This window comes from Lycium barbarum, chromosome 1 (assembly GCF_019175385.1).
Source record: "Lycium barbarum isolate Lr01 chromosome 1, ASM1917538v2, whole genome shotgun sequence".
NCBI lineage: Eukaryota > Viridiplantae > Streptophyta > Magnoliopsida > Solanales > Solanaceae > Lycium > Lycium barbarum.
Genome location: NC_083337.1, coordinates 87,646,273 through 87,718,361, shown reverse-complemented (window position 1 = coordinate 87,718,361; position 72,089 = coordinate 87,646,273). Strand labels below are relative to the sequence as shown.

The window sequence follows — 72,089 nt, the reverse complement described above, 5'->3', positions numbered from 1 at the left end:
TGGCTTCTTGTTACGCCAATGTTGATTGCCGAATGAAGATGGTTCGTTTCCAGTTTCCGGGAGAACCAGTCTTAGAATGGAAAGGGAATGTGGCATCACCAAAAGGTAGGTTTATTTCCTATCTAAAGGCAAGGAAGATGATCACGAAAGGGTGTATTTATCACCTAGTGCGAGTTCAAGATGTAGAAGTTGAGTCGCCGACTCTTCAGTCAGTTCCGGTAGTGAACGAATTTCCGGATGTGTTCCCGGAAGAGCTTCCAGGCCTTCCTCCCGAGCGAGGGATCGATTTTGCGATTGATGTGTTGCCAGACACTAAACCCATATCTATTCCTCCCTATAGGATGGCACCCGCAGAGTTGAAAGAGTTGAAGGAGCAATTAAAAGACTTGCTTGAAAAAGGCTTCATTAGCCCTAGTTCATCCCCGTGGGGAGCACCCGTATTGTTCGTCCGGAAGAAGGATGGCTCTTTGAGAATGTGCATTGATTATCGGTAATTGAATAAAGTGACAATTAAGAACAAGTATCCCCTCCCGAGGATTGATGATTTATTTGATCAATTGCAAGGTGCCAAATGGTTTTCAAAGATTGATTTGAGGTTCGGGTCTCACCAAGTAAGAGTTAGGGAGAAAGATATCCCTAAGACAGCTTTCAGAACAAGATATGGCCATTTCGAGTTCCGAGTACTGTCGTTTGGGCTAACTAATGCACCGGCAGTGTTTATGGACTTAATGAACAATGTATTCAGGCCTTTTCTGGATCGATTCGTGATTGTATTCATCGACGATATCCTGGTGTATTCTAGATCCAAGGCAGAGCATGTGGATCATTTGCGAATTGTCCTTGGAGTTCTTCGAGCTCGAGAGTTATTCGCGAAGTTTTCCAAATGCGAGTTTTGGTTGAACTCGGTGGAATTTCTGGGCCACATTGTTGCAGCTGACGGTATTCGAGTGGATAGCCAAAAGATTGAGGCAGTGAAGACTTGGCCAAGGCCCACGACCCCTACGGAGGTCCGTAGCTTTTTGGGCTTAGCCGGTTATTACAAAAGATTTATTGAGGGTTTCTCTTCTATTTCTGCACCGCTCACCAAGTTGACTCAGAAGTCAGCTAAGTTTTAATGGACAGATGCTTGCGAGCGTAGTTTCCAAGAGTTGAAGGACCGACTGACTTCAGCCCCAGTCTTGACACTTCCAGAGGGATTGGAAGGATATGTTATTTATTGTGATGCTTCAGGTGTCGGGCTAGGCTGTGTATTGATGCAAAATGGTAAGGTGATTGCGTATGCTTCTAGACAATTATGGAAACATGAGCAGAATTATCCTACCCATGACTTAGAATTCGCCGCGGTGGTCCATGCTTTAAAGATATGGAGACATTACTTATATGGTGTCCACGTGGATATTTATACAAATCATAAGAGTCTCCAGTACATCTTCAAGCAGAAAGAGTTGAATTTGCGGCAACGACGATGGCTAGAGTTGCTAAAAGACTATGACGTTGAAATCCTGTACAACCCCGGAAAGGCAAATATTGTGGCTGATGCTCTTAGCCGTAGGTCGATGGGAAGTCTAAGTGATGTACGACCATAAAAGAAAGAGATGGCCCGTGATCTTCAGCAGTTAGCCAGCCTAGGAGTCCGAGTGGTGGACTACGGTAGCAGTGGAGCTATTATTCAGAATTCAGCAGTTTCATCGTTAGTAGCGGAAGTAAAAGAGCGACAATTTGAGGATCCCATGCTAATGCAGTACATAGATACACTCCATCAGAAGGAGGGGTCATCATTTGACATTTCGGAAGACGAAGTTCTCCGATGTCGAGGCAGGTTATGTGTTGTTATGTCCCGTATTTTCGTATAACGGGAAATCAAGAAATAAAGAAGACTTGTGTGTTGAGGAAATATTTTGATTTTGGTGAATATGAATATGTTGGTTATGGAGTTATTAATGTTAAGACGTCGGGGAAGGCCGAGGGTAAATTTGGAACTTCGGAAATTAGTTTCGGGAATTACAAAACGGGACATTTTATGAATTGGGCTAAGAAAATGGAATACAAAAATTGAGGCCCAAAGGAAGTGAATTGGCCGGCCCAAGGGAGCAAGTCCAAGTCCATTTATTAAGGTCATGTGCTATGCACATGACCTAGGAGTGGATATATATGATATATGTTAGCTTTATCAAGATCAAAAAAAAAAAAAAAATCTCAAGAACACCATTGAAGGTGCTCTCGGCCGAAAAAGAAAGAGAAAGAAAAAAAAATTCCGTGGCTTGTTTCTAATCCAATCACCTAGTCTCTTTTGGAATGATTGATGAGTTCGAGGTGCTCTTCGTGGTGGTATAATTAGATTGGCGTAAGGTGCTCGTTTGCGGCAAATCGGAAATTCAAGAAAAAGGTAAGATCTTTATGTTTTAATGCTATGAAATGGATACATATGTGTTAGTGATTGAATTGGCATGAAGATTTTGGAATGGTGTTGTGTTTGTGCATGGCGTGTGTGTGCAAAAAGAGTGTGTTTGGCCGTGGGTTTTATAAGGTTTAAGGCATAAGAATTTGATCTTATTTAGCTTGAATGATGTGTTGTTGTGGTCATTATGTTGTAAAGGATTGATTAAGGAATTGAGTTGGTGTTAGAAAATAATTTCGGACGTTATCGGAAAGTGTATACCTTTGGTATATTTGTGTATATCATAGTATATATATGATACTAAAGACTTTAAATATGATTTATGGTTGATGATAATGAGTTTGGAATGAAACGACGCAAGTTAGAACGTTCGTCGTAACTTTTGGTGTTTTGAATGAAAATGGGAAAGTAGTGAACTTTGGGGATGTTTGTATGTGGTTTGGAACTTGTTTGTTATGTAATGGAATAATCTTGAATGAATGAATACAATAATGTGGATATGAGTTGAAATTGTGAAGTTTGGAAATAGGATTACCAACTTATGGAATGAGGTGCAATTGTGAAGTTAGTGTGTTTGATTGTGATTCGTATTGTGTATTGATGTTTGGGCTGTTGATGTTGTTATATTTTGAGCCGAGCTAAGTCTCGGGGGTGTTAGATTTATAGGGGAAGTGCTGCCGAAATTTCGGTAGCCAAATATAGCCCAAAGACTAAAATGTTAATTCTCATGAATAGTAACTGGTAAAAGTGACCATTTGCAGTTTCTGGACGAAACGGGAATTGCGATTTGAGGAGCGTAAGGCGCCAACCAGGTATGTAAAGCCTACCTATCATTCTTTTGGCATGTCCTAGATATACTAGGTTAAGATCGGCCCCTCGGGAATAATCCTACTCTTGGAAATCGAGGTTCAAGTTCGAGCACTATTCACTCAGCGCGATTGAACCCTCTTTGTCACATTTGGTTAAAAGAATGTTCGTACCTCCATAACTTGTGTTGTTGTGTCCGAAACTCTTCGAAACTTTTGTAGATGGCTCTATGGAGCCGAAAGTCTGTGATTTGTGTCCGCCACCTCAATTTGACTCGAGGTGGGCCCGCGAGCCCCGAGGCTCCCCTTATTCGGTTTGTTTGATTCATTTGTGTCCGTTATGATCCGCAACCGTCTGTTTAGGACCCAAGGATGTGTTTGAAACTTTCTATGCCATTAATGTACGTTCTGTACTTTGAATGATGTGAGATTTTCGGAAAATGACTTATGAACAGTTTTCTTGCGAATTTGGCAGTTTGGAACTTCGTAACTTTTATACGCATACTTTGATCAGTCTGATTCCTACTCCGATCCTTCGGGCGTCAGTATATACCTCTACGTAAACTATATGCTAAGTCCGACAAATTATTTTTGATATGCATATGATTTCTGCACTACTCTGTTCGTGCTACCTGCTATGACTTCGTTCGTCGGTACCCGGGCCGACTTTGTGATCGTGCGCACTATAATATATTCGGGAGTTATGATGTGTTACGGTTTCCGAGGCCTCGCCATAGGGCCGGTTACCGTTTATGGAGTTATGATGTGATATGGCATTTGATACGTTCTGATGATATGATGTGTGTGTGATATGATGTGTCTGGAGATTGTACGGAGATTTGAAACCTTCTGGAGTTATGATGTGTTGTGGCACCAGCGTCGGGGGGTGACCACGTTCCTAAACCCTATACATGATTTGATTTGCATTTGTACGTTCGCCTCCCGCACAGGTTTGCTTTGTTTGCGATGTTGGTGTGTTGTTTCTTTCTGACTCCAGCTGTGGTTGTGATTTCTGTACCTTCTGCTTTACATACTCAGTACTTCTCCCGTACTGACCCCCGTTTCTTCGGGGGCTGTGTTTCATGCCCGCAGGTACAGAAGCTCGTTTGGGTGGTCCTCCAGTTTAGGCTACTCATTCTGCTGTGTTGGAGAGCTCCCCTTTGATCCGGAGCCTACTTTGGTACATGTCTTTTGTTGTGTCTGTATTCTGTACATTTGTGGATGTGTGGGTACGGCGGGGCCCTGTCCCGTCATATGTTCATATGTTCTGTTTTGTCTAGAGGCCTGTGGTCAGATTTGTGGGTCGTGGGTCCGGTGTGTTTGCATGTGAGTCTGTTTTGCATTCTTAAGCGGCCCGTACGCTGCTATGGCCAAGTCGGCCTCTGAGTTTGTATGTATGTGTATGTACTTGGGGGCGATGTGCATTCCGCCACCCTTCTGATGTGTGTGTGTGAAATTTGGCGATGTATATTCCGCCTCCTTTCTGATTTGTGATTTGTCTGATCTGTACGGGCGACTGCTTAGGATAAGTGTTCGGTAGAGATCTGATTACGATGTTGAGTTCGAATAACGTACGTTGAGTTTGGTCGAGTCTGATTACGATGATCTGGGTGTGAGTTCGTTTGGGGTGTCCCGGAAGGGCACCAGTCGCGGCCCACGGGGCTGGGTCGTGACAAAAGTGGTATCAGAGCGGTTTGTCCTCGGAATGTCTACAGGCCGTGTCTAGTAGAGTCTTGTTTATCGATGTGTTGTGCACCACATCTATAAACAAGGAGCTACAGGACATCTAGGATGTTGTGTTGCCCTTTCTTTGGAATCTTAGATCGTGCGATAGAGCTGTGTTAATAGGGTCATTCTGATCTGACCCGTTGTTGTGTTTGCAGTGATGCCTCCGAAGAAGGCAACGGCGGCCCAGAAGGGCAAGGCGAAGATGGGAGAGACCAGTCAGGCACAACGGGCTACTCGGGCTCGTGTTTATGATTTGCCGGGGGTTACACCTCATTCTGAGGGGTCTGCTACACCCCCATTAGTACAGCCTGGAGCGGGACCTTCAGCAGCTCCAGAGGTCCGTGTACCCGCTCCTGAGACTCCAGCTCCTCAGCCAGGGGCGGAGGATAGGACCCTGAGGGAGGCTATACAGTTGCTGACCACGATTGTAGCCGGACAGGCTCGCAGGCGCGGGCGGAGGGACGATGATGATGAGGACAGGCGGGAAAGCCTGAGAGTTCGGGAGTTCTTGTTATGCGGCCCTCCAGAGTTTTTCGGGTCTAAGCCCGACGAGGACCCCCATGACTTCATTCGGGGGATGCGGCGTGCATTAGACTTGGTCAGGGCTTCAGAGACCGAGTCGGTTGAGCTAGCTTCGCATAGACTTCGGGATGTTGCCGCGCATTGGTATGAGACTTGGGAGCTATCCCGGGGTAAGGGTGCTCCTCCAGCTATGTGGGATCAGTTTGTGACTGCTTTCACCCGCCACTTTCTGCCCCCAGAGTTACGACGGGAGCGAGCTGATCGGTTTTTGCATCTGCAGCAGAGGGGTCGGAGCGTCCGTGAATATAATTTGGAGTTTGATTCCCTGGCCCGGTATGCCCCTGCCGTGGTGGCAGATATGACAGATCGGATGCATAGGTATGTTATGGGGCTGGATCGTTACTTGATTGACGGGTGCATGGCGGTATCATTGCAGACAGATATGGACATTGCCCGTCTACAGGCCTACGCCCAGGGGATGGAGAACCGGCACCGAGCAGATCGGCCCAGCCGAGAGTATGATGGGAGACGGCCCAAGAGGGCCAGATCAGCGAGGTATCCTGGAGATTCACGGGGCGGGCAGCCGCAGTATCAGTCCAGCGGGCACTTTCCGCCGTCAGGCCGGGACACACAGTCTATTGGTAAGAGGTTTGATGGAGCAGGACCGTCCAGGGCAGACCAGAGTTCCAGAGCCCCAGGTCCTCAGTCGAGCAGGGGTCCCAGTCAGTCTAGGCCACCCATACCCCAGTGTTCGTATTGCGGAAGATCGCACCCAGGGGAGTGCTTCAGGGCCACGGGGGCCTGTTTTGCTTGCGGCCGCCAGGGCCATATCATGCGGGATTGTCCGTGGGCAGGCGGTTCCGGCAGCGCAGCACCGCCGATGAGATCCGTTGCTGGTTCGTCATCTACCCCTTCGGCCACGCGCTCTACGGGGCGAGGTATGCCAGCACCAGCGGGCCGCGGTAGAGGCCGTGGTGGGGCTTCAGATTCTAGCGGTCCCTCGAACCGCATCTATGCTCTGACTGGTCGTCGGGACCCAGAGGCACCCCCAGACGCAGATCCAGGTATATTACTAACCTTTTTGTTTAATGAATATGTGCAATGGTAGGTTTGTACCTCAGTATTATGAGATATACTTTTTTTTGTGTGTGTCAGTAAAGGTAAGGTAAGAATCCGAATTAATGAAAATATCCGAGGCAGTTATCTGTACATGTGGGAGGAAAATATATGGGATTTGGAAGACTAGAACGATAGACCTCACAGCCAGAAAAGCAAACGACCTCTTTGGGTCAGAATGGGACCCGCTACGAAAAATTTCCGAAAAATTTGCTAAGACCCCGTTTGGCCTAAAATTACGTGACAAAGGTCGTGCGAGGCAATTGGCGAAATTATATCAGCCCTAACGCGTCAAAATGTGTAAAAGTTTCAGGGTTAAGCGTGCTCAAGCCAGAGCAATTCTGGGATGGGTGACCCCCTGGGAAGTAACGCAAAATTTTGCACAAGTGTAAGTATGATTAACGTAAATGGGAATTTGGGGTAACCAAAGGTGAATAGAATGTGTGGAGAATAATTAGTGCCCTTTCGAGAGTCGCGCGGAACGAGGCGGACTAAATGGGCGAAAAGGAAAGGATACAACACCTCTTGGGAAATTGAACGAATTTGAATAACAGCCAGAGATGTTCGCCGGTAAGGTATGAGTAAACGTGTGTAGGTGTATATGTATGTGTATGTGTGTGTATGATTCTCATTTGGTGCCTAGGAGGGCTAAGAGCTGAGCCCGGCGACTAATGTTGTGATAAAGAAAAGATAAGCAGTGTGAGTAATTGGAAATTTGAAGGAATCGATACGTAAGACGCAAGGTAAATTGTGTGACGACTTGGTGAATGAGTTTGCAAATCAAGGGGCATTCTCATGAATTATTGGAGCTTTAATATGAATGATTTGATTCTAAATTGACATCCCATCTGTGGTGCTTCTGCACTTCCGATTCCGATGAGGCTCTACCTAGTACACCTCTGTACTTCTGCGCTCGACTAGGTTCCCGTCCGATGAACCTTTTGTGCGCTTTGATTCCGAATCCGTTTCTGTCTGGCGCACCTCTGTGGGTCTGACTCTGGATATAAATCCGTCTGATATGCTTCGATGCGTTTGATTTTGACCGCGTGTGTGTTTGATACCCTTCGGTTTGTCTGATCACGATTCGGTATGAAACCACTCTGTATGTTTGCTTCTGAATTCGGGTTTGTTCGATATGATTCCGTACGACTGGCTTTGATTGTGAATCTGTTTGGTATATCTTAGTGTGTCTGATTCTGCCAACGAGTTCGTTTGATACGCCTTTATACGTCTGACTCCGATCTCAGATGTGTCTGATATGCTTCCGTACCTTCGATGTTGACTACGAATCCAACCGCCATAGTTGAGTATGTCTGCTTCCGATTATGAATCCGTTCGGTTTTAGTTCTGAATCTGTTGGGCATGAAGTGTCTGATATGAAGTAAAGTGAGATTACGACGATGTGGTAAGGAAACTCAGGAGTGTGAAAAGAAGATGATATTGACGATGATGTCTGGAAAGCGTCCGTCCCTTACGAGGATATAGTGCAGAGTTCGGTGATTACGTAGAGTATGAGAAAATGTATTATGAAGGTATTTGGGTCAGTGATGTGAAAAATCTACCCTAGTATTGGTAAAGAAGACATGTCGGAGAAATCAATAAAGGACCTATCAAGAGAACCCTCCCGGAGTAGTACGACACCCTTGAGGTCGATTCAACATTCGAGGACGAATGTTCTAAAGGGGGGGAGAATGTTATGTCCCGTATTTTCGTATAACGGGAAATCAAGAAATAAAGAAGACTTGTGTGTTGAGGAAATATTTTGATTTTGGTGAATATGAATATGTTGGTTATGGAGTTATTAATGTTAAGACGTCGGGGAAGGCCGAGGGTAAATTTGGAACTTCGGAAATTAGTTTCGGGAATTACAAAACGGGACATTTTATGAATTGGGCTAAGAAAATGGAATACAAAAATTGAGGCCCAAAGGAAGTGAATTGGCCGGCCCAAGGGAGCAAGTCCAAGTCCATTTATTAAGGTTATGTGCTATGCACATGACCTAGGAGTGGATATATATGATATATGTTAGCTTTATCAAGATCAAAAAAAAAACAAATCTCAAGAACACCATTGAAGGTGCTCTCGGCCGAAAAAGAAAGAGAAAGAAAAAAAAAATTGTGGCTTGTTTCTAATCCAATCACCTAGTCTCTTTTGGAATGATTGATGAGTTCGAGGTGCTCTTCGTGGTGGTATAATTAGATTGGCGTAAGGTGCTCGTTTGCGGCAAATCGGAAATTCAAGAAAAAGGTAAGATCTTTATGTTTTAATGCTATGAAATGGATACATATGTGTTAGTGATTGAATTGGCATGAAGATTTTGGAATGGTGTTGTGTTTGTGCATGGCGTGTGTGTGCAAAAAGAGTGTGTTTGGCCGTGGGTTTTATAAGGTTTAAGGCATAAGAATTTGATCTTATTTAGCTTGAATGATGTGTTGTTGTGGTCATTATGTTGTAAAGGATTGATTAAGGAATTGAGTTGGTGTTAGAAAATAATTTCGGACGTTATCGGAAAGTGTATACCTTTGGTATATTTGTGTATATCATAGTATATATATGATACTAAAGACTTTAAATATGATTTATGGTTGATGATAATGAGTTTGGAATGAAACGACGCAAGTTAGAACGTTCGTCGTAACTTTTGGTGTTTTGAATGAAAATGGGAAAGTAGTGAACTTTGGGGATGTTTGTATGTGGTTTGGAACTTGTTTGTTATGTAATGGAATAATCTTGAATGAATGAATACAATAATGTGGATATGAGTTGAAATTGTGAAGTTTGGAAATAGGATTACCAACTTATGGAATGAGGTGCAATTGTGAAGTTAGTGTGTTTGATTGTGATTCGTATTGTGTATTGATGTTTGGGCTGTTGATGTTGTTATATTTTGAGCCGAGCTAAGTCTCGGGGGTGTTAGATTTATAGGGGAAGTGCTGCCGAAATTTCGGTAGCCAAATATAGCCCAAAGACTAAAATGTTAATTCTCATGAATAGTAACTGGTAAAAGTGACCATTTGCAGTTTCTGGACGAAACGGGAATTGCGATTTGAGGAGCGTAAGGCGCCAACCAGGTATGTAAAGCCTACCTATCATTCTTTTGGCATGTCCTAGATATACTAGGTTAAGATCGGCCCCTCGGGAATAATCCTACTCTTGGAAATCGAGGTTCAAGTTCGAGCACTATTCACTCAGCGCGATTGAACCCTCTTTGTCACATTTGGTTAAAAGAATGTTCGTACCTCCATAACTTGTGTTGTTGTGTCCGAAACTCTTCGAAACTTTTGTAGATGGCTCTATGGAGCCGAAAGTCTGTGATTTGTGTCCGCCACGTCAATTTGACTCGAGGTGGGCCCGCGAGCCCCGAGGCTCCCCTTATTCGGTTTGTTTGATTCATTTGTGTCCGTTATGATCCGCAACCGTCTGTTTAGGACCCAAGGATGTGTTTGAAACTTTCTATGCCATTAATGTACGTTCTGTACTTTGAATGATGTGAGATTTTCGGAAAATGACTTATGAACAGTTTTCTTGCGAATTTGGCAGTTTGGAACTTCGTAACTTTTATACGCATACTTTGATCAGTCTGATTCCTACTCCGATCCTTCGGGCGTCAGTATATACCTCTACGTAAACTATATGTTAAGTCCGACAAATTATTTTTGATATGCATATGATTTCTGCACTACTCTGTTCGTGCTGCCTGCTATGACTTTGTTCGTCGGTACCCGGGCCGACTTTGTGATCGTGCGCACTATAATATATTCGGGAGTTATGATGTGTTACGGTTTCTGAGGCCTCGCCATAGGGCCGGTTACCGTTTATGGAGTTATGATGTGATATGGCATTTGATACGTTCTGATGATATGATGTGTGTGTGATATGATGTGTCTGGAGATTGTACGGAGATTTGAAACCTTCTGGAGTTATGATGTGTTGTGGCACCAGCGTCGGGGGGTGACCACGTTCCTAAACCCTATACATGATTTGATTTGCATTTGTACGTTCGCCTCCCGCACATGTTTGCTTTGTTTGCGATGTTGGTGTGTTGGTTCTTTCTGACTCCAGCTGTGGTTGTGATTTCTGTACCTTCTGCTTTACATACTCAGTACTTCTCCCGTACTGACCCCCGTTTCTTCGGGGGCTGTGTTTCATGCCCGCAGGTACAGAAGCTCGTTTGGGTGGTCCTCCAGTTTAGGCTACTCATTCTGCTGTGTTGGAGAGCTCCCCTTTGATCCGGAGCCTACTTTGGTACATGTCTTTTGTTGTGTCTGTATTCTGTACATTTGTGGATGTGTGGGTACGGCGGGGCCCTGTCCCGTCATATGTTCATATGTTCTGTTTTGTCTAGAGGCCTGTGGTCAGATTTGTGGGTCGTGGGTCCGGTGTGTTTGCATGTGAGTCTGTTTTGCATTCTTAAGCGGCCCGTACGCTGCTATGGCCAAGTCGGCCTCTGAGTTTGTATGTATGTGTATGTACTTGGGGGCGATGTGCATTCCGCCACCCTTCTGATGTGTGTGTGTGAAATTTGGCGATGTATATTCCGCCTCCTTTCTGATTTGTGATTTGTCTGATCTGTACGGGCGACTGCTTAGGATAAGTGTTCGGTAGAGATCTGATTACGATGTTGAGTTCGAATAACGTACGTTGAGTTTGGTCGAGTCTGATTACGATGATCTGGGTGTGAGTTCGTTTGGGGTGTCCCGGAAGGGCACCAGTCGCGGCCCACGGGGCTGGGTCGTGACATGTGTTCCCGATGTGGCAGGTCTACGCCATCAGATTTTGAGAGAAGCTCGTTGTTCCCATTACTCCGTTCACCCCGGAGCGACGAAAATGTATCATGATCTTAAGACTATATATTGGTGGAATGGGATGAAGAAAGACATAGCAGAATTCGTAGCTCAGTGTCCTAATTGCCAACAAGTGAAGATAGAACACCAAAAGCCGGGTGACTTATTGCAAGCTATAGAAGTCCCAACTTGGAAGTGGGAAGTGATTAATATGTATTTCATTACAGGGTTACCCCGTTCTCGACGTAAATATGATTCTATATGGGTGATCGTGGATAGGCTCACAAAGTCAGCGCATTTCTTACCAGTCAGAACGACCTATATGGCAGAAGATTATGCCAAGCTTTATCTTAAAAAGATAGTGAGGCTCCACGGCGTTCCGGTATCTATTATCTCCAATAGAGGGACTTAGTTTACAGCCAAGTTTTGGGGGTCTTTCCAAGAATGTTTAGGGACCCAAGTGCGCCTAAGCACGGCGTTTCACCCACAGACCGATGGGCAAGCTGAACGTACTATTCAGACTCTTGAAGATATGTTACGAGCATGTACGATAGATTTTGGAGGAAATTGGGATGACCATTTGCCACTCATTGAGTTTGCTTACAATAACAGTTATCATTCTAGCATTCAAATGGCACCGTATGAGGCACTATATGGGCGAAAGTGTAGATCCCCAATTGGGTGGTTTGAAACCGGAGAAGCTAAGTTGATAGGGCCAGACTTGGTACAGCAAGCAATAGAGAAAGTTAAGCTCGTACAAGATCGGTTGCTAGCGGCTCAAAGTCGTCAGAAGTCCTATGCGGATAATCGTCGAAGAGACTTAGAGTTCGAAGTGAAAGATTGGGTATTCTTGAAAGTGTCGCCAATGAAGGGCGTGATGAGATTTGGCAAAAAGGGGAAGCTCAGTCCCCGGTATATTGGGCCATACGAAATTGTGCGCAAAATAGGCAAAGTGGCCTATGAGCTAGATCTACCTCCAGATTTGGAGTCAGTCCATACAGTATTTCATGTCTCGATGCTTCGGAAGTGTGTTGGAGATCCTACGAGGATCATCCCAGTGAATGATATTCAAGTGACAGAAAAGTTAACTTATGATGAAATACCCATTGTCATATTAGATAGGCAAGTACGGAGGCTTAGAAACAAAGAAGTGACCTCAATTAAAGTTCTGTGGAGAAATAACAATCGAGAGGAAATGACATGGGAAGCAGAAGAGAATATGCGATCCAAATACCCACAGTTATTTCAGCCCTTGGAAGAAGTCCAAGATGAGACGTCAAAATCATTAGGTATGCATGTTTTCCTTTTATACATTCAGGTCGTGTGTGGCCAAATTTCTAGTGCTATTGTATTACTGCCCTATGAAGCATTGTTATTGTGGGTTGTTGTGACAGGGTGGTAGTGCCACATTACAGAGAAAACTCTGGCGAAATTTTTATAGAATTCCCCAAGCCTTTAACATTCGAGGACAAATGTTCCTAAGGGGGGTAGAATGTTACACCTCGAAAAATTTCCCATTGGTACGCAAGTGAATGAACTAATGATGTGTGCGAGGAGTGCGAGTGTATAATGTTTCATGGGAAATATATGTAAAGGGGTGTGGATGATTAGAATGAAAAGTCGATAAATGAGAAAAATTGAAAGTTGGCAAAACTGCCCAGTGGTCGTATAGTGCAAATGTCACGACCCAGCCCCGTGGGCCGCGACTGGCACCTTACCTGGGTACCCAGACCGAGTCGAACATTCATTATCAAATCCAAACTTATTTCCAAATTTTTCGAAATCATATCAAACGTAATTTATATCAAAATATGTCTTAAGCGGTCGCACCAAATCAAAATGCCATATCAAATACAAACTGAGCGGCGGAATAGACATCGCCGGTCAAAAGTGCAAACATAAGCATAAGGGTCATTTGGGGCCATCATAACAAACAGACCGCTTTAAGACCAGAAAAACGAAATCAAACCAACATATACAGGACCCTCACCCCACTTATATGACTACAGGCCTCTACGAATTCAAAACAAAGGAGTCTGTACCAAAGTGGACTCCGGATCAAAGAGAAGTACTCCGGAATAGCAAGAAGTGAAGCCTACTCTGGAGGATCACCGATATCTGCACCTGCGGGCATAAAACGCAGCCCCCGTAGAAAGGGGGTCAGTACGAAATATGTACTGAGTATGTAAAGCACGGAGTACAGAAATATGGATCAAAACCGAAAGCAAACCTGATGACAAAGTGGAGTACAAATCGGTATGTCAAAACCCGTATCGAAATCATATACGTATACATAATGCAAACGAAATCATGCAAACGCTTAGGAACGTGGTCGCCACTCCGACGCTGGCGCCACACACAGCATAACACCAGAAGGTTTCAAATCTCCGTACATCCCCGAACACAAACATAATCATAGGTGAGCGTATCGCATCAAGAGCCATATCACATCATAACTCCAAACGGAACCCGGCCCTATGGCGAAGCCTCGGGAACCGTAACACAGCATACGGCCGAATTATCATAAGGCGCACGAATCAAAACCGGCCCGGGAACCGGTGAACGAAGTCATAATAAGGCACGAGCGGAGTCGTGAGCAAACAAATGCAATTCACATTTCAAAATAGTCTTTCAAAACATAATAATCCCATAAGTCATTTCATAATACAAAATAATCGAATACTTAGTCGATACACAGTTTCATTTCACAAAATGTTTCCAAAATAGTGCATATAGCTCAAAACGTAACTTAGCGTATCGTAATATTCAAAACATATCCCGTAGGAGGAAGTTCCCAAAATCAAAAGTATCATTTCAAACTTTATTCAAAAGGACAGCCCAATAAGACAAATAGGGCGTCTCGGGGTTAGCGGGCCCACCTCGAGTCAAATTGAGGTGGCGAACATATTTTACGAACATTTATAGGCCAAAGGGTCATACATAATCATTTCTAAGTTACCCGACCACATTTCGATAGGTTTCGGACGAGTGGTGGCATTCTAGCCAAAATAGAGCCCTTAGGCTTCAATTGAATTGAATGAATAGTAACTTTTCTGTGGATCGGGTTTCGAGGAGCAGAAATGCTCCGGAAGTCCTCATATTCGCCTATCATACAAAGATATGCCAAACGAAGAAGTGGGAAGCTTTACATACCTTACAGACGTCTTACGCTCTCCCAAAAGTCAAGTCCCGTTTCGTCTGAAATCTGCAAATGGTCAAAGTTACCAATTGAGATTCTTAGGCTTAAAAATGCCTTTAACTTCATTTTTGCCTACCGAAATTTCGGCAGCATTTCCCCTATAAATTTAACATCCCCGAGACTTAGCTCGGCTCAAAATACATCAATACAACAGCCCACACATCAACAAACAACACAACTCATAATCAAACTTCAAAAGCCTACCTTACTACACAAGTTGGAAATCTTTCATTCAAACTTCAAAATTCCAAATCTATATCCATATTATTGTATTCATTCACTCATTCAAGATTATGCCATCACATTCCAAATACATTCCAAGCCATACACGAAATTGCCCAAAATCCATTGCTTTCCATAATTCTCCCAAAACACTAAAACTCACAACGAACGTTCTAACTTGCGTTGTTTCATTCCGAATTCCTTAACATCAACCATAAATCATATTTAAAGTCTTTAGCACCCTAAATATACAATGATATACGTAAATATACAAAAGGCATACACTTTCCGACAATGTCCGAAATCATTTTCCAACGCCAATACAATTCATCAATCAATCATTTACGACATAAAGATCACAACAACACATTATACCAACTAAACAAGATGAATTCACATCACTTTCTTCTTCTTAGGGCTCACGGCCAACATGCAATATACACACACACCCACGGCTTTCTATATACACCAAAGTTACGGGATTCTCGTCTATTCCCAACCCTTAACACATTCATATCAATTCTATAACATTAGAGGGGCAAAATTCTTACCTTTTCTTGAATTTCCGACTTGTCGCAAACGAGGCTCTTGTGCCAAACTAATTATACCCCGTTGAAGAGGGCCTTGAGTACTTCACAACTATGTAGAAATTAAGATTTTTGGATTAGAATCAAAGGCTTGGGAATTTTTTCTTTCTCCTTTTTCCCATTCGGCCGAGAGGTGTTTTCTTGGTGTTCATCAATTTTTGTTCTTGTTCTTGATAAATCTAAGTGATAAGTTGATATATATCTAGTTGTAGAAGTCATGTGCATAACACATGACATTAAAATGGGTTTGGGCCATGCCAAAGTGGCCAGCCACCCCAAAGACTTGGGCTTCAATTTTGTGTTGTCCAATTCTTGGCCCGATTCGTAAAAGTCCCGTTTTGTAATTCCCGAAACTAATTTCTGAAATTTCAAATTTATCCTCGGCCTTCCCCGATGTCTTAACATTAAAGATTCCATAATCAACATAGTCATATTCACTAAAATCAAAATATTTCCTTATAACACACAAGTCGTAATTATTTCTCGATTTCCAATTATACGAAAAACACGGGACATAACATTCTCCCCCCCCCCCCCCCCCCCTTAAGAACATTCGTCCCCGAATGTTAAATAAATCTTATGAAGGCTCACAAATATAACGGGAAAACCATTTTTATAAATAGCACACATGGTCCATCCGTTTATTAATACAACGAATACAAAAGTCTAGATTACAAGAGGCGTAGGGAATAAATGGGGGGAATCTCTTCTTCATCTCATCCTTCGCCTCCCAAGTCATCTCTTCCCGGTTCTTATTGTGCCATAGAACTTTGACAGAAGGCACTTCCTTAGTGCGCAATCTCCTTACCTGCCGATCCAGAATAGACACAGGCTGCTCGTCATAAGACAACTGCTCCGTCACCTGAAGGTCATCTACTGGGAATATCCTGGAAAGATCATCAATACACTTCCGCCACATAGATACATGAAACACCGGGTGTACGGCCTCCAAATCGGATGGCAAGTGTAGCTCGTAGGCGACTGCGCCTATCCTCCGAACAATCTGGTATGGCCCGATGTACCGCGGGCTCAACTTACCCTTCTTGCCAAATCTCATAACGCCCTTCATGGGCGACACCTTCAGGAATACCCAGTCGCCAATCTGGAACTCCAACGGTCGACGTCGTCTATCAGCATAAGCTTTCAGTCGACTCTGAGCAGCTAATAGTCGCTCCCGAATAAGCTTCACCTTATCTACAGCTTCCTGGATCACGTCTGGCCCAATCAACTTAGTCTCGTCGACGTCAAACCAGCCAATAGGAGATCTGCATCTCATGCCATAAAGGGCCTCGTACGGAGCCATCTAAATGCTGGAGTGATAATTGTTATTGCAGGAGAATTCTATAAGCGACAAATGATCATCCCAGCTGCCCCTGAAGTCAATGACGCAGGCCCGCAACATACCTTCGAGCGTCTGAATGGTGCGCTCGGCCTGCCCGTCGGTCTGAGGATGAAAAGTTGTGCTGAGGCTCACCTGAGTCCCTAATCCCTCCTGAAATGACCTCTAGAAAGTAGCTGTAAACTGGCACCTCGGTCAGTAATAATAGATACAGGGACCCCGTGAAGTCTGACTATCTTTCTGATATATAATCTGGCATAGTCCTCAGCCGAATAAGTAGTCCGGACCGGAAAGAAATAGGCTGATTTCGTCAGCCTGTCCACAATAACCCAAATAGAGTCGTACCTGCGTAGAGTACGCGGCAACCCAACAATGAAGTCCATATTAATCATCTCCCATCTCCAGGCTGGAATTTCCATCTCCTGTAGTAATTCACCGGGCTCCTGATGCTCGATCTCGACTTGCTGGCGGTTCGGGCACTGACTAACAAACTCGGCAATATCTTTCTTCATGCCGTCCCACCAATACAAACACCTGAGATCCCGATACATCTTAATGGAACCAGGATGAACAGAATACCGTGCATTATGTGCCTCGCCCATAATCTGTCGCCGTAAGCCCGCAACGTCCGGTACACAGAATCTGCCGTCATATAATAATACTCCTTCAAGCGAGATTTCTAACTGAGTCTTTGTTTTATTAAGGGCCACACGCTATATTCTGTAACGGACAAACGCTTTCCAGACATCATAGCCAATATCATTCCTTATCACACTACTGAGTTCCCTACCACATTATCGTAATCCCACTTCATACCGAACACCTCACACCAACGTATTCAAAATCACTTCATACCAGACAGTTCACACCATCGAATTCAGAATCATACCAAACACTTCACACCGACGGATTCAGAATCATACCAAACACTTATCTTAAACGGTCACCCGTGCAGAACAGTCATATCAAAATCATAAAGGTGGCGGAATATACATCGCCCAAATGCATACACACACGTACCAGCTCAGGGGCCGTCTTGGCCATAGTAGTATACGGCCGCTTAAGAACACCCAACAGATCCACATACAAACACACCGGAGATTTATCAGACAGATTCATAATCGGGGTCAGACGTACGGAATCATATCGGACACAATCGAAACCCAGACGGACAGACAAAATCATACTCCAGGTGGGCAGACAAAATCATATTGCAGGCGAACAGACAGAATCAGATTCCCGACGGATAGACAGAATCACCTTTCAGAGTCATAAAGAGTCATACGCCCAAATCAGAACGCTGTAGCGTATCAGATCAGATGTTGTCACCTATGAATCATATGATGTCTACAAAGATTGTGCCACCTCGAGCTCAGCCCAGTACAGTGGTCACACCACACACAAACATATCGTATCAGATCATGGCATAGAGCTGGGGCACAGATGTAACTGATACCATCATAATCAGAGACAGAAGTACAGAGTGGAACAGTCTGAGTCGTGGTCCGGATCAGATTACCAGAAGTATGACAGGCAGCAACGTAACTTAGCCGGACAGACAGAAGGATAGCGGGCAGAGCCATAATCTTTTCAGACAGACCGAGATGTACTAATAGAATCATAATCGTGTCCAGAGTCAGATATCCAGAGATGTGTCAGACAGATTCACAATCAGAGCTAATCATACAGAGGTATTTCAACCAAAAACAGATTCAGAACCGGATGTACCAAGGTTTATCAAATGGGAACACAATCGAGGCCAGAAGCATAGAGGCGTAATAGACAGAGTCTTATCAACATCGGGAGTGCAGAAATATAGCAGATAGAATCCGAATTAGGATCAGCTCACTCTTATTAAGACTCCAACGATTCATGAAAAATTTCCCTTTATTTGTAAACGTATTCGCCAAGCTGTCACACAAATTGTCTTGCGTCTCGCGTATCGATCCTTTCAAAGACTCCACTTATTCACACTGCTGATCTTTCATCTTTCCTACCCTCCATACCCATTTTCTCTTTCAGACATCGTCATTCCAAACTAAGTTATAATGTAATTGGGGATTTTCTATCCCTTGACAACATTCGGATCGTCGCCCCCGCTTCGCTTCATGCATTCGGTTTAGTGAAACCTTTCGTCGATCACAACTTTGGTTGCCGGGACTCGGCTCTTATTCCACATGGGCACCAAACGAAAATCATACACACATACACACATACAGATATATTTACCCATACCTTACTGACGAACGTCTCTGACTGTCGTTCAAATTCGCTCAATTTCCCGAGCGATGTTGTACCTTTACTTTTTGCCCATTTAGTCTGCCTCATTCTGCGCGACCCCTGTAAGGGCACTAATTACTCCACACATTCTCTTTTCCTTTAGATTACCCCAAATTTTCGTTTATCTCTAGCATACTTACACTTGTGCAAAAACCTTGCATCACTTCCCAGGGGGGGTCACCCATCCCAGAATTGCTCTGGCTTGAGCACGCTTAACCCTGAAACTTTCACGCATTTTAACGTGTTAGGGCTAATATAATTTCGTCGATCGACACTCACGACCTTTGTCACGTAATTTAAGACAAATCGGGGTCTTAACAACTTTTCAAAACGTCCTCGTAGCGGGTCCCACCCTGGTCTACGAGAATTCTATTACTTTTCTGACTTGGTGATTACCTTGTCGTCACTTGTAAATCCTCAACATATACCTCCATGCATACATACGCACTTTCAGACAGACCACAAGTCTAAATTCGTATTCTACAATTTCTATCTCCAAATAGTCGAGGGAAACTGACAGAATGTTACTGTAAGGTATCTTCCAACCATCAACAAAAGAAAACTAGAGTCCGACGAACTTCGCGAAATCATCAAATGCCTAGTTCACATAATTACCCCCACGGGTATACATATCTTTATACTTAAGCCGAGAGCGTACCGCCCAATTCTCAACGGCTTGGCATACGTTTTGTATTATTTCAATTAGAGGAACCTTGATCGTCGGACATTCTTGCCCTTCACATGGGTTGTGCTAAAACAAAATGGGGTTAGAACACATTTCTGGTCCCTCCAAATAAATTGCGAATCTACTACTCGTATATATTTTCTTGAGGTAAAATTTTTCCCGCTAAAGGTAATGCTTCTTACAAATAACATGGAGGGTACCTTTTAATCCACCATTTCAGGTTTATCATAATGGTATCGACCTTCAAGACAGGTTAAGAAGTCATATCCCATTTCCTTTTTCGTATTTCTAGAAAAATATGGGCAGAGGTTCCTCTATACTTCGTACTATCCCAAAACCTGTACACAGGAAATACCAACCAGGCCTCACAGGGCCACCACGTATACATACATACATATCACATCATATCACCTCATAGCCACACGGGCTAACAATTTCAAACAAAAGTATAAATATGCCGAGGCTTACCTCACATGCCCAACTCGACTGTACCAGCTACACTTTTCATATTTATTTCTCTTTTCGCTGTTCGACCTTATGTTTTAATCGTACTTCAGAATACCTTACCCAGCATACGTCCTCCGTAACATTTCTTACCAGATTATTGCATAGCTTCCAATATCAGCAGTCATTGTCTTACGTCGATACCGCTCTCCAGCTGCAATCAAGGGTAAGAAAAAAAAGGAATTCATTCCCTACAGCTGGCTCTATCGCACGATCTAAGATTCCAAAGAAGGCAACATCCTAAATGCCCTGTAGCTTCCTGTTTATAGATGTGGTGCACAACACATCGATAACCAAGACTCTACGAGACACGGCCTGTAGACATTCCGAGGACAAACTGCTCTGATACCACTTTTGTCACGACCCAGCCCCGTGGGCCGCGACTGGCACCCTACCTGGGTACCCAGACCGAGTCGAACATTCATTATCAAATCCAAACTTATTTCCAAATTTTTCGAATTCATATCAAACGTAATTTATATCAAAATATGTCTTAAGCGGTCGCACCAAATCAAAATGCCATATCAAATACAAACTGAGCGGCGGAATAGACATCGCCGGTCAAAAGTGCAAACATAAGCATAAGGGCCATTTGGGGCCATCATAACAAACAGACTGCTTTAAGACCAGAAAAACGAAATCAAACCAACATATACAGGACCCTCACCCCACTTATATGACTACAGGCCTCTACGAATTCAAAACAAAGACACATGGCGAGACAGGGCCCCGCCGTACCCAAATAGTCAAATACACCGGATATATATATAGCAAAAGGAGTCTGTACCAAAGTGGACTCCGGATCAAAGAGAAGTACTCCGGAATAGCAAGAAGTGAAGCCTACTGTGGAGGATCACCAATACCTGCACCTGCGGGCATAAAACGCAGCCCCCGTAGAAAGGGGGTCAGTACGAAATATGTACTGAGTATGTAAAGCACGGAGTACAGAAATATGGATCAAAACCGAAAGCAAACCTGATGACAAAGTGGAGTACAAATCGGTATGTCAAAACCCGTATCGAAATCATATATGTATACATAATGCAAACGAAATTATGCAAACGCTTAGGAACGTGGTCGCCACTCCGACGCTGGCGCCACACACAGCATAACACCAGAAGGTTTCAAATCTCCGTACATCCCCGAACACAAACATAATCATAGGTGAGCGTATCGCATCACGAGCCATATCACATCATAACTCCAAACGGAACCCGGCCCTATAGCGAAGCCTCGGGAACCGTAACACAGCATACGGCCGAATTATCATAAGGCGCACGAATCAAAACCGGCCCGGGAACCGGTGAACGAAGTCATAATAAGGCACGAGCGGAGTCGTGAGCAAACAAATGCAATTCACATTTCAAAATAGTCTTTCAAAACATAATAATCCCATAAGTCATTTCATAATACAAAATAATCGAATACTTAGTCGATACACAGTTTCGTTTCACAAAATGTTTCCAAAATAGTGCATATAGCTCAAAACGTAACTTAGCGTATCGTAATATTCAAAACATATCCCGTAGGAGGAAGTTCCCAAAATCAAAAGTATCATTTCAAACTTTATTCAAAAGGACAGCCCAATAAGACAAATAGGGCGTCTCGGGGTTAGTGGGCCCACCTCGAGTCAAATTGAGGTGGCGAACATATTTTACGAACATTTATAGGCCAAAGGGTCATACATAATCATTTCTAAGTTACCCGACCACATTTCGATAGGTTTCGGACGAGTGGTGGCATTCTAGCCAAAATAGAGCCCTTAGGCTTCAATTGAATTGAATGAATAGTAACTTTTCTGTGGATCGGGTTTCGAGGAGCAGAAATGCTCCGGAAGTCCTCATATTCGCCTATCATACTAAGATATGCCAAACGAAGAAGTGGGAAGCTTTACATACCTTACAGACGTCTTATGCTCTCCCAAAAGTCAAGTCCCGTTTCGTCTGAAATCTGCAAATGGTCAAAGTTACCAATTGAGATTCTTAGGCTTAAAAATGCCTTTAACTTCATTTTTGCCTACCGAAATTTCGGGAGCATTTCCCCTATAAATTTAACATCCCCGAGACTTAGCTCGGCTCAAAATACATCAATACAACAGCCCACACATCAACAAACAACACAACTCATAATCAAACTTCAAAAGCCTACCTTACTACACAAGTTGGAAATCTTTCATTCAAACTTCAAAATTCCAAATCTATATCCATATTATTGTATTCATTCACTCATTCAAGATTATGCCATCACATTCCAAATACATTCCAAGCCATACACGAAATTGCCCAAAATCCATTGCTTTCCATAATTCTCCCAAAACACTAAAACTCACAACGAACGTTCTAACTTGCGTTGTTTCATTCCGAATTCCTTAACATCAACCATAAATCATATTTAAAGTCTTTAGCACCCTAAATATACAATGATATACGTAAATATACAAAAGGCATACACTTTCCGACAATGTCCGAAATCATTTTCCAACGCCAATCCAATTCATCAATCAATCATTTACGACATAAAGATCACAACTACACATTATACCAACTAAACAAGATGAATTCACATCACTTTCTTCTTCTTAGGGCTCACGGCCAACATGCAATATACACACACACCCACGGCTTTGTATATACACCAAAGTTACGGGATTCTCGTCTATTCCCAACCCTTAACACATTCATATCAATTCTATAACATTAGAGGGGCAAAATTCTTACCTTTTCTTGAATTTCCGACTTGTCGCAAACGAGGCTCTTGTGCCAAACTAATTATACCCCGTTGAAGAGGGCCTTGAGTACTTCACAACTATGTAGAAATTAAGATTTTTGGATTAGAATCAAAGGCTTGGGAATTTTTTCTTTCTCCTTTTTCCCATTCGGCCGAGAGGTGTTTTCTTGGTGTTCATCAATTTTTGTTCTTGTTCTTGATAAATCTAAGTGATAAGTTGATATATATCTAGTTGTAGAAGTCATGTGCATAACACATGACATTAAAATGGGTTTGGGCCATGCCAAAGTGGCCGGCCACCCCAAAGACTTGGGCTTCAATTTTGTGTTGTCCAATTCTTGGCCCGATTCGTAAAAGTCCCGTTTTGTAATTCCCGAAACTAATTTCCGAAATTTCAAATTTATCCTCGGCCTTCCCCGATGTCTTAACATTAAAGATTCCATAATCAACATAGTCATATTCACTAAAATCAAAATATTTCCTTATAACACACAAGTCGTAATTATTTCTCGATTTCCAATTATACGAAAAACACGGGACATAACAGCAAAATACGGACCGTAAAGTGCAATATGGTCCGTAAACTTGACGTCGTAAACTGGCATGTCCAACTTCAACTTTTTGCCAGCTAAGGAAATGGCTAAATACGACCTGGTGGACGGATCGTAAAGTTATTTATGGCCCGTAAACCATGGTCGTAAATCACCATACATGCAGGCCAAAGTTTCTGGTTCTGCTTAAGCTTAAAAACGACCACGAGGGACGGTCCGTAAACTGAAATACGGACCGTAAACCTCCATGGACGACCACTGTTCACCCAGCACAGATTTTCCAATTCATTAAATATGAGGATCAAGACTTATTTTATTTCATTACAACATTACACCACTTCTCTCTAGAACTTCTCTCTAAATTTATTATATGAGTTTTCAAGGATTATAAGTCATCCATAACATTAAGACAAGTGAATCAAGGATAAGGGAATCATCAAGGATCATCCAAGTCAAGAAATCCAAATGGAGAAAAACTAGGGTTTTGCTCAAACAAGAGTATTATCAACCAAAGCTTGTTCCTACTACTTCTAAGGTAAGATTCATGATTTTTACAAGATGTTTAAGGAATTGGAGAATTAAAATACATGGATTGTAGAAAATGTGGTCAACTAGGTCATGAATGATGAATAGTGACATTTTGAGAAATAGTTTGAATTGAGTTATGAATGTTGTTGTGTTGTGATATGAATGTGTTATAAATGGTATTAAGATCATGAACTAAACACTTTAGAATAATGGACGAAGATGGGTGTTATAATCATGAATGTGGGTGAATTAGAGGCAAATTGAGGAATTCTAGATAATGTGGATAATGTGAATGACTAATGGCCATTGTTATGATATTAATGAAGGTATAAACGCTAGCATTGGAAGGGAACGTGCAAGCGTAGAATAGTTCGACGGAAAGGTATGTAAGGCTAACCCTTCTTTCATAAGGCATGGTTCTTGGCCAAATTCCTAATTCCTCTATATGAGTATGTTGTCTCCACATGGTTGACATTCCGAGCTCATAAGCTCATGGCCCTTGATATGTACTATGATTATACTATGTTCCTCGCTTGACGAGTAAGTCCATAATGTAGATGTAACGATAGTGATGAAGATAGAAATTATGATGAGAGTAAAATGAGATTAAAGATGCTTACGAGCTATGATATATGTATATGTGCCTACGAAGGGTTATAATGATACCCCGAGCTTATAACGCCGGGTAGGATATATGTATATGATTATGTATAAAGTATGTATACGATTACGTAACGCGCGCACACCTCTGTAGATGGTACGGATAACCCTGAAGCCTTGGTAGGGCCAGGTAGAGAAAACATTGAGCCTTGGTTGGCCAAGTACGTACGAAACACCGAGCCTTATGGTCGGGTACGCTATGTATGTATATAAGTGTATGGCTATGTATATCATATGAATATGAATGTGAAAAGACTATGTATATGAATGCGAATAGGGGCATGTATACGAATATGAGCACAAGTATGGTACGAGTATTATTATGGGATACGAACGACGATGTATGGAAGTAAGCGATATGATGATGATGATATTACTGTCTCCCCTCCTATGCTATCTTCGTATGATATCTATTATGCTTCTATATTGATGTTGATCATGCTTTACATACTCAGTACATTCTTCGTACTGACGTCCTTTTGTTTGTGGACGCTGCGTCATGCCCGCAGGTGCACAGGGAGACAGACTTGATCCATAGCTGCTTATTCAGAGATTGCATAGCAAAGCTCCATTTCTTTCGGAGCCGTAGCTTTTGGGAACTTATTCTTTTGTGTATATAAAATTATGGGCATAGCGGGGTCCTGTCCCGCTCATACGATATGTCATACTCTTAGAGGCTCGTAGACATGTCTGTGTGTGGGTAGATGTGTTTGGCCTTGTCGGCCTATGTTTTGTATATCATTTTGTCGGCCACGTTGGCCCATGTATATTGATGTTGCATAAATGCCTATGATAATATAAATGTGCGGTTGTCCATATGGGACTAGTTGACGAATGAATGGAAATGCATGTATAATTATGTGGATCACCTAGATATAAGTATAAGAGTAAGCTAAGAGGGTGCTCGGGTGGGTTAGCACCGGGTGCTCGTCGCGGCCCCGAGTCGGGTCGTGACACTTGTCTTGTCTTGGCCTTCTTCACCCTCCAAAGGGTGGTCTGAATCCGAAGTCGTGCTTGGTACATTTCCATCCTGACTATCACCGGATTTGTTTCTTCCAAAATCTGGGCTAAGTGCTCATTTGTGCTTTCTAGACATTCCTTCAGACGCTCCTCTTCTTGAGCATCGTGAGGAGGTGCGGGCCTTAGGATAGATGCCCTGGCCAAGTGTCCATGTAGCCATTCATTATACCCTGGGTCACACGCTGCTTCGAGCCTGTCTAGAGCTAGAGTATCTGGACCCCAACTCCCGCTACCATTCCATTTTCTGAAGATCACCCCGGTGTTCTTGATCTTCTGCCCCGTGTGTTCAATGATGAATTGCTCAGGATTTTCCACCTGAGGTATCACTTGCCTCCTACCGAATTACCTCAAAACCCGAGATGGATAAATAAGGCGGATTCCTCGAACCCCGGCTAATGGCACAAAATGAAAATTCTTGCCTCGAACCACCACATTTTCTTATATGAAGTCAGGAAACATCCGCTAGATTCTACCTTCAGTCAATCCTTCAAAGAATCCTGCCCATGCCCCTTTGGGCATGTAACAAAGATTCGGGCATGTTACACCTCGAAAATTTCTCCATACTTGTATGATGAGTGGAATGATGAAAAGTTTGAGTGTATGGTGTTTGTTAAGGCGGGAATGGCTAATTATAAAGTTTTGGAAAATAAGAAAGTCGCGAAATTTTTTTATGTCCAGTGGTCGTATATGGCACTATACGGCCCGTAAAGTGATTTACGGACCGTATAGTGCAATCGTCCTCCAGCTTGTCCAAAATCTCAACTTTCTGTAAATTGTGAAAATGGTTTAAAACGACTTGGAGGACGGCCCGTAAACTGGTTTACGGACCGTAAACCTCAGTCGTAAACTGCCATGTTCCTTAGCCAAAACTTTCTGTCTTTGAAATGGTTAAATACGGCCATGGAGGACGGACCGTAAATCAAAATACGGTCCGTATATGGTGGTTTACAACCACTGTTCATCCCGACAAGAATTCATTAAAAATCAAGTTATGTGATTATTAAAAAGGGACCAAAGCCTCACTTTATTTCATTACTCATCTATACAACTCAAGAAAGCTCTAGAACTCTCTCAATACTTCATCCAAGAATTCAAGAGAATCAAAGGGAATATCAAGATCATCACCACTAAATTCATGAAAATAAGTGTAAGAACATATCAAAGGATCTTCTAAATCAAGAAATTCCCAAGAAGGTGGAACTAGGGTTTTGGCTAATTGAAGTATTTCAACTTAAGGATTGTTCAACCATCACCCAAGGTAAGTTTCATGATTTTTCCATGTTGTTTGAAGTATTGGAAAGCCTAGACACTTGAAATGTAGAAGAACATAGAAATGGGTCATCATTGAGTGAATAGTGACATAAATGAATGATAGTGGAATTGAACTATGAATATTGAAGTGTTGTGAATACAAGTACGTTATAAATGATGTTTATATCATGAAACAAGCATTAAATGCATGAAAACGCAAGGATGAGCTAGAAGTAGAAATAAGGAAAAATTGGAGGAAAATGGTGGATTTTGCCAAATGTACGTAAATGACGATTGTCGATGATGATATTGCTAGTAATATTATGAATGTTGGGAGTTGATATAAAACATGAGAAAAATGGTATGAGCGAAGGAAGCGTTATCCGACTGTTCCTAGAATTAGCGACGCGTTCTTGTAGTTAGTTTACTAATGTTGATACGAATTCTCTTATGAAGGTAACGACGTGATATCGACGGAGAACAAGTGAGCGATATCTTAGCTAAACGACCAAGGCATGTGAGGCTATTCCCTTTCTTTCAAAGCCATGATTCCTAGCTTACGATTTCATAAATGCTCCCATCTTTTCCTTGCTATCAAAGGTTAAAAAGTCTAAGATTCCGAAGCATGATTTCCTTCTTGATATTACATAAATGTTTTCCAAGTACTCCTATTTTCCAAAACCAAAGGTTGTGATTATGTGAGTTCTTATGATAACTACGAAGGATATTTTTTTTCAATGACAACGATGATGTCAAAAGTGAGAATATCATTATGATGACTATGATGAGAACGATCTTATGTTTAAAAGTTTCAAGTTTACGATTTCAAGGACTATATGAGAACGTCTAGCTATTTACTGATTTCTCAATTTATTCATGGATGGTGACTTTATTTCTAAATCTTCCAAAGTATATGAATGGATGCCTTATGAAGTTCATGATTTTATTCTATGCTTTATTTTAATGCTATTCTTCATTGATAGTCTCGCCTTATAATAATTATTCCTTCAAGGTGAGACAAAGCGACGATGATTACTCCATAACATAATCGGAGGCTTTCGACCTTACGTCACTCCGACGTACTTACAGCTTTTCCTTGGGCTCTCAAGCATGCTATGTATATTATGTATGTGTATATATATGATATGAAAATGTTTTCAGGGGAAATGGGGAAGGTGAGGTGCTATAGACGCATAGCCACCTGGTCAGCTGGCATATCATGATTTCATCCCGGACGCGGGATATATGGGTTATGGATCGGGCCGTACGTTCCTCGGCACTAACTTATTATATTTATGGATCGGACCGTACGTTACTCGGCACTAACATATGATGACATATGGATCGGGCTGCGCGTTCCGCAGCAATTTACTATATGATGCTTTATGAGTATGCATGCATGGATCCGCCTTAAGAGGCAAGCAGTTATCGATTATCTCCTTGTACTTACTTTACTTTCTTATTCTTACTTTAATTCTTGATGTATGCCTTACATACTCAGTACAATGCTCGTACTGACATCCTTTTCTTTGGATGTTGTGTTCATGCCCACAGGTAGACGGGAAAGCGGTCCAGACTGATAGGAGTCACTAGCCGAGCTGAAGAGCACTCCATCTTCCGGAGGTGCTAATTGGTTGTTCCCTTTGTGTATATATTTGTATGTCACTCAATAGAGGCTCGTAGATGCTCGATGTGGGTTGTGTGGTTCCACAACGTGGGTAGTACGCATGTGTATAAGTATATTGAAATATGTTTTGTATCAACGCGTTATATTTTTGTAATGAAAAGCAAATCCTCTTTTTAAAGCTAACCGAAAATAGATGAATGATTGTTAAATGGGTTAGGTAAATGATAGTACGAGCGGTGCTCGGTGGTTAGCCCCGGGTACCCGTCGCGGCCCCTAGCCGGGTCGTGACAGGGCAATAGTTACTAAGACGGTCTACCCTGTTGTGATTGCTCAGATATTGAACTTCCTTAGTCATGTTGATGTGTTTGATAATCCACCATTGTAACAACATGTTACATCCTTGGAAGTATCGAAAACCATTCCGGTATTTGTCCAAAGCTCAGAAAATGTCTGCCAGGATGACGGGTGCTAAATCAAAGTAACTCGTTTCTTGGTCCTTGGTTATACCACAGAAAATAGCATGGGCTAAGTAGATCACTCGGGTGGGCACCACCTAACCATTAATTCCGGATGACCTTTTATCGTCATGACGCCTGGCAAGTGACCTAGAGTGCAGCTAATTGTCTTCTTGTGAGCATCACCTAAACATGCCCACTAAACCCTCAATAGATCTAGAGCCTCAACAAGTATATCAAAGCGGATGCAGCCTTCCATCTACAAAACAGAACACCGTTAGGATGCCCCCATCCCCACATGGTTAATGGTTCATCACATAGGTACTAAGCATGCTTCCACATAGCGTATAAATGGGATGCGGTGTTCTTGGTGTCATAGACCATCCGAACACGAGACGGACTCTCTTAATGAGCTTCGGGTAGGTCTGAGATACCTAAAGCTCGTCTAGGTATGAATACTCTAATTTAGTAAGGATTTGGCTTAGCTCTATCCTAGTTTTACTAGAGTGGGTTTTTCACAAAAGACCGGGAACCCGAGCGGACAACTGGGGCTGAACCGTCAGGGTTGTTGGAAGATCACGAACCAACCTCACCTCATAATGGTTCCAAAAGAAGTATTTTTGGTTTTTTAGTGAAGGTACGACCGCGTGCTCCGCGAACTTGCCTTTGGAACAAAATGTAAAATAAATGTCAGGAGTGGCGGAGTTATGATATGCATGCAATGACAGTTGATAATTGCGGAAAAGTAAACACATAAACAGTTAAAGCAAATATACCCAGATTATATTGGAACCCTTATGCTTAGAATCTTTAAGTCCCTAGCAGAGTCGCAATCTGTATTGGTTCGCATTTTCGTCGGCGGGGTTAGCGCTTAGAAAAAGCTAATTTGAAATCGTTGGTGCTCTTTCGGACTTTGTTTTAAAAGAGTCGCCACTTAATTTTTAGGAAATTAAGAAAACCAATTTTGAAGGGTTTATTCATACACCGTGAAAAATCCTTCTTAATCCAAAGTTCTAGGTAAGGGTTCTGGTGATCACCTAGGGAATGTGTTAGGCACCCTAGTATTAAGGATTCGTACTATACGGTTGACCTTCAAATTCCAATGTATGAGTATTTGCATGAACTGTTTAGTTCCCGCAAAAAACTGTCATGTTGGATATCATTATTTGTAAAAAGAATTGAATATATCCCCTTTATATATAGGGTATTTAGGCTTGGATTTATGATATCCGAGTATAATTAGTCCCTTTTACATATAAGGATAGTAGTTTCTAAAAAATATGGAAAGTTTATTTATTGTTTTATTGGTTTAAATTCTATTCATGCTTTACTCACACATGGACCGAGTTAATCCGCTTAATACGTTTTTAAAATACCCTTACCTAAATTTTGATAAATTAGGCGTAAATTGAACTATTTTGACCCTTTTAAGAAAGAAATCTTTATATTTTGCGCAGTTGGTTTTTTTAAAAGGAAAGTGAATTATGTTTGTGGCCTAAAAATTCTTGTACATGTTCCCTTTACAAAATACACTTGCTATATATATACTTTTTATAAAAGTCCCAGATTTAGTTTCAAAAGATAAATTTTGACTTTAAAATCCAATTCGTTTTTGGGCCTTAGGACACTTTACTGAATATCTTTAAAACATTAGCCCAGAAAAACCTTTGATCATGGGTTCGTTTGCTTAAATAATTAAAGGGGTCTTGACCCAAAGAAATGTTTTTATTTATTTAAAGAAACAAACCACGTGGATCTTGGCCCCAATATACCTCGTCTGGCCACTTACCCTTTGGCCCTAGTCTTTTTTATTAGCCTCAGATTTTTATGTAGAAAAACCAAACAAAATTTCCTAGCCCAAATGGTGACTTTATACAAATCCTTATTTTTAAAGACCAAATTGAAATGTGTTTTGGCCCCAAAAATATTCTTTGAAAACATTCAGTTTTAAGGAAAAGATTCGGGTGGGTTTTGGCCCCAAAACATTGTGTTTTTATTAACTCATGACCAGAAAAGAAACATGTTTTGACAGTTTTGAAAGATAAAAGGAAATTTTCGTCTAATCTACCTAAATTTGTACCACACGTTATACCATATCTATCAAAACAGACCTCGTTGGCTTCCCGTTTATTAAGATAAAAAGTAGTTTGTTTTTTCCATTTTTTATTTCCAAAATCAGTGCGCATTTTCAAATTTTTCAGAAAAAGAAGAAGAGTTTTTAGGTGCTAAAGTCGGTCTAAACGGCATATGCGCCATTTGCCTAAGATATCTAATTCATAATATAATGGTTCCAATAATGTTTGTGGGTTTCACAAGTATCGAATACAATACAAATAAGCAAAAAATTGGAAAATATAATGGAGTAAAGTGAAATGGGGTGTACCAAACCCCAACCATTTTCACCCATGGTTGGGCCTTCATGTCATTTTTATCCATGACTGGGCCTTCAATATATTAGCTTCCCTTTCTTCTTTTTGGACTCAAAGACACTTGAAAGAACATTCCCTATTGGGATTTTAGCCCAATAGGGTGGCTGGACTTCGGCCCAAATGGCCATGCAGTGGAGAGGGGAAAAAATAAAAGACCCCGGTTAGTTTATATTTTACTGTTCCTATCATTCACATGATATATGCACATAATATACGCAACACACTACTATTTACAAGTCCCATTCTATACATAAATATACACATATATAAGCAACATATCATATTTATTCGCAAGCTCATGTGAGGGGCATATGTGTGTTCCATGTCCTCAAAATCAAATCCCAAACTAGGTGGTGGAAGGCCAAGTCATCGCCCCCTTTATTTCTGATGCCGCACAATTTCCAAGAGGTTTCATGAACCTCCGACATGGCTGGTCACCAAGGAAGGGTTCAAACTAGACCCTACTTTACCTAAACTGCCTCTCAACCAACAACCATGGAAGACAGAGATCCACATACACACACGCATGGCTCAGAATAAATAGAATAGGCCTAACATACATGTGTATGGAACAACTATCAGCCAATAAGAATAGACGAGACAAGTAGAGAAGGGATAAAGTGACTTGACCATGAAAATGAAAGCAATCTGTATGGGCATAGTGTGGCCTAGACTAAACTTGAACCAAATAATCACAACAGTGATAGTCTCATGGAAACAATGCAATTCTGGACAATATTGAATCAAACAGATGTGATAAAGTATAGAGACACAAAAGGATAAGGAAAAATACAATCACAACAGGCTTGGTATGCATGAAGTATATGTAGAACTATCTAAGTATAACCCTCAAATGAGCCTAGACATTTTATGGGCAATTCATGTGAAGACTCTTGCCATTTTTTAGGACATTATGTTCCAAAGTCTAAGTGATTCCTCTAGAGAAGACAAAGAATAAATAGAAGGAACCAAACTATAATCTTAATAGGTACAGCATAACAAAACCAAGTAGGTGAAAATCAAAGTTCTTTTAAAATGGAACAACCCTTCTTTATTGGTATTATACTATATTACTTCTCACAGAACCCAATTCAAGAAACAAGCAACAATGAAAACCAAACTGGGAGGATTTGTAGAAACAACTGCCACTGCCAAGAGACCTTTAAATCATCATGATCCCATATAGAATATACTAGTCTCAGGTACAACAATTACATCTTTATACATAACTTAAGCAAGTAGGAAGGTCAAAGTCCCAGAAATGCACAGGAATTTCACATTTTCTAAGTTCAGAGTTTAGAATTTTCCTAACCTTTACTCTTGATTCTATCTCATTTGCAGAAAGGTCTAAAATTGATTTTAAAGGGATGCACCTAATTTAGTTATGGCCTTATCTTAATCTTCATTTTTTTCAAACTGGACAAGTATCACAAAGAAAAGGGTAAAATATACCCCTCAGCCTACATGTCTATCTTGAATGAATGCAAACCATTGACCTCCCTATTTTTAAAGGGAACTATTAGGACTTGGGATACAAGGGGAGAACAGATCACCTTTCAAAAATACAAGTTAAAACCACATCAGTGCACACAGAATCCACGTAGGGTCTAAATCATGATCCTAACCTAACCAAATGTTAAAGAGTCTGTCATATGTTATCATGTCATCTTCATAAAATAAAATAAAAAATCTTCTACTTTATTTGCCAAAAACAATCAGTATTCTCTTTTAGAAAATAACTTTTCCCTTTTCCAGTTTTATGATAATTTCCAAATCATCATACATCATCCAACTGATCCAACCATTTTTTTAAGACACATCAGGACAAATACAACAAAGCCAGGCCAATCAGTCCTAGTGAACAACTAACAAGTGTACAAGAAATTTTATCTTTTAGGATTCAATAACCTTAACAGAATTACAAGGAAACACCAAAGTGCAAAGGTAAGAGGTTATACCCCCATAGGCTTGAGAAGGATGTCATGACAATCTTTTATTTGGAAGAAAAGATACCGTGGGTCAAGCAATGCTTGACCCTTTCTCAATCCTCTCCTAAGATGTCTTTAAAAGACCTTCCCCATCTAGCCAAGTCGTTTTCAACCTCAACCCCTACACTTCTGATCTTTTATTACCCTTTATCACATACCAAAAGAGACTGGACAATTTACAAATCTAAGACAAATGCTTTTCTCTTAAGTTCTCAACTACTGTTTTCTTTATTTCTATTCCTCTATACTCTTCTTTTACTTAGATTAGCATCATAAGGTTTTCCTTCTATCTGTTTCAATATTTAAGCTTAGGCAATTTGAAAACCAGAGGCTATTAGTATTATATCAACCATTTATACACACAGCGAAGCAAAGAAAGAATTCATGTCTCGGGCCAAAAGCCTTAGTCCCCAAACTGTTCAGGACTTAGACAAATCAAAACCAGGCTATTTCCTTTCATTCTTCTTTTAACACTTAAACTCATAAAATTGGAACACCTATGATCACTTACCAAATTAAGACCTATACATGGATGAAAAGCATCGCAGATGCAAGAGCACATCATATCAGTCCTTTTTTCATAATAAATTTGCTTCACCCTTTAAGTAAGATAACTAATAGGGCAGGACCAACAAGAAGAAATCACAAATAAGAGAACATACCTCTCTCTTAGACACCATTTCTTTATATTTTTTATACCTTTTTTCAGTTTCAACATGATCATGATTAAGCTATAGGTTGACAGCCAACACATTAGCCAGTTGTCAACTAGATTAACTCTAGTTAGTCTCCAAATGAGGACTTAATCCTGTAGTTCCTACAGTTAATCACTTGTTTCCATTTTCACTTTTCCCTTTTTTTTTTATCAAACTCTGCACATTTAGGGGTAGATCATTCCCTGGTGAAGGACTTGTGACACAAGCCAACAGAGCAAGTTATGAATACCATGTGTATAGGCAACAAATTCAGTCAAGAAAACTAGCCTTGAGCAAACCAAAAAGGGAAACAGAATTCACACTCAAATACCTTAATCATAATGGTTCTAGGATTTGCTATAAGTCATGGACAATTAGCACACCTTTTCCACAAATCACAAGTGATTACACATAGTCTAGCCTACATTAGATGATAACACAACCACAGATACTGCCATGAACAATCCACCAATCTATAAGCTTAAAACATGAGCCTGATACTCCTTTGTTTTAGTATTAATTGACAAACAGACCATTGATTTATCTTGTCTTACTTTATTCTAAGTGAGCAAGATCATTTAAGAGGAAAAGAAAGAAGAAATAAGGTAATCTACTGTTATATGTTCAGAGGTTCAACAAACAGGTTTAGATTCTACCTAAGTGCCCATTTACTTATTTATTTTAAAAAACAATAAGGGAAACACATCAGGAGTTATGTTCAAACCAACTTGTCAAGCTCAAACAACCACAGTTTAGACTTTTGACAAAAAGACTTCACTTCACAATAGGGGCAGTTCATGACTAATTAACAAAGTATGGATATAACTGTAATCATAAGCACATACTACAAGACAATCACCCACATTCATCTATATCAACACATAGACTGTCTCATCTCCTTTTTTAAAATAAGTTCAACTTCCTATGTTGACTCTACTTAGGATCATAATCAATAAACTAGCAAAAGCATTCAAAAATAAAAGGAAAGGGAAAGGGATTGTCAAAAGCACTTCACACACACTTCTTTATAGGGAACTGTCACGACCCAAACCGATGGGCTATGAGTAGTGCCTGAGCTGGGCACCCGTATACAACCAGCTAGATATAATCAAACTGAAACTGAAAACAATATGGCACTCTGTAAAAGCATGCTATGAAATCATCATGTCATACATCAAAGAGAGCCTATCTCCTGAGAAGCCACAGCTAACCAAAACATAACAAATATGCAAGCCGACAAGGCTGCCACTATACACGGGGACATCCAAGACCAACTACATCGATATAGCTGACCAAATCGTATATGCATAACCCACATATGTCTACAGACCTCTAAGAATATAGCAGAATCTATGTCAAAAAGGATATGTACCCAAAATATCTCAAGCTCCGGAATAATGGAGCTCTCCAAGCAGCTGGGCAGAAGTCCTAAGCCGGAGCATCACCAAACTAGGTATATGTACCTGCGGGCATGAAACGCAGCCCCCGAAGAAAGGGAGTCAGTACGGAAAATGTACTGAGTATGTAAAGCATGAAGTACAATAATGAAGATCATGTCTGAGTAGAAGATGACAGGAGACAAGTATGATAATCAAGGATACCAATGTATCTGCGCCTTATGAGATGAGAGTCATGCATATATATAATATATCATACCCGGCCTATTATGGGACTCGGTGAAATCATCATATACATACCGTACCCGGCCCTCTAGTGAGGGACTCGGTGAAATCATTATATACATACCGTACCCGGCCCTCTAGTGAGGGACTCGGTGAAATCATTATATACATACCGTATCCGGCCCTCTAGTGAGGGACTCGGTGAAATCATCATATATATATATATATATATATACCGTACCCGGCCCTCTAGTGAGGGACTCGGTGAAATCATCATATATATACCGTACCCGGCCATCTAGTGAGGGATTCGGTGAAATAATCATATATATACCATACCCGACCCTCTAGTGAGGGACTCGGTGAACAATGCAATGAAACTATGCACGAATACGTACCCGGCTCGGGACTCGGTGAATGATATATTAATGTTATGCACGAGTAGAATATCATGAGCAACCATATGCAAACTAAATCATCATCTAAGACTCAACAGAATAATCAGAATGAACCAACACTTGAGAATCCAAAACAACTATCATGTCAAGTACCATTGAGAATTGGAATTCATTAGAGTCATGTATGTTCGTCGTTCACTCACTTTATGTAGTTCATGCCAAAAAGAAAGAAGAGATATCTTTACATACACTTTGGAGCCTTTAGAAGTAGAGTCATCATCAATGAGTAAAATTGAGAAAATCTAGAAGTAGCTCCACATTCTCATATTCGCTTTGAAATCATAAACTTGAGTTCTTAAAACACAAAATCATCATTATCGTTGTCACCATCACAAAATCATTCTTATCCTCCACATCATGAGAAGCTTTAAGTACCATGGACTTTTAGTTTTTGAAAACAAGAAGGTTACGGAAACATTTATGAAATCATACCATAAGAATCATGCTTTTGAAAGAAAGGGGTGAGCCTTAACATACCTGTTCAGCCTCCAATTATCTACACTTATTCGTCCGAGCTTGCAAGTCTACATTTAAGAGGATTCACACAATCGTTAGACTCATCGTAGTATATTTGTGCTAAGCTCTCAAGTCAAACTATTTTATATCGTGCTGAAAATCGGGCAACATTTCCCCTGTTTATATGCCTAGCCCGGAATCTCAATTCAACAACCAGCAACAACAACAACAATACCAACATCAATAACATCATTTCTAACACCAATATGTACCATAAAACAGCCCACACGTTGTTTTCCAACTTCCATAACTAACCAACTAACTACACAATTATTTAACGACTTTATCTCCGTAAATAAGGATTAAATAATACCAAAAGAGAAAGATGCATACCTTCTTTCTTGTTAAGACCGCAATATCTTCAATATCCACGCTAATATCCACCGCAAAACAACACTAGAATCACAACCATGCGTTACCCGGACCTAAACTACTACTCCGCTACTTGAAAATTGCTCACTTTTTGTTTTCCTCACTCTCTCCCTTCAATTTCTAGAATTTTCTAGCAAAATATGATGGGAAAAGGGGGTTATTACCCTTTATATAGGGGTCAAATTCGGGTCGGGTTCACTGTAACAATTTACTGTAGCAAGTCGATTACTGTAGCATTACTGTAGCACGCGTTTCTGCTCTGTCAGCTGAACTTGTAACGTCCATAATTCTCTACTCCGAAGTCCAATCGACGAGCGGTTTGTTGCATTGGAAACTAGACTCGACGAACTTCATTTTAGGATTTTGTTTCATCTTAAAACACTTTATATGCTAAGATATATTCGTCCTCCAAGTTAGACCAAAATTTTCACACAAAACATTACCCGTCCTTTCTCCAAAGTCGTACTACTCCATTTCTTCCACTCATTTCCTTATAAAACCTTCCGGTATACCTTATATACATCCTTCACTCATTAAATATACTTGATAATGCTTGCTCCTTATATTCCAAAGTGGTTTTACTTAACCATAACTCAACGTATTTATGTTTCAAATTTAAAAAGTGCTTCTTCGAAGATATAGGGTGTAACAGGAACATAGAACCTTAAGACCACATGAACAAACAAAACCAATAAGTGATTCAAGCAGGCTACTTCCTAAATGAACTTCACAATAACATTTACACTAACTCCTATTGTGTTTGTATTAAATAAAGCACATATTAAGCATAGAACCAAATAAGGCATACTCAGCAAATAAGCACCACCATTAACAGAGCCAACTTATAAACATATCTAAACTAGGCAGAATATTAAATAACAAAAATGAGATGAAATGAATTAAGGTTTACCTTTTATGTGCGCAGCCAAGAAAAGAATGGATTTGGGAGCCTCTGTGCTTCCAAACCTCAGTAACTCAGCCACGAACACACGAAAAAAATGAAGTAAGGACCAAATATTTTAACTAACAAAACCCCAACTATCCAGTCTAGGTTTTTTTTTTTTTTTAATTCTTACTAAGAAGTTTTTTTTCGAAAAATCTAAGTTTTTCAACTTCTTTTACTCTCAAATTTCTCTATATTTTCTACTATATATTTTTTTTCACCTCCAAAAACTTCTTTTTTTTGTACGAGGGTTGGGATTCTAATAGAACCCCAAAGTTCAACGGAAACCAAACAACAACGATGTGGGACAAAACCTTTTTTTTCACAATCAAACCCAATAGACAACAAATCGACGACCCAGGTCTTAAGGAAAGCCAACCCACTGTCAGATCTGACCCAACAAATGTAGACCAATAGTAATAATGCAAGCAAACATAAACTTTAAAGCAAAGATAATGACGATTTTAACTAAAACTTTGAAAAATAGAGTAAAGTAAAGATTTATTACCACATTTGGACAAAAGAAATCGTGTAACCAAGTGAATCTTTGATATTTCACCACAAAGAGCGTACAAATGTTATGCATGTCAGCATACGCCTGTAAAAATGCCATTTTTGGCATGAGATAGGCGGGGAAAACCTAGGCAGCTACTAGGATTTCATGAGAAAGGAAAGAGAGAGAGAGAGAGAAGCGGGTGGGGGGGGGGGGGGGGGGGGTGTACACCGATCGTTAATTAATAAGGAATTGGGCCGGGTCTCAGCCTGGCTTGGGCTGGACTCGATCAAAATTCTGAATTTAATTTAAATGGGGCCTTAAGTTCATGTATACACCAAGTGTATACATATATACTTCATATATATGTGTATACTTGGTGTATACATTGGGTATACCTAATACCTAAAAATAAATAATTAGAAAGAAAATTAAAATTGAGGAAATTTTAATTACGGGAAAAATTAGACTGTAATTATTTTATCAAAATAATTTTAAAAAGTCGGTCAAGTTGTTAAAGGACCTAAAATGGCCTTAATTAATTGGCCTTAGCATAAATATTTCAATTATGGCCTTTTTAATCAATTTTGAAATTAAATTAAACCTATTATTTCAAATCAAATGTTAACAGGCTGGTTTTATAAAACAACTCTAATTTCTTACAATTATGAACTGATTAAATTAATTATGGCCAAGGCAAAAAAAATATATGTATATAAAAGGCTCAATTTTGCAGTAATTATCACTTAATTAATTAATTAGCCTAATTAAAACATTTAAGGGCAATTATGCCTATTTTGACAAATCATGCGGATTGTATAAAATCAGAAGTTAAAAAGGTTAAATAGTTAGTTGCTTAAATTATTCAAACTTTCAAAGATAAAAATAAAATGAAAGAAGTATTTGCAAAATAATTTTAAATAATTATATAAGAAACCTTCCTCTCTCTCCCTTTTTTTTTTTAATTAAATTTAACAAAATATCATAAAATGTCATGAAAATGCTCATTAATCTCTAAGTAAAACTTATGATGCATGAAAATCCCTTTTTGTTAATTTTTAGGGGAAGGAATATTGATCTGGACAATTTATAAAAATCATTAAAGGCTTTTAAAATGCTTAGCTCATTTATTTATTATCCAGGGATTCTGAGTGATTGAAATAAATTACGAGGTCAAAAATTAGGTGTCAACAATGACATCAAAATCTACCATGTCTAGAATCACTAAATCAACCCAGGTGCCATACCCCATAAGTATGACAGTACAAGATCGAAATACTCTATCTACAACCACAGAGTCTCCAATGGAAGTAGATACATGTATAGGGGCATCAAGCAAATCACATACTATATTAAGACCTATATAGAAATATGTAGACACATAAGAAAATGTAGAACCCGAGTCAAACAATACAGAAGCCATCTAGTGACATACTGAGATGTTACCTGTAATGACTGCATCTGACCCTTCAGCCTCTGTCCAGCCAAGAAAGGCATAACAATGAACCCGTCCGCCAGTAGCCTGCGAACCATTGCGATCAACCTGCCCTGTCTGAGCTCCGTCCCTGCCGGGCTGATGTCCACCTCTACCTAATTGAAACCCGCCTCTGTTAGGATGGGGGCCACCTCTACCAGTTATTTGATCGCCACGCCCAGTCTGAGCACGGTTTCCACCATAAGATCCTCCCCCTCTACCTAATGCTGGAGCTCTTGGGGCCTAAAACTGAGTACCCTGGCCACCGTGCCTAAGTTTGGGACAATTTCTCTTGAAATTCCCCATATCACCACACTCGAAGCATCTGCGGTCTAGTGTCGGATGCTGAACAGAAACGGACAAAGCCGAATAACCACCATAATCTGGAGCTTCGACCTGCGAACCCCCTGGATGACTGGAATAATACTGATTGGTCCGTGATGGGCCTCCAACTGAAGCCTGCATGGCTGACCGAATGGGGCGTCCCGAATAGACCTGGGAACTCTGGCCCTTAGAGAAAGAGCCACTGAAACTACCACCCTTTCGGGGCCTTCTTCTCTGCGTACTTATTATAACCATCTTGCCTAACACCCTCGACAGTCCTAACATGATCCACTACTTCCTGAAAGGAAGCAGCTATTGCTGCAAGCTGAAAAGCCGATAATAGAGCAGTGTTCAACCCTTTCACGAATCTCCTAACTCTCTCCTCCTCAGCAGGCACAAGCTGGAGGGAATAGCGAGACAACAAATGAAACCGAGCATCATAAGCAGCCACAGACAGATTACACTACTCAATATTACTGAAATCATTATGCCTCCGGTCCTTCAAGGTATGAGGAACATACTTGTCTAAGAACACCTGGTAAAACTGAGTCCATGTCAACGGGGGCGACCCCGCTCGCCAGCACTCTACAAAAGCCCTCCACCATAACTTGGCATCACCTAAGATCTAGAAGGTCACAAACTCAACACCAGACTTCTCCACTGCCCCCATTATATAAAGCCTCTCATGACAGGCCATGATGAACTCATAAGCATCCTCAACCTCAGTGCAAAAGAACTCTGGAGGATTCAACTTAGTGAACCTCCAGAACAAATCATGCTCATCCCCTCTCAATACCGGACCCCCCATTGGTCTAGGAAATACCTCCAGTCCTGGACATGCAAACAAGGAGCCATAGCTGCAGCATGCTCTAACCCTGGAGCACGAACTCCTCCTGGAGCTGGATCGCCCACTTTGGCACCCTGAGCACCTAGAAAACATGGTAACACACCTGCCTCTATCAACCCATTCAGCAGGTTCAACACTCGAACCATAACTTCTGACAACACTAGAGGAGCTATAATATCTAGCTGAGTTGGTGTTGGTGCAAACTCTGTTGCCTCATCTGGAATTACCTGAGGCTCAGGGGACTCAGCGCGAGCCTGACCAGCCACAGGAGCCCCGTCCCTGGCTGGTGTTGTTGCTCCCCTGCCTCTGCTATGGCCATGGCCCCTGGCCTTGCCTCCTCCACGAACTGCGGCCCCAGCAGCCTGACATCCACTTTGTCACAACCCAAATAGTCGTGAGTGACACCCACATAAATCTCCTAATGGGTGAACCGTCCCCTTACCCAATTATCAACCATTTTTAAACAATTATAAATTGATAAGAAGAATTAAATCATAAAACTTTCTAGTCATGCCATCAATAAATAAAAGTGAGGAAATCTAATTATTACATCCTAAATATCCGAAAGTCATCATATAAGGACTCTAAAACATAAACTGTCTAAGGAAATAACAACTGTTTAAAATGCATAAGTAATGTCTGGAATGAAAGTAAACATTAATAAGAGAAGATCTTTAGGAGGCCTGGCATGGATAGGAGCTCACCTTCAAATCTGTCAGAAACTAGCCTCACGCTAAATACGAGGTCTGGTAGATGTCTCTGGATCACAATCTGCACTCAAAAGAATGCAGCAAGGTAGTATCAGTACAAACACTATATACCGGTAGATATCATAGGCCAACTAAGAATAGTACCATGCATAAAATCATAAATCAATAGAATAGAAAGATAGGTACAACGACACATAACCGTATGAAATTGCCAATAAGTATCATCCAACATCGAAATAAGATATGCCCACACAAACAGCAATCAATAAAAGTAACTCAACTCATATCATCACCAACACAACCGTAACTCACGAATTATCTCAACTCTATCACATATCCATACACACATGCTAAACAGTATTGTTTGCCCAAATAGCCATGACCTGCAGGGGACCCATGGTATCCATGTACCACTCGCTCCGGAACTGACCTGGGATCACAAGGCCATAACTAGGCCACTTCCTCACCCTTTGTCAAATGTGCCTTTTCATACTTATATGTTCTTTCTCATCTCAATGTATTTCCGTTCCAACAACCAATAAGGAATGTGAACAATCATTGAATCAATATCAAGGAACATAAGTCACCATGCCACAAGTCATATCAAGACTCAAAAATCAATTAATCAATAACATGAATAAGGGATTCAATTTCATAACATATACAATCAACTAATCAAAGTCTAACTCAAGTAGACCGTAACCTACCTCAACGCAGAACTGGAACAATGCAAGCTATTTCACGTGAGCCTTTCCTTTCTGCAATGCCTCGAAATGTTCAAAGTCTAGAAATATAGCGCTACATGAGTATTCGAATCATCTACTCAAACAATAGAACAATTTGAAAAGGGAAACCCACTTATTTCTACTCTTTCCAGTTGGTTGAACTATCAATTATGGTGAACTAATCATTACCTCTCTCCCAATGATCATACCATTTTAATTCATGGGTTTCTAATCAATTCAACCCTTTTACAAGAAGTTTTATGCTAAAGTGACCATCTTTATGAAACCCCAAGTCTCAATACATCATTCTCATCCATTAGAACTTAATTCCCACCCTAGGAAGTGATAATCTATAACCTTAGATGAATAAACAACAATAAAATCACTAATCCATTCATTATTCAAGGGTTCCGTAAGTTCTAGGGCTTTAGTCCTTTCATTCACTATTAGAGAACCTTCAACTAATCATGGAACTTAAGATGAAGATGGAATGGACAAAGTAAAGGGTTGAGACTTACCTTTCAGGAGTATTTTATCCCTAGCCTTGGAAAATCGCCACAAATGTTCTTGAGAACTATTTTGGAGTTATGTGGGGAATAAGTTCGGAATAAAAAATATAAAATACTTATTTTGCCTCCCGTCGGCTGCTACAACGGTTGACTTTTCGCTTAGGCGATCCTGCTATAGCGGGAAATGTCCCGCTATGGCGGGCCTCATTAACTTTTCCCGCTCCCGCAGCGGCAAACACCTACCAGCTATGATGGACTGGCTACAACGGTACCACAACCACTGCAGCGGTCCATATTGACCAGTAACTCGGGTTTTTCCCACCAGCTTTCACTCAACATCTCAATTATTCATCCGAGGCCCTACAGACGCAAAAAAAACATGAACATATACATAAACACACGCTACAGACTCACCTGCAGCCTCAGAATTCCCATCGGATCTCTAGTTTACTAAGTCACCCCAACGGAAATGAAGACAAGTTTCAGTTTTTAGTTTTCTAACTTTTTAAGTTCCTATGAAGCTCATTTTTATTCTCGGAAAGGTACTAGGAAGGGTAAAATTGTCAAAAATCCCACAACGACCTAATGGGTCATTACTGTCTTCAACATCTTTGCTTTCGGTTGTTCATTCTCAGCGTGGAGGCTAGCATTTTCAACTCCTAACTTCTCTCTTTCCTTGTTTGACTTAGACAAATGATCAATTCTGTGTTGATGCTTTTGCTATTGTAACCTATTCCTTTTTGTATTTGATCACACTCATCTCGTGTGGTTTTATTAATCAGCTCCGCCTTTATTCCTTCTTTCCATCTCGTAGGGGAACTCTGAAGTGAGTAGTTGTTTCCAGATACAATTGCCGATTGACATCTCTTCTAATTTATCGATACGAGAAGCAAATTATTGTGTGAATGAATTAATATTTATACATAAGCCAAGAGGCAGATCTTGTGCCACTCCACCTTGTCGTATGAAACTGGCATGCATCCTGGCTCCAAAGACTCTTTCATAGAATTCCAAAAATTTCACCTGCTCCCCAAAATGCCACATGAACTGAGTTGATGCTCCTAAGTAATATTGAATTCGTAGGCTAGTGAATGTGCCCCCTTTAATTGATCGGCAGCCCTGGCCATGTGCGTAATCAATATAGATGGGTAATTGATGAGAAAATTCTGATCCACCAAGTCCATTATTATCATATCCATGCATTTTTCCTCATTTCTTTCTCAAGACCTGGGCAGGAAACCCTTGTTCACTACCTCAATTACCAATTTGTGAGTGAGAATCATCTTTGCCTTGAGTACCACTCTTACTTAAGAGAATTTTCGTTCTTGAGAGAACTTCTTGGTTAAGTAATTATTGCTCTTGGTAGGACCATACTCCACCCACTCTCTTTTATATTTTCCTCATATTCCTCATTTGGAACCCTTAGTATACTCCCCAGCTTCCTATTGTCGAAGTTGATTCTCGTCCCTTTTACCATTTTCTCAACACTTTTCTTTCCAATTAATTGAAAATTTGTGTAGAACTCTTTCACTTCTTCTGCATGAAATATGGGTGAAGACCCAACAAACAACTAAGACTACTGCTGGTGTTCAATTTTGTTTTTTAAACATCCCATTCCTAGTTCATTAAGAAATTATGGGTCAATAAGTATTCCTTTCACTATTTTATAACATTGCAACACAACTTTTTCTTTCTCTTTTGGACTTGTTTGCCTTTTCAGAGGGTTTTTATCTTTTGCAATTTAAAAGGATTTGTTCCACTTGCTGGGTTATTGACTTTTCCTTTCCATTCTTTCTTTTCTTCGATCTATTTCTCTTTCCTCCTTTTCTTTTTCCTCGTGATTTATCTATCTTCTTTCTCATCGTCACTCACGATTACTTCTTCCTCTTCTCCTATCATGAGTACAGTGGTTGTTGTTTTACCCTTCTTTTTGCTTTCTTCTAATGTTTGGTTTAGCACTCCTTTGCCCTTGCTTCTTGTTCTCTTAGCCACTAAAGAAGATCCCTCAAGAAAGTCATTTTGTCTAATTTGTTTGAAGGTACTCTTACTATTCTCTACTTTTCGCAATTTGTCATTCGAAAAATCCCTTCTCTCGAGATTATATCTTCCTCTTCATATGAGGTCCAATCACCTCCCAAATCATTTTCATTCTTACATGAATTTTTGATTGCATCACTCATTTTCTGAACAGCTGCGTTAATGTCTATTTCTCCCTGCATTTCATCCTCCAGAGAGTTCTTGGTCTGTGGGAGCCTTTTGGGATATTCTATAACTAGAGGTTTTGTGAAGATAACATTCTTATTTTCTTTTGGATCTTTTATTGTATTCCACTTTTGGATTGATGAAGATTGGCTGGAGGACATATTGGATTAGGAATCGGGCATCTTTTGGTTATTTGATGGGAGCTGATAACAAGGATTTTTTTTTTGAACTATTATGAGAAGAGTCTAACGGTGAAGAAATTTCAAGGGTCTTTAAAATTTAGGGATTTTCAATTAGAAGTATTCCTTTGCATAACTTGAGTGCCCACTTATGAGACAAAGGAAGAATCAGCGTCCTTTTAGTCCATTTTAGTAGCTCTTCCTTTTTCAGTAAGGGACCAAGTTCTTTGCTTCTCCATCTCCTCCAGTGGCAGTGGCTTCTTTGTGTTGTTTTCGACTTATCCATGTGCCTTTGTCTGGTGTTCCTATTTACGTTTTATTAAGATTGACTTCTCATTCTCCTATTCTAATGCTAATTCCCTTTGTTCAACTTATGGTAATATTTCCATTACTTTAAATCCAACCTTTTGTTGAATGAATGAGTCAATATTCCGATTCTCTAAGTTAGCACGAACAACTTATCTTCGACAGTCTCCAGTCTTCTTTCCAAGGATCAGTTCCTTTGAGTAGTTCCTCGTTTGTTGCGAATGCTTCACTAGTTCCTTTGGAGATCTATTTAGACTTATGGTTTTTCAATTACTTCCTTCAATCTTCCATGTACCCTGATTGTCTCCGAATACATAGTTTGTCAATCATTAAAACTTTTTTTTATGCTTAGCACTATTATTGAGACAACAACATCTCAACAATTACTTTTGCTCATTAGTGATTTAATTCGTGTTTTGGTTAGGGATTTGGGCGCTTTAGCCCTAAAATTTAGGATTGAAATTTTAGGATTTGGAGGGTCAATTTGAAGTCATTTTTGGATGAAATTTCATATATTAGTTCCCTAAAGGATGTGTCACGACCCAAACCCCGTAGGCCGTGACTGGTGCCCGAACTAGGCACCCGTGTACCAACCTGTTACATATAACATCAAACTGAAACTACGACAATACGCAAAACTTATAAAGGAACTCCAAGTTCGTAACATCGTCATATATATATATATATATACTTCCAGATCAACGGTCTCCTGAGGAGTCACAACTAATCATATCATGAAATAATACGCAAGCCGACAAGGCTGCCATCACATATCAATACCGTATGCAAGCCGACAAGGCTGCTACTAGAGACGAACATCAGACCACAGCACATCGTATAGACACAGCTGAACAGAACCCATACACAACCTACACATATGTCTACAGACCTTTAAGAGTATCGATAACGAAATATGACGGGACAGGGCCCCGCCGTACCCCTGGATAAACATATACATATACATTATAAGATCTGAACCAAATGTCTAGACTCCGGAACAACGGAGCTCTCCAAAACAGCTGAGTAGAAGTCCTATGCTGAAGGGTCACCAAACCGACTATCTGTACCTGCGGGCATGAAACGCAGCCCCCCGAAGAAAGGGGGTCAGTACGGAATATGTACTGAGTATGTAAAGCATGAAATATAGTAAAAGGATCATAACTGAAATAGAGATTACCAGAAACAAGTATGACTTTTAAAACATCGATACACTTGCCTTATGAAATGAAAATCATGCATATCAATATCATATATCATATATATAACGTGTCCCAGCCCTCTAGTGAGGGACTCGGTGAATAAAGTCATCATATGCCCTCCTGGCCGCCATAACATATCATCACATCACCATATCATCATATATATATATATATATATAACGTGTCTCGGCCCTCAAGTGAGGGACTCGGTGAACAATGCAGTGAAACTGTGCACGAAAACGTGTCCTGGCCCGGGACTCAGTGAAAGACATATTGAGGCAGGCACGAGCAGAGTAGTGGGAAACTATATGCAATTTTAAAACATTTTCAAGACTCAATATAATAATCAACACGAATTACCATTTGAAAATCAAGAAAATAGTCGTATCAAATACCTTTTGAATGTCACTCGGAAACATATCAAACATCCCTTGAGTGTCATCATAAGTATATCACAAAGCCTTAAGGATCATAGTCATATGTCACTATAGTATGAAACACCTTATAGAAGTCCAGTCACTAGTTATCATAGAGTTCCTAAGAATAGGAACGGATATTTATCGACTATTATCCAACGTACAGAAAACTGAAGAGGGAGGCTCAATCACTTGGGAATTGTAATATCAAGAAGTGAATAAGAATAATGAATATCACTCAAAGCTTATGAATGGAATTATCCCAAAGTTCATATCAGTCATCACTTAAGTCTAAGACATGCCAAAAGAAAGAAGGGACAGCTTTACATACCTGTTAGTGGCTATTCGTAACCCGTTCGTCTCGACGCTCTTTTAGCCTATTTAATATAAGAGTAACGCTATCGTTAATAACTATATTTTCTAGTTTACAAATCTATAGCCCATTTCTTATAGAACCTATATTTCAGCTTATGTATTCTCGTTTAGGTTTTTCCATTAGTTAGGGACTTAACGAAAATCGAGCAGCATTTCCCCTATATATTCGCCTAACCCGAATTTCTAATTGTCCTACTGTCAACACAGAAATACCAAAAACAACAATATATATAATAAATTCTCCCAATTCAGCCCATACCAATTCTAACAACCCAACAACTTTCCTTAATCCATTTCAACCCACAATTTCGCATAACATCGATTTCATGCATTTTCTTAATTCCAATTTCGTCCAATCCAATTCTAATAATTCCATTACAATACTATTAACACAATTACACCATAAAACAAGAAAATCTTACCTTAATTTTCTCGGAGGAATTTCTGCCCTTAATTGCTCCAATTTCGCAATTTCTTCTTCCCCGATTCAATATCCAACGTTGCTATCACCCCCTTGACCTTGCAATTTACTTGAATCATGATCAAAATAGCAACAAAACACACATTGTTTTTCAATCACCATGGCTGGCCGAACAGCCATGGGAGTTTTATTCTTTCTTTCTTTTTTTCAACTTTCAATTCTTAGAATGAAATGTTTTGTTGATTCAATAATCAACCATTTATATGGTTCCCTTTAAGTTGACACGTTTCCATCTCCTTGTGACTCACCATTTGCTGTTTTTTTTTTATTATTATTTTTTTTAATTTAAAAATCGGGTGGGGCCCACTAGATGATATAATTAATTAACTTAATTAATTTTAATTAATAACTAATTCCCACTTAACAATATAATCACAATTAATTAATCCCCAATCTCCAATATTTTTTTTCACTAAATAAAATTTATAAACAATTTATGTTTTAATTAAAATTGAAAATTAAATATTTCTATTTTGTGTCCGAAAGTGATTCCGTCTTTAACTCGAGTCGATATGCTTGCTAATAGTTCGACGTATAAATGTACGGGGTATAACAGGATGAGTAACCCGATTTTGGAGAAATTTCCAATTTTGACCTCGGAGGCTCAAAGTTAACTTTTTGGTCGACTTATTAGTCTAAATTATTTTATATAGTGTTGAGTAGCTACTGGCTCAATGATCATGAGCTTACATTGAAGTTTTTATGATTTGACAAACAATGTACCCAAGGAAATCAACTAGAGATATAAGGAGGGAATCTTTTGAAGAGCAAGACATCCAATCAGATCACTAAAGGACTTAGTGAAGCAGTCACAACATTCAGAAGAACTGCTCAAGGAAACTGGTCCTCACGCAACTGGAGACTTAAGCTTTCATGCCGACTTATAAATGACGGAATATTGACTGATTCCTATTCAACGAAGGGTTGGACTTCATTTATGGTAATATTGTACAGTATACCATAAGTAGAATAACATTGAAATTACCATTAAAGTAGGACAAGGAAGCCGAAACACAAAAATGAAAAAAAAAAAAAAAAGATCCAAGTTAAACAAAGTTTGGTTTTCGGTTACAACTAATGAAAGCAAAACCTTCAAGGATTCAAAAACTGAAGGCGGCAACCACTACTGTATATACACTACAAGAAGGAGCTTTAGAACTCAACCACAAATCCAACTAGAACTACAAACATCCAAGGAGAGACATAGTGAGAGCAGTCAATACCTTGATCTCAGAAAGAGCCAACTGTCTATCGACAAATAACCTGAGCTTTATCAAGATATATCCTTGTATTTCTTTTATTGTAATTATTAGGTTCTGATTGTTTCCACTTATTTGCCTTTGCAAGTATTGGTGATAAGTGTTTGTTGGTAAAACTATTACTAGGATTATAGACGGACTGTTCAAGGAACATGTGCTTTAGGTGTGACAAGGAAGTTATAAACCTGTTATCACTCTGATTATATTGAAGATTTGTGTAAATCCTATAGAAGATATGTCGTGGTTTTTGACTCCCTTGAATAGGGATTTTTCCACGTGAAAATTTTTATGTTGATTATTTATTCCGCTGCAATTCCTTCTGAAGAAAATTGAGTCAAAAATCTAATTCTTGAAGTGCCTATGGATAGCCGGATCCTAACAAGTGGTATTAATGATAGATCTTTCTACACAGGCTAGTACCTTGAAAGATGGTTACCCCTTCGGCTGTACAAGAAGGATAATTAACCACAAGACTACCATGATTCAACAGAAATTATTATAGCTGGTGGAAAGCCCCCATAAGAAATTATATTACAGGCGAAGATCCGGAGCTATGGTAAATAATTCAAAGAGGCACAAAGAGTTGTGACAACACTAGGAATTAAAAATCAGAAATACATACGGAGGCTAAGGCAAGATGTCTTCTCATGTGCGGCATTGGGCATAATAAATTCAGAAAAGCTTCCTCTTGCATTACGGCTAAAAATATAGCATACATTGCAGAGTAATTATGAAAACAATCTAGCCAAGAGGACCTCACAAAATAATCTACCTGCTCAAAACCAAAATATAGGGAAGATGAAGAATTGTTCTCCAGAGTAAATACTGCCCTCCATTACTACTTTAGATAATGGCTCACATAATCATAGACGAACTTAAATATTTTCAAAACAACAACTCGGTAAGCATAAGTGAATCTGATGAGCAAAGAAAAGAAGAAAGCATGAGAGAAGAGATACAGTACCTGAAGGAACAGGACCTCACTACCGAAGGAAGCACACTGAATCAAGGAACAAAGAAACAAGCACCCACAGGTAAGAAACAACTTGGAAGCTCTCAAGAGAACTTGAAAGAAGAAATAAAATCACATCTGTCTCCCTAAACACCGAGCTTGAAAGTAGTATACCAACTTAGAAAGAACATATGAACCTTAAAATAATATGCACTGAGTGTATTAGAAGAAAAAGTCCGCCAAATATGTTTACACATTCACATCCTATGTTCTCAGAAAGCAGACGTGACAGAAGAAAAAGAGGAACTATAGGTAATTACAGAACCAGATATAAGAATACCAGTCATACGCGCCAACAAGGAAAGAAGGAATTCCATGTCAAATAAGGAATGGTTTCCGGACACATTGTGAAACCAATACTTGAATGAATTAGGACAAGAAGAAGGTGACAACCACTCCTTTATAAACAACATGTCAAGAAACTTTGAAGCTTAACCAGATCTAAAGACAGAGACCTCAAGAGTAAGGGCAGAGTCAACACCAGAGTCTCGAGAGAGCCAACTAGAACAACAACAACAAAGGATATGTTCCAATTAATATCTTTGAGTTCTTGAGTTGTAGTAGTTAGGTTCTAGTTGTGGTTCCACTTATTTCCATTCCAAAATTGTGTAATTGGCATGTATCGAGCTGTAAGGGACTTCCTTGACTAGGCAGAGTCATTGAACTGTGTGGAAAGAGACCTAAAACTTTGGAACTTTTGAGAGAAAAGAGAGAGTTGGGGAAGGGGATTGTTTGGAACAATTTCTTGGGGGTACAAGGTGTTGTAACCTGAAACAAGTTGGTCATGTTTAGTGAAATTTGGGAAAATTCCTATAAGAGGCAGGTCGTAATTTTTTCTCCCTTGGGTAAAGAATGTTTCAACGCTAAAATACATGTGTTGATTTTATTATTCTCCACTTTACCTTTTTGCATAGTTACTCAAAGAACCTTATTCTTTGAGTTCTTAGGTCGTATCCCGATTACAATTGATATCAGAGCTAGATCTTTGTACAAAGGCTAGCACTTTGAAAAGATAATTGCACTTCCTGGAGAACAATAAGGACAATCAACCACAAGGCCACCATACTTCAATGGAGACCACTATTACTGGTGGAAATTAGGAATGGAAGACTTCATTATTTCCCAAGACATCGACCTTTTGGAAATTATTTGGAATGGACCAGAATAACATGGTTCCATGATTAGTATCCATAGCGTTGATGAAGACATCAAAACAGACGATGTGGACGTCAGAGCTAAAAGACTTCTTTTGAACAGTATTGATCCTAAAGAGCATGCAAGAATCACCTCTTGTACAACTGCAAAATAAATATGGGACATACTGCACGAGTCTCATAATCAAACTTGAGCTAAAAAGGGATCCTAACCACGCGAGAACACGAAGAAGATATTTAATAAAGAGTCGGCCTTAAAACTGACCATCAAAAGAATTGTAAGAACTCTCAGAAAAGCACTGGGCGAATTTGATGAGGAAGCAGAAAGGGGAAACATAAAAACCTCATGCAAATTATGATGATCAGCCCTCAACAGAAGACACAGAGAATGGTGCATTAATGGGCAATTCAGATATTGACGATATAGATCAAGATTCTATAGCAAATTGCCTGCCAAAATAAGGAAGAAAAGAATAAGACAATAATTGATGATGAAGAAATCCTTGCATCAATGGCTGACACAGAAAGAGAAGAGCAAAAACCCACAACATCGCCCATCTTGAGAAAGTCTGCCTAGGGTGAAATAGACAATGAAGATGAGGATATACAAAAATAGTACTTCTCAAAAGTAAGGGAAAAAGATCACACTCACTCCAAAAGAAAGCTGAAAATCTTGACACAACTCGTCCTCAACATGCTAAAAAATATTTACTTTGAAAAGAAAAAATTGATGCAAGAATACACCATTCTCCAAAGGAGCCAGACAAGCCTGGAAGAAGAAAAACAGAACATAATAAGCATGAAAATCTCAAAAACTAGGTTTTACTGTTCACTTTTACACGGAGTACAAAAGCTACTATCATAACTTGGCTCTATGTTGGTTGAAACAAATTCGCCCCCTAATTAATAATGGGAATTGCGAAACCATTTGTTTTAAAGGTTTATTAGTTCAAAAACCTTTTAAAAGTGTACCAGAATTTGGGTAAGTGTGGTGATTCCCCGAGGAAGGTGCTATGCACCTCAGAAGAAATCCGCCCAATGCGGTTGATCTACGGATTTTAAAATTGTTGTTAAAAATCTGTTTAAAGGATATGTACAAAATAAGAAATATTTAGTGTAGTCTTGCATTTACTTGTCTACTCATGCCATATTTTTGGAAAGAAAACTTTGTGAAATACTCTTGATTTTTGAGTGAAATAATGTTTGAACTTTATCTAAAAGAGTCAAATAAGTTTATATTTTTACCTTTTCAGACCAAAAAACACCTAAAGTTTCTTTTAGGTAGAGTTCTAGTCTAAAGTAGTATAATTTACTTGTTGCTTATGAACTAAAAAAATGACTCGGTGTACTTTGCTTGTTTGAAAAAGGCCTTGACTTGATAAATAACGGTAAAATCTACAATTAGTTTTATTCCCTTTCGAACGAAGTTGTTTTTTTGGTTTTGAAGTGCACATTAACACATTTGAAGAAGAATTCATCTTTGTGGGCTCAAACCCAAACTGTTCCATTTTCTTGTAGGGCCGAGGCCCAAAACACTACTTGTCTAGAAAAGCTATTTTAGTCCATTTGTTTCAAACAAATCTAAAGTATTTGTATGTTTAAAAATCAACCCTTTTGTACTTAGGTAAAATATCTTTGTTCTTGTAAAAGATTTCTAGCTTTTGATAAAAAACCTTAAACCACATAAGAAAGTGTTTATCTTCCTAATCGTTCTTGAGAGGAACATTTACTTATTATTTTACCATGTCAGATTTGGATCGCGTCTGTTTGAAATGGGTCTCCTATCTATTGTAATTATATTAGCATAGTTTACCTACTCTCATTTCGACTAGGTTCTAAATGATTTCAGTAATACAATATTTTTTACATGTGCACTTATAAATGTAAAATTGCAATTTAAATGGGCTGGTAGGTTTACTAAGCCCACCAGCTAAATTGTGCGCCCGTTTTACCCAAGCTGGGCCTTCAAGGTTATGGCTGGACTCGATTTAAGATGGGTGCTAGGCTTTGGCCCAACAGAAATGGCGGAATGCAGATAGGCCCAATAGGGCTCACGCAGGGGTGTTTATGCAAAGGCAAAACATTTTTTTGCGCGGGTTGCCCTTCTTTTGGGGTGGTCTTTAAATTCTGCCCCTCATATTTGTGGTCTTTAAATTATGCCCTTCATATTGCTGGTCTTTAATTTTTGCCCTTCGCATTGCAACTCTGAGCGTTCACGCAGAAATCATGAGGTTCTGAGTTCGAACCCCCGCTCAAGCATAAATTAAAAAAAAAATTGCAAGGAAAAGTTTGGGTCGCGTGTATGCCGGACCCGGCATATACTTGTTAAGGAATTACCAAATTTATGCCGGACCCGGCATACTCATGCCTTATGGGCAGACTTTGCATAAGTATGCCGGGTCCGGCATAACTTTGGTAATTCCTTAACAAGTTTATGTCGGTGGGGGCATACTTTTAATGGGAAAACTTTTATGCCGGACCCGGCATAAACTTGTGAAAGAATTACCAAAGTTATGCTGGACCCGACATACTTATGCCAAGTCTGCTCATAAGGCATAAGTATGTCGGGTCCGGCATAAGTTTGGTAATTCCTTAACAAGTTTATGCCGATGGAGGCATACTTTTAATGGGCAAACTTTTATGCCGGACCCGGCATAAACTTGTGAAGGAATTACTAAAGTTATGCCGGACCCGGCATACTTATGCCAAGTCTGCCCATAAGGCATAAGTATGCCGGGTCCGACATAACTTTCGTAATTCCTTCGCAAGTGTATGCCGGTGGGGGCATAGCGAAATTTAAACTCTGCCTTGCGATTTTTTTTTAAAATTTTGACTGTGTGGGGGTTCGAACCTGAAACCTATGGGGTTTAGCCGAAGGACAAAATTTACAGATTTCAAATATGAGGGGCAAAATTTAAAGACCACCCCAAAAGAAGGGCAATTGTGCGAATTTCCCAAGGCAAAAAGGAAATTGGGAGTTGGAACACATCTATACTTAACAATAATGAACAATTAAGAAACATCCATTAAACACTTTTGGGCAGTTTGTACGCATTGAATATACATAGAATTGCACAGAGGTATACAAAATATAACGTGAATACCACAGGGCCCTAACATGCCCACATATCACTAAATATGAAAGAGATGAGAAAGTGGAGTGATCCGGCCCAATAACGAAATAAAATTGTCCAATATAACATGGATATATAGGTAGAAACAAGAAAAACAGTGGCCCAATTAACACAAACGACATAGCTCAACATACGCTGATATACCATGTATAAACATGATATACACCCCCTTGTTTACCAGAGCACACATATGGGTGTATACTTTCGTATGTATGATGTTATATCACAATATATCAGTTCAAGAAATGAGGAGAAGAAGAGTTTGAGCAGCTATACTCATTGGGATATATAAATCAGATAATCAGACTTTGCATATACCAGTATAGACAGTGGGTATGACTTTTGTATACTTAAAGTATAAAAATAAGTACACCTCTGTACTTAGAGGTCTCATGATACAACAAGGAGGAATCTCACCTGCATAAAACAACCAAGGTAAGGCTGAGTAGGGAACTCAAAGCCTCTCCTTGGGCTCATAACCCTAGGATATCACTCAATGCCTTTCAGATACAAGTGAGACCTCTTTTGTATACAAATAGACTAAAACAGGTCTCATTATAGAGAGTTAGAGACACAAACTGGGGTAAAACAAATTCTATATCATTGAAGGTTTAGGATTTAGAACAAAGGATTCACAGGTTTCCCACATATGACATTAGGCCAGACACACAAAACATATATAGAACAGACAAGGCAAGAAAAGAAACATTTTACCAAGTTATCTGGGGTCAATGCCATAAGAAGTCAAAAAAAGGGGTAAAGAGGATCATACTTGAAATGAAAGACCAAGGCAGTTTAATTCCAATTTTTAATTGTGCACATATCTTTCAGTGGATGTGTGGGCATACTACGAGGGATAGAATTAGGAATGAAGATATCCGAAACAAGGTGGGAGTGGCATCGATGGAGGAAAAGATGAGGGAAGCGAGGCTGAGGTGGTTTGGGCATGTGAAGAGGAGAGACACAGATGCTCCAGCGTGGAGGTGTGAGAGGCTGGCTATGGACGGTTTCAGGAGAGGCAAAGGGAGGCCGAAGAAGTATTGGGGAGAGGTGATTAGACAGGATATGGCACAGTTTCAGCTCACCGAGGACATGACCTTAGATAGGAGGTTGTGGAGGACTCAGATTAGGATAGAAGGCTAGGTGACTTATCCTTCCACCATAGTAGTTGTAGTTCTACTCATTTGTTTATTGCCATTTGATTTCTGCATTTTATTGCTGCTTATATTTGTGGGGCCGTTGTACTTTGATTATCTTATTTATTTATAGTAGTTAATGCTTCTTTCTTTCCGTACTGTTCTACCATGACTTTCTCTCTTTTGTTATTCCTTGTTTTCATCTTGTTTTCGATATGCTTGTCCTTATCTGACCTTTTATCTTGTTTTCCTCTCTTGAGCCGAGGGTCTTTCGGAAACAGTCGCCCTACCTTTCAAGGTGGGGGTTAGGTCTGCGTACACTCTACCCTTCCCAGACCCCACATGGTGGGATTATACTGGGTTTGTTGTTGTTGTTGTTGTTGCTGCACATATCTTTCAACCTATTTTCAGATTTCTCAGGTTTTAAGCTTTATGAGAAAAAGAAGGTGCTAGTGAAAATAGAGCAAAGACTTAGTTCTGAAATTTTGGTCTTTTTCATTTTTAAAAGAGAATCTCTTCAACAGTCACACCAAGCACAAAATGTCAACAGGTTGAAAATAAAAACAATTCCAAAACTTGCATGGAGAAAACTTTCCAAACCACAAATTATCACAAACAACTAACATCCACCCGGGATAACCTCTTCCTATGTTCACTTGTACCATTTTTCTATTTAGTCTAAGCATATAAGATTAACACCATTGAAACATTTTAAGCTAAGCTCAAATTTCAATCCTTAGTTCAAAATTTACTCTTGACTACTACAAAATGGACCACAGACCAATTTTACCTTTACAGACAGAACTACAACTACATTAGAGGTTGGCCTAGGCCAACATCATATTCTATAACCATTTTTACTGATTTTAGCTAGTTTACACAAGTATTTGTATAGAGCACTAACCTATCAAAAGATTAAATCATGGAGCAGTCAAGTAAATGGGGCATGTGAGTATTATAACAAATCAAGAACACCTATAACTATCCCAATCTTTCCACTTCAAACCAATTGTGCCAATTCAAACCAAACTGAATTGCTTATACTCGAACAGTTATTACACTATTTCATAAACGTTCTACCATTTCTTTTTTTTATCTCATGGATTAAACTGAACTAAAACTAAATATATAATTCTAAACTAGGTTAATGATTGAGATTTAACAACATACATCCACATAGGCTGGACAACCATCATGCTAAGCCAAACAACATTTTAGTTATTTATCACACAATCTCTCTTGAACAGGTTGACAACTACACTAATCACATAAACATGCAAGAACACATATAATATGCTAAAAAATTATCAATCTTCTTCAAATCTCATATCCACAACAATAACATAAATGGACTTAACACACAATCTTTTTTTTAATTAAACCACCACAGAGTGATGGGAATTTATTAAAAAGCGAAAAAGTTCTGTACAAGTAAAGCCACTCCAAAAAATTGGAGAGCAAAAAAAGTGGAATAACAGCAAAACAAAGTACAGCTAAAAGCAGTAAACTAAACATGATAAATGATCTACTAATCTTGGTGCCTTGACTTGTTTCCATCTATTACACCTCTAAGCTCTCACCAGGTGGTATGGAACAAAGTCAGTTGAATCTCATTCAGGCTTCCAATATTGTAGTCAAGTCTAAGTTCAATTTCCCACAGTAGCTCATCAAACAATATGTTGACATACAAGTTATGAAATTTGTTTGCATAACCTCTATTCCCTCACATAACTAAGCTGAGCATGGTAGTTAAGCTAAATAACTTCTTCAAGCAATTAAAGACAACTCATGACTACACCTGGAACTGTTCAATCTAATTGCAAACAAATCACATGATCAACCTACTTAACTTCAACCAAACTAGGCTAAACACAATGCTATGAACTAAACTAGACCATTCACGTATCAATAAACTTAAGAAAATCACACCTAGCTTTACTTATAAAATTAGCATTCATCCTTAAATAAACAAGAAAAAATTAAACTAACATATATACAAACACACACACATAACACATAGGAACACTGAAATTAACAGTAAAAGGATAAAAACTTACTTTTTGTAGTGGCTGCCTTGTCGAGATTGGAAGTAGGGATTCTCTTTAGCTCCTCCACAACTCAATCACCACGCAACCACAAAGAAAAATATGTATTCAGAACTAAAAGACCAAATTTTACTAGTGGTTTCTCTTGAAAAATACCACTCACCTTTGAGGTTGATTCACGATGGTGAGGATGAGAGAGGGCAAGAGCATTAATCGCTCTTGACAATACTGATCAAAAGCAAACACACTTGAATTAAACAAATTTCATTAATGGTATGGAACAAAGTCAGTTGAATATCATTCAGGCTTCCAATATAGTAGTCAAGTCTAAGTTCAATTTCCCACAGTAGCTCATCAAACAATATGTTGACATACAAGTTATGAAATTTGTTTGCATAACCTCTATTCCCTCCATTAAAACATTGAAATGAAATGAAAAAGGGTTTAAACCCCTTTTAACTCCGAATTGGGCCGGGTCACGACTAGGGATAGTTGGGCCTTGGCTAAATTGTGAGTTGAAATGAAAAAGAAAATGATTTGGCAAGTTTTGCAAATGTGGTCATAATCAGAATGTAAATCCTAACCGAAAATATTTCAATTATGGCCATAATTATCGTGTAAATCAATTACGTCATTTCAATTGCAACCAATTTTGAAAACAAATGCAATTAAGTAAATTAATTATAAAATTGAGATGTAAGTAATGAAATTCCTTGTTTTAATGGAGTAAAATACTTATCAATTGATCATTGTTTACTTAAGGCATCAAGTCAAGTTATTTCTCAATTAAGGCAAAAGAAATGCATGCAAGTTTCAAAATTATGGCCGGACTCGGGTTGTTAGGTTTCCTACATATCTCAGGCTAATTGAAAATGCAGGACACTTATAGTTTGAATCAACTAGACTTCTAATGCATGGCATTTTCTAAAAATAATTCTCGAACCTTTTCAGTGTCAAAACTGAGAGGTTTTGGAGTGATCTGTTGGAATGTGACCAATTCTCTGGTATTGAGTTTACCTGTATAGCCCTGGGTTTGGGAATCAAGTCACCTATAGTTCGATTCAATTGGCTTGAAAATGATATCCTTTATGCGATAATGCCTTAGTTTTCAGGCCCTTTGACAGACCAAACCTAAACGAAAAAAAGGCTTGTACACTGTAAGGCTTGAATGTGGTGCACTTTACACCCATAGGTAAGAGGGTACATGAATATAATTCCTGGAGAGTATGAGTGTCTTGTTTTTTGGTTTAGAAAACATCCTGGTGCTCACCTGGCTGATTGCGGGATTTTGAAACACAAATGTACTTCTTAAAAAGCAAAGCACATTTGAAAGATGAGTGTGGCTGAGTGTAGTGTAGAGCAATCCCCAATTTTTGTTTAGAGATCTTGACTCTCATCGGCACCCTATCTCGACCAACTGCCTAAGAAAAAGTTCCATGTATGCTCTGCATGGATCTGGATCCGATTTTCATCAGAATGTTCACCTTCTTAGTAGCTTTAAAACCTATTTCTGTCTGCTGGGTAGCAATATGGCCGACCTTCTCAGTCGGTATCGTCATCCCTCTTGGCTGACTTCATTTCATGATCCCTCTCGAATGTTTGGCGTCTACTCCTGCGTAGTTTGTTTGATTGCATAGCCCTCTCAGTATGTTCACTGTCCTCTTTGGCATTTGCTTGCCTGTGAATGTCTCTATGCATATCTTTTCCTGATATGAATGCATGTCCCTCTCGAGAATTTTAATGGATGCAAACGATTGTTGAGCAGATATGGCCCTCTCGGCTAGATTGTCTTTCCTTCGTACTTTATATGAATGATGGTCCTTTTGGCAATGAATACTGGCCCTCTCGGCCGTGTATGCATGAATGGCCCTCTCAGCAATGTTTTTATGGATCGCGCTCTTGGCAATATTTGTATGAATGACCCTCTCGACAATGTTTAAATGAATGGCCTTCTCAGAAATGTTGTATGAATGGCCCTCTCGATAGTGTTCATATAAATAGATCTCTTGGCAATGTTTGTATGAATGGCCCTCTCGAAAATGTTTTTATGAATTGCACTCTCGACAATGTTTGAATGAATGGCTCTCTCAGCAATTTTTTGTATGAATGGTCATCTCGGTAATGTTTGAATGAATGGTCCTCTCGACAACGTTTGTATAAATGACCCTCTCGGTAATGATTGTATGAATGGCCTTCTCGATAATGTTTGTATGAATGGTCCTCTTGACCGTGTTTGTACGAATGACCCTCTCGACAATATTGGTATGAACGGTAAATGGTTAACAAATATGGCTCTCTCGGGAATGTTTATATGAATGGCCCTCTGTGTAATGTTTGTATGAATGGTATATGTAATGACTCACTAAGTCATTTTGAGCCTTCCACCTAGAATTCTCTAAAATACCTTTCTCGAGGTTGATTTTGTATATTTATTACTTGAGGGGTTGGTGGTACGATTCCCGAGGCAATCAGGCAAGATTCAGATCAATTTTGGTAAATTTAGAAGTTTTAGAGATACAAAAATGGAGTAATTTGGCCAAAGTCAAACATCAGGGATATTTGTCAATCCCATTTAGTTCCGGAATGTCATTTATGACTTAGTCGAGTGTTTGGTTTGGGTCCTGAGGCATTCGGGTGTGATTTGGGTCCTTGGTTGGAAAGTTGAATTTTACAAGTTTTGGAGCTGATCTTGGTCAACCCCGAGTCAAGACAACCTCTTTTGGGTAATTCGAGTGTGTGAGCGAGTTCGTTGTGTGTTTTGTGATAGAAATGCATATCTGGGGGAATCAAAATTAGTTTTGGGTGTTGGATTGGGAATTTTGGAAAATCGGAAAATTAGCTTCAGCTGTCATCTGGTTTCCTTTATCACGATCGTGATGAGGGTCACGTGACTGCGATGAAGGAAGGGAAAGAGGTTCTCGATCGCGGTGGGCTAGGTCAAGATCGCATAGAGGAATGCTGGGGAAGGTCGGGTAAGACTCCCGCGACCGCGAGAATGGCCCTCGCAATCACGACGGGTAACGTGACTGGGCAGTGATAAAAACCCCATTTCGAGTTAATTATTTCATATACCCATGTTAGAAGCTATAAAGCTCAGAATGAAGTGATTTCAAAGGCTAGATTCTAGTGTCTTCATTGGGGTAAGATCTAAAACCTTAATTTACACGATTTCCATTGATTTCTTCCTTTAGTTTAAGCTTTGATCCATGATTTCTAAAGTACAAAATTGTTATATCCCGTATTTCGTACATTCGGATATTTCAAGGTGGACGTGGTAGGTTAAGGGCAAGACTATGTTCCAAAGTATTTCAATGTATAAGTTGATATTAGTATGGAAATATTGAGAAAGGCTAAGGGTAAAAAGGGAAATTCACAAAGTGGTTCATGGTAATATTGTGGAAGACTAGGGGCAAAATGGGAATTTCATAAAACTTCAAGAAAAAAATTATGAAATAGGCCAAGGTGGCCGGCCAAGGTAGATATGGGCCTTGGCCCGTATGGACCAATAATATATGTAGTCAAAAATAACAAATTAGGATATAATTATCCTTTATTTTAAGAAGTTTCAAGAAAAAAGGAGAAGGGGGCATGTGTCCCCTTATCATTTGTTGGAGCTAATTATAAATATAGGCCAATACTTACAAGGCAAGACAATTTCATCTTCCAACTTAGGAATATGAAGAGAGAAATATAGTATTGTTCGGCCATGGTGCCAAAAATTTGAGTCCATGGAATTGATCAAGAAAAATTATTTTCTCCTAGTGTTCCAAGCAATTGGAAGGTCCTTATTAACATGAAGGAGTTGGAGCAATTAAATCATTCACTTGTGCAATATATGCCCCTAGCCGAGTGAAGAGATAAGAGGAAAAAGGTATGTGTCCAACCTTTTCTTACATGTTTTATGGATGATTTGTGAGTATTGTAGAAGGTGGAAATAGATGAAATTCATGAAACATGAATATGGTGGTTGTGGCCGAATATAGAGTAGTATTGTGTAGATATGATGAATTAATTTTATTTAGTAATTTGATTGTTGTGTTGTGGATTCCATGATGTAAAATGAAGTTGTAACCATTGTGGTGTCGTTGTGGAAGCTAATGTGACACTAGCATGAATTCTTATATTTGTATAAATGAAGTTGTTAATGTAAAGTGTTGGTGGAATTCATGAATTTGAAAGTGAGACATTTGTTTGGAAGATTGTAAGTTGGGTTGTTGTGATTGAATTTGAAAGAAGGAAATAGGTTGCTATTGTTCTTGTTGGAATTGGAAGGTTTTGGGTGAAGTAGTATGTTGATTGAGTCGTTTTGAATGTTATGTGAATTGAATTGAATATAAATGAAATGTCACTAAATTGTATGACAAAGGTTGTTAATGTTAGAATGTGTCTTGAATTGATTGTTGATGTTGTTGGTATGATTGGTGATATTGTTGTTGATAGTTTGGCCGAGTTGAATTCTCGGATTGTTGATTGATAATTTGGGCCGAGTTGGATTCTCGGGGATGGTGTATGTACAGGGGAGATGCTGCCGAAATTTCGGCAGATTATAAATGAATTCATTTAAAGGATTAAGACAAGTATATGGTGATGAATCTAATGATTGCGTCAATCTTCTTGAATGTAGACTAGCGATAACGAGCTTGGACAATTAAGCGTAGCGAATAGGACGTGGAACAGGTATGTTGAGGCTCGTCCCTTTCCTTCAAAGGCATGATCCCGATGTTATGATTTCATAATTGTTTCCATATTCTCCTTGTTTTCAAAAGATAGATGTTTATGATTTGAAGGCGTGATTCTTTTTGACAACCCGTCAATGTTTTCCAAAAATGTTCGTATTTTTCCAAAACAAAGGTCTATGGTATTGTAAGCTTTTATGACAGAAACGATGGATATGTTTTACAACGATATTGATGATGTCGAGGATGAGAATATTTCTATGATAACTATGATAAGAATGATTTCATGTTTAAAGGTACTTGGTACGATTACTGCTTGATTTTTCCAAAAATAGCTTCTGAAACGTTCGTAAAAGGTTCTGTACTTCAAACGCTCATAACTTTCCTATACTAAATCGGATTTACCTGAAACTTGTTTCTGAGCCTTCAGGTGTCGGTTTATGTATGTTGTTATTCGTTGCTCGTCTCATCTTATAATAATGTTCCTTCAAGGTGAGACAAAGAGGCCATGGTTATTGCATAATGTAATCAGAGGTTACCGACCTTACGTCACTCCGATAGATACATGACTTTTTTTGGGCTCTCCTGCATGCTGCTTATATGATATATGTATATGTATATGTATATGGGGAAGATTTGGAAAAAGGAGATATGTTGCGCTATAGACGCATTGCCACCTGGTCAGTTGGCGTAACTTTCATCCCGGACGCGGGACATATGTGGGGGAGCCGACGTATTCGGCACTATGATATGATATGTTCTATTTTCTATATATGAACAAGAAATGTTTTTCAAAGAGCTAAACATGCATGGCATCCGCCCTAATAGGCACTCAGACGTACAGGTTACTCTTTTATCTCATGATATGCTCTATGTTCCCATTCTGTATGGTTTATAATTACATCCCTTACTATGTTACTATTCATGCCTTACATACTCAGTACATTGCTCGTACTAACCCCTTTTCTTCGGGGGCTGCGTTTCATGCCGCGCAGGTACACCCAGACGAGTTGAAGCTATGATACAGGATGTTCCAGCGGAGTTGGCAAGCTCCATTTGCTCTGGAGTGTTGCCGGGTCAGAGTACTATGCTATGATGTCTTGTTCGAAGTTAGAGACTTTGCAGACAGAGTTGTGGGTATAGTATGTCAGTCTTGTAAGCGGCTTCACCAGCCGATGTGTCTTTATATGTTATGTCACAGATCGCACATGGCCTCAGATTTTGTTTGAATTGAGTACAAAGAAAAGAAAAATTCTGAAAGCTTTACTATGTTTTTCATTTCTTATTGATGTAAGAATCTAAAGGGATTAAGTATGTGATAAGGGTCAGAGGGTTCGCCCGGCTCCGAATATGGGGTCGGGTGCCCATCACACCCTAGTAAGGTCGGGGTGTGACAAAGTGGTATCAGAGCAGGTCGTCCTAGGGGTTGTCTGCAAAGTCGTGTCCAGTAGAGTCCTGTTTATGGGTGTGACGCCGGCCACATTTATAAACAGGAGGCTGCGGGGCATCTAGGGATTGTTGACCTTCTTTCTGTCTTAGATCGTGCGATAGAGCCAAGTCATAGGAAATGAGATTCCTTATATAAGCCTTACGTATGACGGAAGAAGATGAGCGGCGATATGGAAACTCACAGGGGTAAGTACTGATATATTTGTTCTGTTACCTGGAACTGGAAGCTCTGGATAGCTAGAACGTGTTAGATAGCCGTATGTTCTGTGAGGTATTGTCGATATTTGTTACGTAGAGATTTTGAAAATTAGGAATGGTAAAGGCGATTCTGCCAGAATGGATACGCCTAATAGGAAGGAGCGTGGAAAGGAAATACTGTAAATAGGCAATAAGTGAGATGCGTTATTTCAGCAAGGTTATGGATTTGGCATGGCGATGAAGGTGCGATCACTACCATCGGAAATCTGGGAATCCAGGACGAGAGGTAGTCATACACGAAAGTAAAAGGTGAATATTGAGAGTTAAAAGGGGTAAAATAGTAATTGTAAAGAGGAGGACGTGTTACGAGAATGTCTCGGAATCTGTAAGACTTCGACATGCTCCAGATTATATGATGAAGGTCATGCGAGGAAGTGGACGCGATTATATCAGCAATAATGCATCGGATTCCATCAGAGTTTCGAGGTTAAGCGTGCTAAGGTGGGAGCAATTTTAGGATGGGTGACCCCCTGGGAGGTATGCAAGAAATTCTATATATCCAGACATAAGAAACAAATGAGAAGCTAGAGTAACCTAAGGGAAACTAGAGTATACGGGATGGCTGGAAACCTTAAGAGGTCGCGTAAGACGAGATAGGCTAGACTGGAGAAGAAACAGAATGTGCGTCACAGTTCTGGAAATTTGGATAGGCTTGAATAGCGTTTGGAAGTATTTTGTGGGCTAGTTGATAGTAAATATATATATATATATATATATATATATATATATATATATATATATATATATATATATATATAAATGCGTACGATATCCCATACGTGATTGTCTCGGTGGACATGTAGGTCCCAGCAACCGGCGCTACGGTAAAGAAGGCATTAATCAAGTAAGGGTACCGAAGATCGGGTGACAGCAAGAATAAATGATATAAGTGTTATAAGGTAAATTGATGTCATTTTCACTACAGGTTAAGATTGGAAAGTTTTAATACCGCAATATTTGGAAAAGAAAGAGAGTGAGTAGATGGGAAACAAAGAGATCAAAGTGTCGGAAGGAGGTGAAAGGTAAAGAAACCTCAGTAAGTGAAGCTCCCGAGAGAAACTACCGGCAAAGCACGAGACTATTTGGGTAAGGACTCAAAGTAGCCATGTGAAAAGGGGTAGAGTGTGGTAAAAGGAAACAGGAGAAGAGTGTATGAAGTTCGAGGACCGATTCCAATAAGTAAGGCTAAGGGAATAGTAACCACGACAAGGAATGTGAGGTAAGAGAAGGAATGATTAGGCTTAGTGACGATGTTATAAGACTTTGGCCTTAAAAGGTATATAAAGGAATAAATGTGTAGCTATATTAATATTGCTATCTCGGACATGGAAGTATTTTCCTCAAAGGATGACTTAGGAATGAAATGGATCTGCGAGCTTAAAGTAAAACTTTCACGAACTTCAAAGCCGATGCCACAAATGGCAAGAGGAGAAAAGTGTTCGAGGAGGAAGGAACCTAAGGAAGGTTAAGGATGAAAGTAGGAAAAGTATACTAATGGGATGGTCCAAGGAAGAGGAGAACATTTAGGCGTAGGGCAATTGGAAATCCCTAACCATAGGAGTAAAGAGAATACCTTAACGAGGTAATGGTAGGAACCCGAGTACGCACCAAGGAAAGAATGAGGATAATGGGTCGACATTGTTGATTTGGAAATTAATGGTATGGAATGAGAATTCAAGCGAGGTCTGAAAGATTTGATCTTGGAGGAAATGGAATGAAATGCAAGGAACGTGCGGGGGAGACCGCCCGGTCATAACATCATAAATATAGTTAAGGGTTCGATGAACGAGGATAAAGAGAGTGTAAACAGTAAGGATTCAATGCTGAGGGCAAAAGTAGTAGGACGCTCGAAAAATATGGATGCCCAGCTGCAGCACAAACGCGTAGCTAAGAAGAATTCCGAGCAAGTGAGCTAAGCAAGTGAAAGGACGAATAGTGGATGGAAAGGTATGGAAATGTGGACAAATGGATGACATAGACAGAAAGTAAAAGAAAACTTGGGATAAGAAGTTTCGATATGTTATGCACAGAGCGGGAAAGAGAGATGAGGAATAAGGTATAAATGAAGATTTCATAAAAGGATTGTTGGCATATAAGGAGCCCCTTAAAGGGGGGGAGACCATATTATATTGGGCCAAAAAGGGATCACAATATTTTCAAGTACCAGAAAAGGAAACCCGTGACGCAGAATGAGGACTCGTGTAAAGACCCAGGAGTTCGAGTATAAGGCAAATAAGGTAAAGGATAAGGAATGGGCATGAAGAAAAGGACAACTATAGAAGGGACCCTCCCAAAGTATTATAACACCCCATGAGATTAGTTGAACATTCGAGGATGAATGTTCTAAAGGGGGGGAGGATGTTATATCCCGTATTTCGAACATTCGGATATTTTAAGATGGACGTGGTAGGTTAAGGGCAAGACTATGTTCCAAAGTATTTCAATGTATAAGTTGTTATTAGTATGGAAATATTGAGAAAGGCTAAGGGTAAAAAGGGAAATTCACAAAGTGGTTTATGGTAATATTGTGGAAGACTAGGGGCAAAATGGGAATTTCATAAAACTTCAAGAAACAAATTATGAAATGGGCCAAGGTGGCCGGCCAAGGTAGATATGGGCCTTGGCCCATATGGACCAATAATATATGTAGTCAAAACTGACAAATTAGGATATAATTATCTTTTATTTTAAGAAGTTTCAAGAAAAAAGGAGAAGGGGGCATGTGTCCCCTTATCATTTGTTGGAGCTAATTATAAATATAGGCCAATACTTACTAGGCAAGACAATTTCATCTTCCAACTTAGGAATATGAAGAGAGAAATATAGTAGTGTTCGGCCATGGTGCCAAAAATTTGAGTCCATGGAATTGATCAAGAAAATTTATTTTCTCCTAGTGTTCCAAGCAATTGGAAGGTCCTTATTAACATGAAGGAGTTGTTGGAGCAATTAAATCATTCATTTGTGCAATATATGCCTCTAGCCGAGTGAACAGATAAGAGGAAAAAGGTATGTGTCCAACCTTTTCTTACATGTTTTATGGATGATTTGTGAGTATTGTAGAAGGTTGAAATAGATGAAATTCATGAAACATGAATATGGTGGTTGTGGCCGAATATAGAGTAGTATTGTGTAGATATGATGAATTAATTTTATTTAGTAATTTGATTGTTGTGTTGTGGATTCCATGATGTAAAATGAAGTTGTAACCGTTGTGGTGTCGTTGTGGAAGCTAATGTGACACTAGCATGAATTCTTATATTTGTATAAATGAAGTTGTTAATGTAAAGTGTTGGTGGAATTCATGAATTTGGAAGTGAGACATTTGTTTGGAAGATTGTAAGTTGGGTTGTTGTGATTGAATTTGAAAGAAGGAAATAGGTTGCTATTGTTCTTGATGGAATTGGAAGGTTTCGGGTGAAGTAGTATGTTGATTGAGTCGTTTTGAATGTTATGTGAATGGAAATGAATATAAATGAAATGTCGTTAAATTGAATGACAAAGGTTGTTAATGTTAGAATGCGTCTTGAATTGATTGTTGATGTTGTTGGTATGATTGGTGATATTGTTGTTGATAGTTTGGCCGAGTTGAATTCTCGGATTGTTGATTGATGATTTGGGCCGAGTTGGATTCTCGGGGATGGTGTATGTACAGGGGAGATGCTGCCGAAATTTCGGCAGATTATAAATGAATTCATTTAAAGGATTAAGACAAGTATATGGTGATGAATCTAATGATTGCGTCAATCTTCTTGAATGTAGAGTAGCGATAACGAGCTTGGACAATTAAGCGTAGCGAATAGGACGTGGAACAGGTATGTTGAGGCTCGTCCCTTTCCTTCAAAGGCATGATCCCGATGTTATGATTTCATAATTGTTTCCATATTCTCCTTGTTTTCAAAAGATAGATGTTTATGATTTGAAGGCGTGATTCTTTTTGACAACCCGTCAATGTTTTCCAAAAATGTTCGTATTATTCCAAAACAAATGTCTATGGTATTGTAAGCTTTTATGACAGAAACGATGGATATGTTTTACAACGATATTGATGATGTCGAGGATGAGAATATTTCTATGATAACTATGATAAGAATGATTTCATGTTTAAAGGTACTTGGTACGATTATTGCTTGATTTTTCCAAAAATAGCTTCTGAAACGTTCGTAAAAGGTTCTGTACTTCAAACGCTCATAACTTTCCTATACTAAATCGGATTGACCTGAAACTTGTTTCTGAGCCTTTAGGTGTCGGTTTATGTATGCTGTTATTCGTTGCTCGTCTCATCTTATAATAATGTTCCTTCAAGGTGAGACAAAGCGGCCATGGTTATTCCATAATGTAATCGGAGGTTACCGACCTTACGTCACTCCGATAGATACATGACTTTTTTTGGGCTCTCCTGCATGCTGCTTATATGATATATGTATATGTATATGTATATGGGGAAGATGGGGAAAAGGGAGATATGTTGCGCTGTAGACGCATTGCCACCTGGTCAGTTGGCGTAACATTCATCCCGGACGCGGGACATATGTGGGGGAGCCGACGTATTCAGCGCTATGATATGATATGTTCTATTTTCTATATATGAACAAGAAATGTTTTTGAAAGAGCTAAGCATGCATGTCATCCGCCCTAAGAGGCACTCAGACATACAGATTACTCTTTTATCTCATGATATGCTCTATGTTCCCATTCTGTATGGTTTATAAATACATCCCTTACTATGTTACTATTCATGCCTTACATACTCAGTACATTGCTCGTACTGACCCCTTTTCTTCGCGGGCTGCGTTTTATGCTGCGCAGGTACACCCACACGAGTTGAAGCTATGATAGAGGATGTTCCAGCGGAGTTGGCAAGCTCCATTTTCTCTGGAGTGTTGCCGGGTCAGAGTACTATGCTATGATGTCTTGTTCGAAGTTAGAGACTTTGCAGACAGAGTTGTGGGTATAGTATGTCAGTCTTGTAAGCGGCTTCACCAGCCGATGTGTCTTTATCTGTTATGTCACAAATCCCACATGGCCACAGATTTTGTTTGAATTGAGTACAAAGAAAAGAAAAATTCTGAAAGCTTTACTATGTTTTTCATTTCTTATTGATGTAAGAATCTAAAGGGATTAAGTATGTGATAAGGGTCAGAGGGTTCGCCCGGCTCCGAATATGGGGTCGGGTGCCCATTACACCCTAGTAAGATCGGGGTGTGACAAAAATAAGGGGTTTTCCGTAGTAATAGGTTTAATGGATTCATGAAATTGAATGTTCAATTGTGATTAGAACTTGATGATTTTTAGGATATGGACTAACTAGACTATGTGTAAGATGATTTTAGGCTTAAATTCCAGTTTTGCCCTTGTGGGATCAGGGTTATCTTTTGGGATATTTATGGGTTTCAGATTAAGTATAGAAATATGGGTGTTGTTGGATTCGTATAATCATGTAAATTCCTAATTTGACCATATTAGACCCAGATTCACGATAAATTACCATTTTAACCTTCAATGTTTCTGACGGGGTTTTTGGTTGGCTTTTTGGATCCGAATTATTTATATGGCTTTATGGGTATCTTTAGACTCGTATTCCCATGTAAATACAATATTTGAATAGAGTGGGCTGTTTGGAGGCTCAGAGGAATGGAAAGGCCATGGAGTGACTTTTCGGCTTCAGATTCAGGCAAGTTGAGACTTACTAGACCATTTATGTATTGTTATCTTTTGTTTAATATAAATAAGGGGTGTAATGGGGAATTTGTGGTCTCTTACTCATGAGGTGATGAATATTTGTGCGGGTACCGGTGTATCTGTATGGGTAATTAAAATCTGAACTGAATACTATATGTGATAGAGGTTATGTGTTTAGCCTTCGGGCCATGAGAATGGTGGATAAATCTGTTTAGGTCAGTATGACTGTTATTTATCTGGGCCATGAGAGCGACGATTTGACTGAATAGCGACTAATGATTTAGGTTGAATTCATCACTCCACACCTCGTCTGAACTATGAAAATGACCTATAATCTTGATATTGACTTGATATTATGCATTTGCACGATGTATGCATATCTATTCATACGTTCATGATATCTTTAGCATATGACTGGTAAATTAAAAGCTAGGGGCCTGGGGGGCCGGATATTGGATATGGAACATAATTTGTAGTGATTATGATATTTCAGTCAGCAGTTGGGACCCAATGAGATCTGGGATATCTGGTATTCCGGGTGGGTATATGGACCTCATGAGTCCCCCATGGGTTTCATGAAACCTACTGCAGGAGCTTGTGTATACCGGTGCATATGGCCATTACGTTTCATACTATTCACTTTCATTTGTATGCATTCCTTTACATCTCATACCGTTTATGTTGTTTGCCTTGTTTTCATGCCATGTGTGCCTAAAGTATATAGAGATGGGATCTCTATGCTCGTACTTGTCATAAGTAATATAAAGATGGTATGTTTACTCTTAAACTTGTCTTAACTAAGGAGAAAACCTAACCTTTACGGCTAAGCCTGATTAGAAATGGATTATGTGAATTGATGTAGTGTACGCATTTTCTATACTTGTTGAATACTAATGAATTGTGGATTTTAAACTAAAAAAGAAAGTAGAGGAGTATCAGAAGTACCAACCCCCATCATCACTATAGTTTATGGTCGGTCAATGATGCTGCTGGATACACGTGTTTCTCATAGTCATTCTACACTTGGAGCACCTTTTGTGTGCAGGTATAAATTCGAGTATGAGTTGAGCATCTTGGTTCAGTGATTGTTGGGTCGCTATTTTGGAGTACAGTTATACTGATGAGGGTCCCAAAGCACCAGACTTCACTTTATCATTTATTTTCTGTCTTTGTTCACTTCAAACCATTTATGTAGTATTTCCAGACTATATCCAAATTTAGTTGCTCATGTACTGTGACTTCCAGGTTTTGGGGAGATGCATTGACTTAGACTACTTATGGCCTTATTTCTGTTAGACTTATTATGAGACTTATCATGATTTACTTTATTTAATTCCCCAATTTATTCATCTTTTGCGACTTAGCCTTTGTTGGGGATTTTGGGTCGTGAAAATTTTGGTATCAGAGCTCTAGGTTCATTGGTCTCACAAGTACATGGACAGTGTCTAGTAGAGTCTTGCAGATCGGTACGATGACGTCTGTACCTATCTTCAAGAGCCTACAGAGCATTTAGGAAATTTTGCTTCTTTTATTCTTATCGTGCGTCCTTGACTTTATTGAATACCGAGTTTCTTGTATCACTCTTTCTCATAGATGGTGTGGACTAGATAGACCGCGGCTCGAGAGCATGAGCCTGCACCTGCACCTACACCTACACCCTAGCTCGTTACTAGAGCTGTTGTTCGGGGCAGGGGTAGGGGATGTCGAAGGGGTAGGGGATGTGGCAGGGGCAGAGTTCGTGTACGTACCAACACCAGTGGCACCTTAGGGCATACTTGAGTAGCACCTCCCGAGCAAGAGGTGATTGAGGAGGATGAGCCAGCAAATGTTGAGGAGGTTTTTCTGGGACATGCATGTCACGACCCATTTCGCTAGTCATGATGGCACCTACACTATCCCGCCTGGTAGGTGAACCATTCCCAAAATCAAATGAAAACTTAGCAAGAGATGCGTAAATAATTACAGAATGTTACACTAAGTAGTTTTGCCATATATATATATATATATATACACACATACATAATAAGTTCAGAAA

General features: G+C 39.7%; 1 long non-coding RNA gene across 3 annotated transcripts; it reads right to left on the bottom strand.

The window, feature by feature from the left end:
* Positions 1 to 46,469: 46,469 nt before the first annotated feature.
* LOC132636224 (uncharacterized) lies at positions 46,470 to 58,394 on the bottom strand. Of its 3 annotated transcripts, XR_009581106.1 has the most exons (5): positions 58,005 to 58,394; positions 50,476 to 50,511; positions 48,194 to 48,290; positions 47,728 to 47,773; positions 46,470 to 46,848 (listed from the first exon to the last, which is right to left on the bottom strand). It is a non-coding gene; the product is annotated as an uncharacterized LOC132636224 (long non-coding RNA). The 3 variants fall into 3 exon arrangements; XR_009581089.1 differs by having other exon boundaries at positions 48,194 to 50,511; XR_009581101.1 differs by lacking the exon at positions 50,476 to 50,511.
* Between the last annotated feature and the right edge of the window lie 13,695 nt (positions 58,395 to 72,089).